The sequence below is a fragment of the Arachis ipaensis genome, chromosome B5 (assembly GCF_059453495.1).
Source record: "Arachis ipaensis isolate K30076 ecotype BB chromosome B5, ASM5945349v1, whole genome shotgun sequence".
Classification (NCBI taxonomy): domain Eukaryota; kingdom Viridiplantae; phylum Streptophyta; class Magnoliopsida; order Fabales; family Fabaceae; genus Arachis; species Arachis ipaensis.
This window is the reverse complement of record NC_142440.1, coordinates 38,398,921-38,471,009: the sequence shown is the minus strand read 5'-3', so window position 1 is coordinate 38,471,009 and position 72,089 is coordinate 38,398,921. Positions and strand designations below refer to the sequence as shown.

The 72,089-nt window shown below is 36.9% G+C and overlaps 1 protein-coding gene, 2 non-coding genes and 3 pseudogenes across 3 annotated transcripts; 1 reads left to right on the top strand and 5 right to left on the bottom strand.

Annotated features, from left to right (window-relative positions):
• Nucleotides 1-16,224: 16,224 nt before the first annotated feature.
• LOC148563899 (small nucleolar RNA R71) lies at nucleotides 16,225-16,332 on the top strand. The gene has a single exon (XR_015884690.1). It is a non-coding gene; the product is annotated as a small nucleolar RNA R71 (small nucleolar RNA).
• Nucleotides 16,333-30,831: 14,499 nt separating this feature from the next.
• Nucleotides 30,832-32,178, bottom strand: LOC107640532 (pentatricopeptide repeat-containing protein At3g42630 pseudogene; annotated as a pseudogene).
• A 5,440-nt stretch (nucleotides 32,179-37,618) lies between these two features.
• LOC148563898 (uncharacterized) lies at nucleotides 37,619-38,081 on the bottom strand. Its single transcript, XM_088487711.1, has 2 exons — nucleotides 38,016-38,081; nucleotides 37,619-37,915 (listed from the first exon to the last, which is right to left on the bottom strand). Exons 1-2 carry the CDS (start codon nucleotides 38,079-38,081, stop codon nucleotides 37,619-37,621), a joined length of 363 nt encoding a protein of 120 aa, XP_088343837.1.
• Nucleotides 38,082-39,072: 991 nt separating this feature from the next.
• LOC107640531 (uncharacterized) lies at nucleotides 39,073-41,240 on the bottom strand (annotated as a pseudogene).
• Nucleotides 41,241-45,248: 4,008 nt separating this feature from the next.
• Nucleotides 45,249-45,356, bottom strand: LOC148563897 (small nucleolar RNA R71). The gene has a single exon (XR_015884617.1). It is a non-coding gene; the product is annotated as a small nucleolar RNA R71 (small nucleolar RNA).
• Nucleotides 45,357-51,918: 6,562 nt separating this feature from the next.
• Nucleotides 51,919-53,408, bottom strand: LOC107640529 (uncharacterized; annotated as a pseudogene).
• Between the last annotated feature and the right edge of the window lie 18,681 nt (nucleotides 53,409-72,089).

Below are 72,089 nucleotides of genomic sequence, written 5' to 3'. Positions count from 1 at the left end.
AAAGACACCAAGGGAGATTGATATTACTAGCATACGATTTAATGGAGTTCCATAAAGCTCTTCTGGTCACCCTTTGGAGGCTACCGTAAACCACAGTAATGAGCCAAGGGGTTGAGCTATTACCTGAGACAAAGACTCTGAGGTGAATAAACTGTCTATCATGCTCCAGGACATCTACCCTCGAGACAGAGGAGTCCCATAAACACCAAATGCCTCCAGCATGACTCACAGCATCCACAACAAAAGACTTATCAAATCCCATCTTGCCCCTATTCTGTTTGCCTCGGGTACCACTAATGTGAGTTTCTAAAAGAAAAAATAGATTAGCCCCATACTCCTGGAGAAGATCCCGGATAATCAAAGGGAAGACTTTGCTTCCAGTGCCCCTACAGTTCCAACTAATGATGTTCATCATCAAAGGACAAGGGAGAAGGAGCAACCATCGGCCAGCATCACTTACGGGCAAGAGCCCATAGTTCTGGACCCACCTGGTCCCTGGAGGACAATTCCTCCTTGCTGCCCCTGCCACCAGCTTCCACTATAGTGACATCAGATTGTTTCAATTGGTTACCCCTGGGCTCAGCAACCCCCAATCGTGCACCTGGCGGCTGTGGGTTCTTCTCCGATTTGGACAAAATGTTATCACGGACCACATGCTGATCTAGATTCATATGGGCTTCTTTCAAGGTATCGAAGGCTTCCCATTAGTCTCTCTCAATCCTCTTCATATATTCCTTGACAACAAGCTCCATACCTTCAAGCTCGGGATCCTTGTCTTTACCTTTCATGGCTCTTGACGGTGCTTCCAACCTTTTAGGGTTAACTAGAGCATTCTCTGAGTTCTTCACCTTATTTTTATTGTGATTTAGTTTCCCACCCGGTTCAGGTAAGGCCTTTAGAGGAGGCACGATTTTCTTCAAGTTCTGCAGGTTCTTCCTAGCTCCCGGTTTAGGGACCCGTTTTAGAGCTTGGGTCTTACCCGTCGCCTATTGGGCTTGGGGTTGTTGCGGCCCAATAAGTCCTGTAGCCTCTTGGTCCTTTTCCAAATTTTCCATACTCCCTGTACGTTCTCTAAACTTTTCCCATGCAAAACAGCAAAGCGAGATCCTGATCTAGAATCTTTCCCTTTTGGAGGCTCTTCTTCTTCAGAATTATAATTAGTAAACCGCTCCTAATTAGCATGAGATTTTTTCTGTCCTAATTGAGCTTTCTTTCTATTAGCGTATCTTTTAACCAGCATTTAAGGCCCGAAATCAGGGTTGGTATGACCGTTACTATGATTGTGCTGATTTTGTGGAACCGCAATCTTTCCATTCTGGTCACCAGCATTCTCAACCAGTACCTCCACTGGAGGAGTATCTCCGGCGCAAGCATCTTCTATAGGATTGTCACTGGATGCAAAGTTCTCCGTGCATTGCTCTGATCTATGACCATATTTGCCACAAGCGAAACAAATTTGATACAGACCTTCATACTCAAGATGGAGTTTACTTCCAAAAACCGAGATTCGGGACACAAGTTGTTTAGCCAGGTCAATCTCAACACATATACGGGTGGAATTTCCCCTCGAGTGGATTGAGGTGGTTTGATCAACCATTAGCATATGACCAATGGCCGATTCTACCCTCCAAAGAAAGCGGTGGTTGTAAAGTTCAAGCGGAAGATTCGGGATGCGGATCCAGGCAGCGATTTTCCTAACTTCTGTGGAGCCTGATAAAAAGAAAGGTCTCCATCTCTGAATAATGAAATAGTGGCCGGCGATCATCCAGGGCCCTTCCATAAGTGCATGTGTGTAATCCTCCTCATCTGCAAAATGAACCAAAGAATAATCATGATTCATATCAATAACATGAATCTTACTTTTATTCTCCCAATTTCTGCAGAGACGTTGCTCTATGAACGCAAAAGTCACACGTTTTCCCAGAACTTTGACCATGAGAGCATTTTTCCATGGCTTACACCACTCTTCAAATTCCTCTTTCGACACTGGAATCGTGGGACAAGGGTCAAATGGTTTTTCGACATTCACCCCCTCCTCATCATCTTTGTACCATTTGTCCTCAGAGTTAGGATTGTCACCATCCATGTTGAAAGAGTTATCATGGTCGCCTTCAAGCCCAGGACCAATTAAGAGAGTATCCTTATATAATTTTTTTGAAGTTAGTATAGCCTTTGCCTCAACTGGAACAATCTCCATACAGTTGGACGGTTGATTGAGATCAACCTCTCTCGAGTTTTCACTTTCTTTGTACTTCTCTGTACTAGGTCGTCCTCTTGAGTAGAAACCCTAGCAGAGCGTTGTTCAGACATTAGAATATGCAATCACTTTTACATTTTTAAATTATTTTAATAGTTGTTTTATCGATAACAACCTTTTTTGTTAGCGGCTGAGGTACTAAATTGGTAGTTAACCGATTTATTTATTTATTTTCTTCCTTCTTAGCTTATGTACATACTTATTACTTGCAGATCTAGTAATAATATTGAATCCAGAGTAAACAAAAACTTGTAAAACTGTATTATCTCAAGATTTGAGAGTTCAGGTTTTATGAAGTTAATGCTATTAAAGCATATTTGCTATTGCTGGCTTCTAGCTTTAGATAATAAGACATCAAAACATACGTGAATGCATGATAGTTGTGGTTTTAGATGAGAAACCAAAGTGATATACTGGTATAATAGACGTGGTGTTCATGGATATATAGAAATATGTTTTAGTTCTTGCTTAAGGCTTCCTAAACAAAGATTTAGTGTAAAAATAGAGAAATTCTAGACATGAATGGTTTGAATAGGACATAAATCAATTTAATCTATTCACGAGTTAGTATTTATTTAACTCTTTTTCTGCTATAGACATTGTTGACCTTCTTACCTATGCTTATTCTTAAAACTAGTTTGTACATGGTAGGACATATTAAAGAGGCCAATAATAATAGAATTGTATTTTTTGTATATGTGAGTGCGTTGTTTTACTAGCTAAGTTAATAGCAGTGTTTGTATTGATTATTCATCCATCTATCATCAAATGTTGGCTTTTTTATCTGACTGAAAGTAAGATTTTAACTTTATACTATCCACTATATGGGTTCCAATCCTTATATACTAACGATTAGATCCACATCTTTTCCTGTTCCCCAGATGAATCAAAAGGTGAGGCTTCAACATCCCAAGTCAACCTTTCAAACTTCGAAAAAGGTTTGTTTCCCTGTTTAGCAAGGTTCTGAGAACCGAATTGATCATCGAACTACTCTAGTTACTGGTTTATTGGTTTATTAGTTCAACCGTTTCAACCATAGTTCAACCGAAAAAACTATTTTATAATAAAATATAAATAAACACACAAATATAATTATAGTCTGATATAAATTTTAAAATATCATCCAAATAAAAAGTACTACATAAACTACAATATTATAATCTCATTCAAATACAAACTCAAAAGTCAAATAATAAATAAAAAAAAAAACCAAATATATAATGCCAACATCTAAGTTTGTCAACAACCAAACATAAACTGCCATATTTTGTAAATATAGAGTAGAACCACCAAACCACCTCCACCATTCATCTACAAGTTACAATCTCATAATCATATTATTAGTTATCAAATTAAGAAAATAAAAGCATAAAATAAGTGTATAGATACATGGATGCAATCACACTCCTCTACCATTTATATATGTTTATGCATATTGATAGATTGAGATTTGTGCCGGTTTAGAATTTCACTCTAGAAAAAAGAACTTCTTCGTTGATAGCATAGTCCAAACTGGCAATAGAATCCCAATATCAAAGTTTAAATTCAAATAAAAATAACCGAGAGTAATTAAACCTCGGGTTGTTCTCCCTAAGAACTAGTGACAATAAGCACACAATTTTGGTTGTGAAAAGCAAGGGGGTTTTCGATGATTAAAGCAAGCAATTAAGAAATAAAAGAACAATCAAAATTGCAATTAATAAATTAATAAAGGAATAAAACAACTATCTATGTAATATGGACAAGTAATGCTTTAAAGTGATTGAAAAGTGATTCAAAACATAAATGAAACCTTGACTTGGAATGAGTTTAGGAATACCTTCCTTGCCATAACCACAACTATGATAATTATGATGGATTAATCTCACCTAGTCAACCCTTAAAATCGAAGAGTAAGTCAAGTGAGCATAATTGTTATTAATCCACAAATCCTAGCTAATTTACTAATTACCTTAGTAAAAAGCTAGCGTTAGTGAAACAATAACAACTAACAACCCAAGAATTATCACTAAATGTCGAACATTATGACTCTAATATTCCATAAATTCATTTTCCCAAGTCAAGGAGTGAAAATTCACTATATAATCAAAATTGGAAATTCATCAAACACATAGTAGGCATATTCACAAAACATGGAAAATTGTAAAAATACTTGAAACTATGAACAATAAATGATCAAGATCAACAATGGCAACTCAACAAACATAAAATAACCACCAAACATTAAATTCATTTACTATATATGTATTGATAATGGAAATTAAAATAGAAGAAAGTGTAGAACAAGTAGTGCAATAAAAGAGAAAATTAAGAAATACTTACAATAGAAACAAGCTAGGATACAAGATCAAAATTGGAAAATGAAAACTTGTAGTATAAACCCTAATTAAACCTAAGAAAAATTGAGAGAAAAACTAACCTGAAACTACCCTAAAAACTATCTAAAACTATCTAAGTGTATTCTATGGTGTATTGTATAATGTATGGTATTGTATTGTGTTTCTTGCTCCTTCATATATGCTTCAGCACCTTTATAAATGGGATAAGAAGCCTACCAAAATGCGAGCTACGTGACTTTTTAATGAAGTCACCCGTTGAGACTTGTGCGTACGCACACACGCACACTGTAAGAACTGTGACTAATTAACCGCCTAATTAGGAAATTAATACTGCCCAAATTAGGTTTCAAAAAGTTAGAGTGAGAATTTAAGGTAAAAGTGATTTTTGGACTCAGTAGGTCTTTCTGAGTCAGAAAATGTGCTTTCTGCAAAAAACCATGAACCGACAGTCGAACCGATTGAACCGGTTCAAGTCTACCAGGTACTGTGAGAGAAAAAGTGAAAATAGTCAAAAACCTTAGAAAAATAATTGAAGTCGAAAACCGGGCGGTAATTTTAAAGATTTGGCCCGAAGTTGGGCCAAACGGGCTAAAAACGCTAACGGGTTAGACCGGGCCCAAGTTGGGCCCAAGCCCAACATATATAAAGGTTCATTTAATGAACCCATGCAGCACAAAAACACAAATTAAACACACACACACTCAGCAACAAAGAAAAGAAGGAAAAGGAAGAAGAAGTACTATTCATCTTCAACTTCCTAAGCTCATATCTTGAGCTATAGAGCTCCGATTGCCGCACTGTTTACGTCCACGCGTTCCTTGTGAAGAGCTCTACAAAACTCACCCAAGAAACTGGTAAGAAAATCTCGAATTCCTCTCAGTTCTTCTCTTCAAAATTTCGAGTTTTTAGGGCTTTTGTTTAAGTGGGTGTGATTTTGGATGTTTAGGTTCATTCTAATCCTTGCTTGGCATTGGATTTTGGCTACCAAAACTGTTGGAAAAGGTAAGAGACATTAAACTCTTGTGAGATTATGTTTAAATAGAACCCTAGGTTGATTTGTGATGGTTTATGCATATATAGTTTGATTATTGTAAGTTTGGGAGCTATTGGAACTTGTTGGCGGCTTGGATTGTGTTGGAAAGCTTGTTGGTGGTCATTGTTGTGCTCATTTGGGGTTAAAGACATATTGGGAATCGGCCAAAGTATGGTTTCTGTTTTCTCTATGTAGTATATAATATTCATGGACACTTAGGCTAGTGGCCCATAGGATAGGCTTGAATTAAAATGGTTGTTGAATGATGAGGTATAATAAATTATGATGAATTGATGAGTCTTGGTTATGTTGGTGAAAGTGTTGCAATGATAATGCATGATAATTGATGATTTGGAATGATTGATAAATGGCTATATTGATGTTGATAGTATGATATTGGAGATTGATATTGATAAATGATGAAAATGATGGTTAGTAAGGGTATTATTATATACTTGATATTGTGAAGTGATGGTTATATATGTTGGAATGGTAAGTTGAAGTATGGCAAATGGTAAAATCTGATATGGGATAGAGTTAATGTAGTTTTGGTTGGTTTGGGTTATGAAGGTTGTTAAATTGAGATTTTTGTGAGTTTGGGTAAAAGTTAGTTTTTGGTGAACTTTGTCTGATCATAATTTATGCCTCGATTTTTAAAATTGGTTGAAAATTGTTTGAAATTAAAGCTCATTAAAAACCCTTCAAACCGATATAAAGTTTGTAAAATTTGGATTTTTGTAGAGGGAGTTATGATCATTCAAAGATTGGTGTAAAAATCTGAAATTCTGCAAAGTTGCAGAATTCTATGATTTCTGGTATGTGCGCACGCACAACCCTGCGAAAATTTTAACCTGTGCGCACACACAGACCTGTGCATCCGCACACGTTGGGAAGGTCTATCTTTTGGGGGCGCTAGCACAGCTTGTGCGAGTGAACAAACTTGTGAATTTTGGTACCTGTGCGTACGCACGCCCCTGTGCATACGCACACTTTTAAAAATCTTCCTGGGTGTGCACACGCACACCCCTGTGCGGATGCACATGCCCTGTTTTTCAAATTTAGCTTTGTTTTCAACTATTTCACCTTCCCAACAAGATTGTAAGCTTCTATAACACCATTTTAAGACTTTTGGGCTTAATTTTGGGTATGAGAACATGGGAAATAATCTAAGGATTTTAGTCGATGATTTTCATGAAAAAATAGAAAACGGAGGATTAGGACTCGGGTATACTGAGGATGGTTTGATGGTATGTGAAGGATGATTGATATATGAGATGAGAAATGAGGAACTATTGAGTTCGGAACTTAAATCTGAATTTACGATGGTTGAGATGAGTCGAGGACTCTGAATGAGATGATGGATCCATGTATACTGAAAATGTTTTCTAAAAAAACCATTGAAGTACTGATTTGTACTGAGATTATGAGACGCTATGTGCCTGGCAGGGATGACGGTTGGATCCCGCCTGTCGAGGTAGCGGCGGCGGCGTAAGGGCGGTGGTTCGTCCCGCTTGCGTTGAGATGTGAGGTCTGAGGCAAGAGTATCCCACTCGCATCCCTTCGGATCATCAGAGTGTGTAGGCACAAAACCCTAGACAGTAATCCGAGCACTATATCTCGGGGGTTCCCAATAATGATTCCGAAGGGTGACATCTCCATGGAGATGTGTTGGGTTGGAAGTTGAACCGACAATGTGATATCACAGCCAATAGGACAAGCATTCATCATGTGCATTTTCAATCTATTTGTTTGCTTTGCCAACTTGTAATTGTATGCCTAATTGAATAACATGCCTATTTGCTTACTTGAATTACTTGCCTTATATGCTTCTACTTGTGTTTTTCTTGCATTGTAATTAATTGTGTTTTCTACTGGGATTGAAGAGGTTCGGAAGGCGGTGGCGATGGGATCGCATGGAGGATAGGTTGGTGAAGGCTATGGAACAGCGGTGTTTGGTTAGAATAGAAATTCCCTAAGATAGAGTACCCTGTTTATTTATGTTAAGATTTATATAATTATGCTTCATTGTTTTAGTATGCCTAAGATGAATCTTGTGATAGATATGAAGTCTAGGATTACCTTTGGCGTCCCGGGGTCTTATTTCCTACATCACTGGGCACTGTTACCATACTGAGAACCTCTGGTTCTCATATCATATTTCTGTTGTGTTTTTCAGATGCAGGTCGCAACCCACCTCGGTGAGTTGCTTGGATGGTGACAGAAGCGAAGGATCCGGATATCTTTTGAGTCTTTTTTATTTATTTTACTATACATCTCTCACTTTTGTATTTTGTTTTGCCTAGAGGCTTGTATTGAGAGAACAAAACTTGTATAAGCTATTTTTACTGTCTGGTTTCATGTATGGTTTGTATATGGCTAGCCAGCTTAAACTCCGCGAGCCGTGGCTAGATTCCTATGATATTATACTAATATCATTGCTATATCTTGTCCATATCTTGTGCTTTAAGTTAGTAGCTTCGCTAGTACGTTTGCGCTTTTAAAATCCTGTTTTTGAGCTATATCCTTCATCGGGCTTCTAGATTATAATAATTCTTTCTATATATTATACGTGTGAGCTTAGGACTGTCGTAATCTCTGATTAACCTTTCCTTTACGACGCGAGGTAAAGCTTAGGCTAATTTGGGTGTTACTTTTAGTGGTATCAGAGTGGTTTGTCCTCGTGAGCCTGAGGGATGGACCGATTGTGCTTCATTGCATACTCTGTGTGTCTTTTTCTTTGATGCTATTAGGTTATCTACTTGATATTGCATAGCATACTTGTTTGTGAGTACCTGTTTGGGATAATTGAAGCGCTAGGCTTTTGATATTGAGACTAATCACCTTGATATCGATTGTTTGGTGTAGACAGGACCCTGAATGGCTACTCGCAGACGAGGTCGTACTCGTACTCGAAGAGAGAATGAAAGTAACCCGTCGATAGATAATCACACTGAATTAATGACGGCGATGATTAACTTAGCTAACACGATTCAAGCGGGCATTGCAATGGCTACTCATGCCTTGCGGCGAACAAGGCAATCAGCTGAAAGCGAAAATGGAGAAGGTGTGGAGGACGACTTAGATGGTGTTCCGAGGACTCTAGCTACTTTTCTGAGAGTTGACCCACCAAGTTTCAATGGATCAACAAACCCTATTGAAGCAGACGACTGGGTCAAAGCTGTGGAGTACAGACTCAACATGTCCCAAATAATCAGTTCGTGAAATATGCGGCTTATCAATTAGCGAGAGAAGCTCGGCATTGGTGGCAAGAGGAGTGTCGATTCCTATAACTACAGAATATGGATATTCCATGGGAGCTGTTTTGGACTGCTTTCTACAAGAAGTATTTTCCTGAGTCGGTAAGGGAGGCCAGAGAGTTAGAGTTTATGCAGCTGAAACAAGGTTCAATGCCTGTGGCCGAGTATACGAGTAAGTTTGAAGAGCTTTGTAGGTTCTCAAGGATATGTCAAGGAGCCCCTGAGTCCTATGAGGGTTGGAAGTGTGAAAATTACCAAGTAGGGCTGAGGGAAGATATCATGCGCGTTGTGGCTCCAATTGAGATTAAAAGATTCTCAGAATTGGTGAACGAGGTAAGATTCGTGGAGGACTACATTAAGAAGATGACTTTGACGAGAGATAATCACAGGGTTACCAGTAGCAGAGGTCGTGGAAAGCATTTTCCACCAAGAGGCCGGATCCTAAAAAGGGATGGACGTGCCACTCAGCATCGTCAAGGTCAACGAAACTTCAGAAGAAACAACAAGGCCCAGCTTCACCTGGAAAAAGGAGATGTTCGATGCTATACTTGTGGGAAGCCTGGACATATATCCAAGTATTGTCACCACGGAAGGAATCGAGATGAGGGTCAGAATCAACAGTCAGGCCGTGTATTTACCTTGTGTGCACGTAGTACGACAGGGTCAGATTCTCTGACGAGAGGTAAGCGTATGCTTTGAAGTATTCTGTATTGTCTGGATCTGGGGTTGCTTAGTTTAATCCTTTAGAAAAATCATCGTTAGGATTGTAAGAGCTTAGATTTTTTGTTAGAGGGACCGATGGAGAAGGAGGCTTAGATGCATGTAGCTGAGTAACTGGTGCACGAAATTGTGATCATCAACAATGGCGCCAAAGAACTTGGAGCTCTCAAACGTGAATCACACTTTGTCACAATTCCGCACAACTAACCAGCAAGTGTACTGGGTCGTCCAAGTAATAAACCTTACGTGAGTAAGGGTCGATCCCACGGAGATTGTCGGCTTGAAGCAAGCTATGGTCATCTTGTAAATCTCAGTCAGGCGGATTCAAATGGTTATGGAGGATTGATAATTAAAAGATGAATAAAACATAAAATAAGATAAAGATAGAGATACTTATGTAATTCATTGGTAGGAATTTCAGATAAGCGTATGAAGATGCTTTGTTCCTCTTGAACCTCTGCTTTCCTATTGCCTTCTTCCAATCATTCATACTCCTTTCCATGGCAAGCTTTATGTTGGGCATCACCGTTGTCAATGGCTACTTCCCGTCCTCTCAGTGAAAATGTTCTACGCACGCTGTCACCGCACGGCTAATCATCTGTCGATTCTCGATCATATTGGAATAGGATCCATTGATCCTTTTGCGTCTGTCACACGCCCAACACTCGCGAGTTTGAAGCTCGTCACAGTCATCCCTTTCCAGATCCTACTCAGAATACCACAGACAAGGTTTAGATGTTTCGGATCTCAGGAATGGCCGCCAATAATTCTAGCCTATGCCACGAAGGTTCTAATCTTAGATTAGAAACCCAAGAGATACACATTCAAGCTTGTTTACATGTAGAACGGAAGTGGTTGTCAGTCACGCGTTCATAGGTGAGAATGGTGATGAGTGTCACATAATCATCGCATTCATCATGTTCTTGGGTGCGAATGAATATTTTGGAGAAGAAATAGACTTGAGTTGAATAGAAAAATAATAGTACTTTGCATTAATTCATGAAGAACAGCAGAGCTCCACACCTTAATCTATGGTGTGTAGAAACTCCACCGTTGAAAATACATAAGAACAAAAGGTCTAGGCATGGCCGAATGGCCAGCCTCCCAAAGAGGGTTCAATCATCAAAACATGATTCAAAAGATTATCAAAAGATGAAAATACAATGGCAAAAGGTCCTATTTATAGAAAAATAGTAGCCTAGGATTACAGAAATAGGTAATTAATGCAGAAATCTTCTTCCGGGCCCACTTGGTGTGTGCTTGGGCTGAGCATTGAAGCTTTCACATGTAGAGACTTTTCTTGGAGTTAAACGCCAGCTTTTGTGCCAGTTTGGGCGTTTAACTCCAGCTTTTGTGCCAGTTCTAGCGTTAAACGCCAGAATTCTTGAGCTGACTTGGAACGCCTGTTTGGGCCATCAAATCTTGGGAAAAGTATGAACTATTATATTTCTGGAAAACCCAGGATGTCTACTTTCCAACGCAATTGAGAGCGCGCCAATTGGGCTTCTGTAGCTCCAAAAAATCCACTTCGAGTGCAAGGAGGTCAGAATCCAACAACTTCTGCAGTCCTTTTTCAGCCTCTGAATCATATTTTCGCTCAGGTCCCTCAATTTCAGCCAGAAAATACCTGAAATCACAGAAAAATACACAAACTCATGGTAAAGTCCAGAAAAGTGATTTTTAAATAAAAACTAAGAAAAACATAATAAAAACTAACTAAAACATACTAAAAACATACTAAAAACAATGCCAAAAAGCGTATAAATTATCCGCTCATCACAACACCAAACTTAAATTGTTGCTTGTCCCCAAGCAACTGAAAATCATATAGGATAAAAAGAATAGAATATACAATGAATTCCAAAAACATATATGAAGATCAGTATTAATTAGATGAGCGGGGCTTTTAGCTTTTTGCTTCTGAACAGTTTTGGCATCTCACTTTATCCTTTGAAGTTCAGAATGATTGGCATCTATAGGAACTCAGAATTCAGATAATGTTATTGATTCTCCTAGTTAAGTATGTTGATTCTTGAACACATCTACTTTATGAGTCTTGGCCGTGACCCTAAGCATTTTGTTTTCTAGTATTACCACCGGATACATAAATGCCACAGACACATGACTGGTGAACCTTTTCAGATTGTGACTCAACTTTGCTAAAGTCCCCAGTGAGAGGTGTCCAGAGCTCTTAAGCACACTCTTTTTGCTTTTGGACCACGATTTTAACCGCTCAGTCTCAAGTTTTCACTTGACACCTTCACACCACAAGCACATGGTTAGGGACAGCTTGGTTTAGCCGCTTAGGCCAGGATTTTATTCCTGTGGGCCCTCCTATCCACTGATGCTCAAAGCCTTGGATCCTTTTTATTTTACCCTTGCCTTTTGGTTTAAAGGGCTATTGGCTTTTTTCTGCTTGCTTTTTCTTTCTCTCTTTTTTTTTCGCATTTATTTTTTTTTGCAAGCCTTTTTTATTCACTGCTTTTTCTTGCTTCAAGAATCATTTTTATGATTTTTCAGATTATCAAATAACATTTCTCCTTTTCCATCATTCTTTCAAGAACCAACAATTTTAACATTCATAAACAACAAATTCAAAAATATGCACTGTTCAAGCATTCATTCAGAAAAATAATAGTATTGCCACCACATCAAAATAATTAAACTGTTTTAAAATTTGAAATTCATGTACTTCTTTTTCCTTTTCAATTAAAAACATTTTCCATTTAAGAAAGGTGATGGATTTATTTTCATAGCTTTAAGGCATAGACACTTAGACACTAGTGATCATGTAATAAAGACACAAACATAAATAAACATAAAGCATAAAAATTCAAAAAACAGAAAATAAAGAACAAGGAAATTAAAGAACGGGTCCACCTTAGTGATGGCGGCTTGTTCTTCCTCTTGAAGATCTTATAGAGTGCTTGAGCTCCTCAATGTCTCTTCCTTGCCTTTGTTGCTCCTCTCTCATGGTTCTTTGGTCTTCTCTAATTTCATGGAGGAGGATAGAATGCTCTTGGTGCTCCACCTTTAGTTGTCCCATATTGAAACTTAATTCTCCTAGGGAGGTGTTGATTTGCTCCCAATAGTTTTGTGGAGGAAAATGCATCCCTTGAGGCATCTCAGGGATTTCATGATGAGGAATTTTCTCATGCTCTTGTCCATGAGTGGGATCTCTTGTTTGCTCTATCCTTTTCTTAGTGATGGGCTTGTCCTCATCCATGAGGATGTCTCCCTCTATGTCAATTCCAACTGAATTACAGAGGTGACAAATGAGGTGAGGGAAGGCTAACCTTGCCAAAGTAGAAGACTTATCCGCCACCTTGTAGAGTTCTTGGGATATAACCTCATGAACTTCTACTTCCTCTCCAATCATGATGCTATGGATCATGATGGCTCGGTCTATAGTAACTTCAGACCGGTTGCTAGTGGGAATGATTGAGCGTTGGATGAACTCCAACCATCCCCTAGCCACGGGCTTGAGGTCATGCCTTCTTAGTTGAACCGGCTTCCCTCTTGCATCTCTTTTCATTGGGCGCCCTCTTCACAGATGTCCATGAGGACTTGGTCCAACCTTTGATCAAAGTTGACCCTTCTAGTGTATGGGTGTGCATCTCCTTGCATCATAGGCAAGTTGAATGCCAACCTTACATTTTCTGGACTAAAGTCTAAGTATTTCCCTTGGACCATTGTAAGCAAATTCTTAGGGTCCGGGTTCACACTTTGATCATGGTTCTTGGTGATCCATGCATTGGCATAGAACTCTTGAACCATTAAGATCCCGACTTGTTGAATAGGGTTGGTGAGAATTTCCCAACCTCTTCTTCGGATCTCATGTCGGATCTTCGGATACTCATTCTTTTTGAGCTTAAAAGGGACCTCGGGGATCACCTTCTTCTTGGCCACAACTTCATAGAAGTGGTCTTGATGCACCCTTGAGAGGAATCTCTCCATCTCCCATGACTCGGAGGTGGAAGCTTTTGCCTTCCCTTTCCTCTTTCTAGAGGTTTCTCTGGCCTTTGGTGCCATTAATGGTTATGGAAAAACAAAAAAGCTTTAGCTTTTACCACACTAAACTTAGAAGGTTTGCTCGTCCTCGAGCAAAAGAAGAAAGAAGAGAGTAGAAGAAGAAGAAATAGAGGAGATGGAGGGGGCTTAGTATTTCGGCCAAGGGGGAGAAGTAGTGTGTATGTTGTATGAAAATGAAGGAGTGAAGATGGGCTTATATAGGAGTGGAGAGGGGGGGTATGGTTCGGCCATTATGGGTGGGTTTGGGAGGGAAAGTGGTTTGAATTTGAATGGTGAGGTAGGTGGGGTTTTATGAAGGATGGATGTGAGTGGTGAAGAGAATGGTGGGATTTGATAGGTGAGGGGTTTTTGGGGAAGAGATATTGAGGTGATTGGTGAATGGGTGAAGAAGAGAGAGAGAGAGAGGTGGGTGGGTGGGGATCCTGTGGGATCCACAGATCCTGAGGTGTCAAGGATATCTCATCCCTGCACCAAGTGGCGTGCAAAAATGTCCCTTTCTGCCAATTCTGGCATTAAACGCCAGGCTGCTGCCCATTTCTGGCATTTAACGCCAGCTTCTTGCCCATTCCTGGCATTAAACGCCAGTCTGGTGCCTATTTCTGGCGTTAAACGCCCAGAATGGTGCCAGACTGGGCGTTTAACGCCCATTCTGCTACCCTTACTGGCGTTTAAACGCCAGTAAGTTTCTCCTCCAGGGTGTTCTGTTTTTAATTCTGTTTTTCATTCTATTTTTGCTTTTTCAATTGTTTTTGTGACTTCACATGATCATCAACCTACAAAAAACATAAATTAACAAAAGAAAATAGAAATTTAACATAGATAATTAAAGATTGGGTTGCCTCCCAACAAGCGCTTCTTTAATGTCAATAGCTTGACAGTGGGCTCTCATGGAACCTCACAGATGTTCAGAGCAATGTTGGAACCTCCCAACACCAAACTTAGAGTTTGAAGTTCAACACCAAACTTAAAGTTTGGTTGTGGCCTCCCAACACCAAACTTAGAGTTTGACTGTGGGGGCTCTGTTTGACTCTGTATTGAGAGAAGCTTTTCATGTTTCTTCTCCATGGCTTCAGAGGGATATCCTTGAGCTTTAAACACAAGGGAGTCTTCATTCTCTTGAATGATCAATTCTCCTCTGTCAACATCAATCACAGCTTTTGCTGTGGCTAGGAAGGGTCTGCCAAGGATGATGGATTCATCCACACACTTCTCAGTCTCTAGGATTATGAAATCAGCAGGGATGTAATGGTCTTCAACCTTTACCAAGACATCCTCTACAAGTCCATAAGCCTATTTCTTTGAATTGTCTGCCATCTCCAGTGAGATTCTTGCAGCTTGTACCTTAATGATCCCTAGCTTCTCCATTACAGAGAGAGGCATGAGGTTTATGCTTGACTCTAGGTCACACAGAGCATTCTCAAAGGTCATGGTGCCTATGGAACAAGGTATTGAGAACTTTCCAAGATCTTGTCTCTTCAGAGGTAATCTCTGCCTAGTCAAGTCATCCAGTTCTTTGATGAGCAAGGGGGGTTCATCCTCCCAAGTCTCATTACCAAATAACTTGGCATTTAGCTTCATGATTGCTCCAAGATACTTAGTAACTTGCTCTTTAGTAACATCTTCATCCTCTTCAGAGGAAGAATACTCATCAGAGCTCATGAATGATAGAAGTAAATTCAATAGAATCTCTATAGTCTCAGTGTGAGCCTCAGATTCCCATGGTTCCTCATGAGGGAACTCCTTGGAGGCCAGTGGACGTCCAGTGAGGTCTTCCTCAGTGGAGATCACTGCCTCTTCCTCCTCTCCAAGTTCGGCCGTGTGGGTCATGTTGATGGCCTTTCACTCTCCTTTTGGATTCTCTTCTGTATTGCTTGGAAGAGTACTAGGAGGGAGTTCAGTAACTTTCTTACTCAGCTGACCTACTTGTGCCTCCAAATTTCTAATGGAGGACCTTGTTTCAGCCATGAAACTTTGAGTGGTTTTAATTAGATCAGAGACTACAGTTGCTAAGTCAGAGTGGCTCTGCTTAGAATCCTCTGTCTGTTGCTGAAAAGATGATGAAAAAGGCTTGCTATTGCTAAACCTGTTTCTTCCACCATTACTGTTGTTGAAACCTTGTTGAGGTCTCTGTTGATCCTTCCATGAGATATTTGGATGATTTCTCCATGAAGGATTATAGGTGTTTCTATAGGATTTTCCCATGTAATTCACCTCTTCCATTGCAGGGTTCTCAGGGTCATAAGCTTCTTCTTCAGAGGAAGCTTCCTTAGAACTAACTGATGCAGCTTGTATTCCAGACAGACTCTGAGAAATCATATTGACTTGCTTAGTCAATATTTTGTTCTGAGCCAATATGGCATTCAGAGTATCAATCTCAAGAACTCCTTTCTTCTGATTTGTCCCATTATTCACAGGATTCCTTTCAGAAATGTACATGAATTGGTTATTTGCAACCATTTCAATGAGTTCCTGAGCTTCTGTAGGCGTCTTCTTCAAATGAAGAGATCCTCCAACAGAGCTATCCAATGACATCTTGGATAGTTCAGACAGACCATCATAGAATATACCTATGATACTCCATTTTGAAAGCATGTCAGAAGGGCACCTTCTGATCAATTGCTTGTATCTTTCCCAAGCTTCATAGAGGGATTCACCTTCCTTTTGTCTGAAGGTTTGGACTTCCACTCTAAGCTTACTCAATTTTTGAGGTGGAAAGAACTTTGCCAAGAAGGCATTGACTAGCTTTTCCCAAGAGTTTAGGCTTTTTTTGGGTTGTGAATCCAACCATGTTCTAGCTCTATCTCTTACAGCAAAGGGAAAAAGCATAAGTCTGTAGACCTAAGGATCAACCCCATTGGTCTTGACAGTGTCACAGATTTGTAAGAATTCAGCTAAGAACTGATGAGGATCTTCCAATGGAAGTCCATGAAACTTGCAATTCTGTTGCATTAGAGAAACTAATTGAGGCTTAAGCTCAAAGTTGTTTGCTCCAATAGCAGGGATTGAGATGCTTCTCCCAAAGAAGTCGGGAGTAGGTGCAGTAAAGTCACAAAGCACTTTCCTTGCATTGTTGGCATTGTTGTTTTCGGCTGCCATGGCTTCTTCCTCCTTGAAGAGCTCTGTTAGGCCCTCTAGAGAGAGTTGTGTTTTAGCTTCTCTTAGCTTTCGCTTCAAGGTCCTTTTAGGTTCAAGATCAGCCTCAACAATAATGCTTTTGTCCTTGCTCCTGCTCATATGAAAGAGAAGAGAACAAAAAAGTATGGAATCCTCTATGTCACAGTATAGAGATTCCTTGAGGTGTCAGAGAAAAATAAGAATAGAAGGAGGAGATAGATAGAAGAGAATTCGAACTTGTCAAGAGGGATAGAGTTCGAATTGCACCTTGAGGAGGAGTGTTAGACCCTTAAATAGAAGGATGTGAGAAGAGGGGAAGAGTTTTCGAAATTAAAGTAAAAGATTTTTAAAATAATAAAAAGAAATTTGAAAATTTGATTGAGATTTTCAAAAATTAAGATTGGGAAAGAAATTAAGTGATTTTGAAAAAGATTTTTGAAATTAGAAATAAAAAAGATATGCTTGAAAATTAATTTTGAAAAAGATGTGATTGAAAAGATATGATTGAGAAGATATGATCAAATTAAAAAGAGAAAGTTTTAAACTTAAAGTTGATTACTTGACTAGCAAGAAATTAGAAGATATGATTCTAGAATTAAAACTTTTGATCCTTTCTTAATAGGCAAGTAACAACTTAAAAATTTTGAATTAAATCACTAATTGTAGCAAGGATTTTCGAAAATAGTAATAAATAAAAAAATTGAAAAGAAATTGATTTTGAAAAGATATGATTGAAAAGATATGATTTGAAAAAGATTTGATTTTGAAAAATCATGAAAACTTGAAAAAGATTTGAATTAAAAACAAAATCTTCCCTCTAGTGTCCTCCTGGCGTTAAACACCCAGAATGGCATCCATTCTGGCATTTAACGCCCAAAATCCTACCTTTTTGGGCGTTTAACGCCCAGCCAGGTACCCTGGCTGGCGTTTAAACGCCAGTTTTCCTTCTTCACTGGGCATTTTGAACGCCCAGCTTTTTCTGTTTGATTCCTCTACTGAATATTCTGAGTCTTCAATTGTCTGTATTATTGACTTGAAAAGACATAATTTTAAAATTTTTTTGAATTTTTTTAATGATGAGAAACAATAAAAATGCAACTAAGATCAAATAAACAATGCATGTAAGACACCAAACTTAGAAGTTTGTGTACTAAGGACTATAACAATTTGAAAATTCATATAAGAAACAAAAAAATACACAAAATAAGAGAAATTAAAGATCAGAGCACTGAAATCATCAAGAACAACTTGAAGATTAATGAAGAACATAATGCATGTATTCGAAAAATGCAAGAAGAATAAAGACATGCAATTGACACCAAACTTAAAAATTGATACTAGACTCAAGCAAGAAACATAAAATATTTTTTATTTTTATGGTTTTATAAATTTTTTTTTGTGATTTTTCGAAAATTGAGTGGAAAAGAGAATAAAGGGATTCAAAATTTTTAGTAAGAATTCCAGGAATCATTGCAATGTTAGTCTAAGACTCCGGTCCAGGAATTAGACATGGCTTACTAGCCAGCCAAGCTTTCAATGAAAGCTCCGGTCCAAAACACTAGACATGGCCAATGGCCAGCCAAGCTTTAGCAGATCATTGCTTTCAACAGCAAGATTGATAGAAATCAACAAGCTCTTGTGATGATAAGTTGAAACCTCGGTCCAATAAGATTAGACATGGCTTCACAGCCAGCCAGACTTCAACAGATCATCATGAAACTCTAGAATTCATTCTTAAAAACTCTGAAGAACAAAATAGAAATTTTTTTTGTATTACTTTTTTAAATTTTTTTTCGAAAATAAAAAGTAAAATTACCTAATCTAAGCAACAAGATGAACCGTTAGTTGTCCAAACTCGAACAATCCCCGGCAACAGCACCAAAAACTTGGTGCACGAAATTGTGATTATTAACAATGGTGCCAAAGGACTTGGAGCTCTCAAACGTGAATCACACTTTGTCACAATTCCGCACAACTAACCAGCAAGTGCACTGGGTCGTCCAAGTAATAAACCTTACGTGAGTAAGGGTCGATCCCACGGAGATTGTCGGCTTGAAGCAAGCTATGGTCATCTTGTAAATCTCAGTCAGGCAGATTTAAATGGTTATGGAGGATTGATAATTAAAAGATGAATAAAACATAAAATAAGATAAAGATAGAGATACTTATGTAATTCATTGGTAGGAATTTCAGATAAGCGTATGAAGATGCTTTGTTCCTCTTGAACCTCTGCTTTCCTATTGCCTTCTTCCAATCATTCATACTCCTTTCCATGGCAAGATTTATGTTGGGCATCACCGCTATGCACGCTGTCACCGCACGGCTAATCATCTGTCGGTTCTCGATCATGTTGGAATAGGATCCATTGATCCTTTTGCGTCTGTCACACGCCCAACACTCGCGAGTTTGAAGCTCGTCACAGTCATCCCTTTCCAGATCCTACTCAGAATACCACAGACAAGGTTTAGACATTCCGGATCTCAGGAATGGCCGCCAATAATTCTAGCCTATACCACGAAGGTTCTAATCTTAGATTAAAAACCCAAGAGATACACATTCAAGCTTGTTTGCATGTAGAATGGAAGTGGTTGTCAGTCACGCGTTCATAGGTGAGAATGGTGATGAGTGTCACATAATCATCGCATTCATCATGTTCTTGGGTGCGAATGAATATCTTGGAGAAGAAATAGACTTGAGTTGAATAGGAAAACAATAGTACTTTGCATTAATTCATGAAGAACAGCAGAGCTCCACACCTTAATCTATGGTGTGTAGAAACTCCACCGTTGAAAATACATAAGAACAAAAGGTCTAGGCATGGCCGAATGGCTAGCCTCCCAAAGAGGGTTCAATCATCAAAACATGATTCAAAAGATGATCAAAAGATGAAAATACAATAGCAAAAGGTCCTATTTATAGAAAACTAGTAGCCTAGGGTTACAGAAATAGGTAATTAATGCAGAAATCTTCTTTTGGGCCCACTTGGTGTGTGCTTGGACTGAGCATTGAAGCTTTCACATGTAGAGACCTTTCTTGGAGTTAAACGCCAGCTTTTGTGCCAGTTTGGGCGTTTAACTCTAGCTTTTGTGCCAGTTCTGGCGTTAAACGCTAGAATTCTTGAGCTGACTTGGAACGCCTGTTTGGCCCATCAAATCTTGGGCAAAGTATAGACTATTATATATTTCTAGAAATCCCAGGATGTCTACATTTCAACGCAATTGAGAGCACGCCAATTAGGCTTCTGTAGCTCCATAAAATCCACTTCGAGTGCAGGGAGGTCAGAATCCAACAGCATTTGCAGTCCTTTTTCAGCCTCTGAATCAGATTTTCACTCAGGTCCCTCAATTTCAGCCGGAAAATACCTGAAATCATAGAAAAACACACAAACTCATAGTAAAGTCCAGAAAAGTGATTTTTAAATAAAAACTAATAAAAACATAATAAAAACTAACTAAAACATACTAAAAACATACTAAAAACAATGCCAAAAAGCGTATAAATTATCCGCTCATCAGTAACTCAGATTCTTAATGACGATAAATCGAGTGGACGTGCCGGAATGGGTATCAGGCATCACTAGAAATCTTATCGGCTCCCTGTAGGGATGAAGGGTGTGATTCAGCATTAGCGGCAATGAAAGTACCAACTGACACTTTTGCGGTTTTAACTGTGATTTTGCGGTTTTAAGGTTTAAAATGATTTCCAAGTCTGGTTTGGAACTTTTGTTTCAGTGAATTCGATTTTGAAAGTTGGTTGGAACTCTTGATTTAAGAAATATGGTTTAAAGAAAAGTGAGTTCTCTGATTTTGTTCAATTGTGAAAATGGTTTCCAATTTATCATAATCAATAGGGGTTTAATTTGAAAAGTTTTTATTTAAGAAAATCATGATTTGAAGTCATCAACTTCCGGGTAAATGATTTTGACTCCTTTGAGAAAGTTCAACAGTGAACTGGTTTGGAATAAACTGTTTTCAATGATTTGGAAAGATGTTACAAAAATCGATATTTGTTTTAAGGAAAAATTTCGGAATCCTTGGTGACGATAATCAGAGTGACGCAGCAGAATGTGAGGGGAATGTCGACACGGTAGAACGCTTCGTTGGGGATGTGTCGCGTGATTCGAATTTTCGAGGGCAAAAATCTTATTAGGAGGGGAGAATATAAGAACCGCGACTAATTAACTGCCTAATTAGGTGATTAATATTACCCAAATTAGGTTCCAAAAAGTTAGAGTGAGAATTTGAGGATTTAAATGTAATTTTTGGACTCAGTAGGTCTTTCTGAGTCAGAAAATGTGCTTTCTGCGAAAAACCGCAAACCAGCAGTTGAACCGGTTGAACCGATTCAAGTCTGCCTGGTACTGCGAGAGAAAAAGTGAAAACAGTCAAAAACCTTAGAAAAATAATAGAAGTCGAAAATCAGGCGTTAATTTTAAAGGTTTGGCCGAAGTTAGGCCAAACGGACTAAAAACGCTAACGAGTTGGACCGGGCCCAAGTTAGGCCCAAGCCCAACATATATAAAGGTTTATTTAATGAACCCATGCAGCACAACAACACAAATTAAACACACACACACTCAGCAACAAAGAAAAGAAGGAAGATGAAGAAGAAGTACTATTCATCTTCAACTTCCTAAACTCATATCTTGAGCTATAGAGCTCCGATCGCCACACCGTTTGCGGCTACACGTTTCTTGTGAAGAGCTCTACAAAACCCATCCTAGAAACTGGTAAGAAAAGCTCAAATCCTTCTCAGTTCTTCTCTTCAAAATTTCGAGTTTTTAGGGCTTTTGATTAAGTGAGTTTTTGTGATTTTGGATGTTTAGGTTCACTCTAATCATTGCTTAGCATTGGATTTTGGCTACCAAAACTGTTGGAAAAGTTAAGAGACATTAAACCCTTGTGAGATTATGTTTAAATGGAACCCTAGGTTGATTTGTGATGGTTTATGCATATATAGTTTGATTATTGTAAGTTTGGGAGCTATTGGAACTTGTTGGTGGCTTGGATTGTGTTAGAAAACTTGTTGGTGGTCACTGTTGTGCTCATTTGGGGTTAAAGACATATTGGGAATCGGCCAAGGTATGGTTTTGGTTTCCTCTATATAGTATATAATATTCATGGACACTTAGACTAGTAGCCCATAGGATAGGTTTGAATTAAAATGGTTGTTGAATGATGAGGTATAATAAATTATGATGAATTGATGAGTCTTGGTTATGTTGGTGAAAGTGTTGCAATGATAATGCATGATAATTGATATTTGGAATGATTGATAAATGGCTATATTGATGTTGATACTATGATATTGGAGATTAATATTGATAAATGATGAAAATGATGGTTAGTAAGGGTATTATTATGTACTTGATATTGTGAAGTGATGGTTATATATGTTGGAATGTTAAGTTGAAGTATGGCAAATGGTAAAATCTGATATGGGATAGAGTTAATGTAGTTTTGGTTGGTTTGGGTTATGAAGGTTGGTAAATTGAGATTTTTGTGAGTTTGGGTAAAAGTTATTTTTTGGTGAACTTTGTCTGATCATAACTTATGCCTCGGTTTTCAAAATTGATTGAAAATTATTTGAAATTAAAGCTATTTAAAAACCTTTCAAATCGATATAAAGTTTGTAAAATTTGGGTTTTTGTAGAGGGAGTTATGATCATTCAAAGATTGGTGTAAAAATCTGAAGTTCTGCAAAGTTGTAGAATTTTATGATTTCTGGTATGTGCGCACACACAGCCTTGTGCGCATGCACAACCCTGCGAAAATTTTAACTTGTGCGCACGCACAGGCCTGTGCGTCCGCACACGTTGGGAAGGTCTGTTTGTTGGGGGTGCTAGCACAGCTTGTGCGAGTGAACAGACTTATGAATTTTGGTACCTGTGTGTACACACACCCCTGTGCATACGCACACTTTTAAAAATCTTCCTGGGCGTGCGCACGCACACCCCTGTGCGGACGCACACGCCCTGTTTTTTCAATTTAACTTTGTTTTCAACTATTTCACCTTCCCAACAAGATTGTAAGCTTCTATAACACCATTTTAAGACTTTTGGGCTTAATTTTGGGTATGAGAACCTGGGAAATAATCTAAGGGTTTTAGTCAATGATTTTTATGAAAAATTAGAAAACAGAGGATTAGGTCTCGGGTGTATTGAGGATGGTTTGATGGTATGTGAATGATGATTGATATATGAGATGAGAAATGAGGAACTATTGAGTTCAGAACTTAAATGTTAATTTACAGTGGTTGAGATGAGTCGATTACTCTAAATGAGATGATGGATCCATGTATACTGAAAATGTTTTCTGAAGAAACCACTGAAGTACTGATTTGTACTGAGATTATGAGATACTATGCACCCGGCAGGGACGGCGCTTGGATCTCGCCTGTCGAGGTAGCGGCAGCGGCGTAAGGGCGGTGGTTCGTCCCGCTTGCATTGAGATGTGTTGTCTGAGGCAAGAGTATCACGCTCGCATCCCTTCGGATCATCAGAGTGTGCAGGCACAAAACCCATGACAGTGATCCGAGCGCTATATCTCTGGGGTTCCCAATAATGATTCTAAATGGCGACATCTCCATGGAGATGTGTCGGGTTGGCAGTTGAACCGACAATATGATATCACAGCCAATAGAACAGCCATTCATCATGTGCATTTTCTATCTATTTGTTTGTTTTGCCGACTTGTAATTGTATGCCTAATTGAAAAACATGCCTATTTGCTTACTTGAATTACTTGCCTTATATGCTTCTACTTGTGTTTTACTTGCATTGTAATTAATTGTGTTTTCTACTGGGATTGAGGAGGTTCGGAAGGGGATGGCAATGGGATTGCATGGAGGATAGGTTGGTGAAGGCTGTGGGACAGCAGTGTTTGGTTAGAATAGAAATTCCCTAAGATAGAGTACCCTGTTTATTTATGTTAAGATTTATATAATTATGCTTCATTGTTTTAGTATGCCTAAGATGAATCTTGTGATGGATATGAAGTCTAGGATTGTCTTTGGTGTCCCGGGGTCTTATTTCCTACATCACTGGGCACTGTTACCATACTGAGAACCTCTGGTTCTCATACCATATTTCTGTTGTGTTTTTCAGATGCAGGTCGCAACCCACCTCGATGAGTTGCTTGGATGGTGACAGAAGCGGAGGATCCGGATACCTTTTGAGTCTTTTTGATTTATTTTACTATACATCTCTCACTTTTGTATTTTGTTTTGCCTAGAGGCTTGTATTGAGAGAACAAAACTTGTATAAGCTATTTTTACTGTCTGGTTTCATGTATGGTTTGTATATGGCTAGCCAGCTTAAACTCCGCGAGCCGTGGCTAGATTCCTATGATATTATACTAATATCATTGCTATATCTTGTCCATATCTTGTGCTTTAAGTTAGTAGCTTCGCTAGTACGTTCGCGCTTTTAAAATCCTGTTTTTGAGCTATATCCTTTATCGGGCTTCTAGATTATAATAATTCTTTCTATATATTATACGTGTGAGCTTAGGATTGTCGTAATCTCTGATTAACTTTTCCTTTACGACGCGAGGTAAAGCTTAGGCTAATTAGGGTGTTACACACACATGCTGATTTCCTCTTGTGCGTACGCACAGAAGGTTGTGCGCACGCACACTTGACTGTGTGCTTCTCCTTTGTTTTCTTCATGTTTTCTCCCAATTGCATGCTTCTCTTCTACCCTTATCAAGTCATTCATACCTATTACACCTGAAATCACTCATCAAAAGCATCAAGGCATCGTATAGAATGAAAGTGGAATAAAATTGATCAAATTAACCACAAAATAGCATGTTTTCACAATTAGACATAATTTAGAGAGAAAACACAAAAGCATGCTATTTATATGAATAAATGTGGGTTTATATGATGAAATCCACTCAATTCAATCCAAAATTTATCATCAAATATGGATTCATCAATTCCCCCACACTTAAACAATAGCATGTCCTCATGCTAATCACAATCAAAGGAAAAGGCTAAAAAGGCAAGCAACTTATTCAATGCAACTACCTACATGCATGCAACTATGCTAAATGTTAACTACTTATATCTATACTATGGTTCCCTATTGAAATTTGGCAAAAACAAACAATAGAACTCCAATCAATCCAAAGTAGATCATTAGGAAAAATTTGGCAAGGGATCAATGCAATATGATCGATGTCCAAAGATTTGATTTGAAATTTTCAAAAATTAATTTCAATAACTTGCAAGGAAACACAGGACAATAGATGGAATCATAGAATTAAGTAATTGAACCCCTCACTGGTTGAGTATACACTCTAATCGCTCAGTATTTAGGGCTTAATCACTCAATTCTCCTTTAATCATGTTTTCTAAGATTTGCTAGTCATCTAACAATCAACAAATATTTGATGCATAAATGCAAATATCATGAGGTCTTTGGAGGATTGTAATGGGGCTAGAGTAAGGATAGGATTAATATGGTTAAGTGGACTTAGTAAATTAGATTTTTGATTAGCTCAAGTATCCCTCCTAATCCTGTATTAACCTATTTATATCAAAGAAAAATAACCTAACTTCCCATTCATTTCTTTTCTCACATTCACTCATGCATCTTCTTTCTAATTCACACACATATGCATTCTTTATTTACATTATTATTATTATCATTCATTCCTTTTCTTTTCTTTTCTTTTCTTTTCTCTCTCTTTTTTTTTCTTTTTTTTTTCAAAAGATATATACACCAAAATTTTTCTTTTCTTTTATCACTAAAAAGAAATGCACATGTTTTAAGTACTGAATGCATGAGTGTTTATCCATTTTTTTTTTCAAATTTTCTCAATGAATACTCAAAATACTTATTACCAATGTTTTTCCCACAAATCTTCCCCCACATTTGAATAACACATACTACTCAATCCAAGCTAATCAAAAATACAATTCATGGACATTAATGATTTTTCGCTTAGGACAAATAATGTGCTTAATATTAGAACAAAAAGGGGATAAAAAGGCTCAAAAGCGGGGTTACAAAGATAGATGTAAGGGTTGGCCATATGGTTTAGTGAGTTTAATTTCGAAAATGGCCACAATCATACTAAATGCATTCAAAATACCAAATATAGGACATAAAGACTCAAACAAATCTAAGATCACAATCATAAAGGAGTATAGCACACAAAAACAAAATTTGTGGTTGAAAATGTGCAACCACACAGTTAAAACTCAAATCTCACTTGGTGTTTTGTTCTACCTCTTTTCTATGTTCCATAAAAATACTTCAAACAAGTTGAAAAACAATTTTTCAAATCAAATCAATAAAGCGTCCTAAAAGAGATTTTTTGAAAATTCTTTGTTGTTTTCACCAAACTTATTTTCTATATTAGGCAACATACAAATGCAAATATTTACTACAATAAAACTATAAGAAAGCTAATATATATATATATATATATATATATATATATATATATATATATATATATATATATATATATACTAACAAATATTGACAAAAACCTAATTATTAAAAACTAAAAAATAGTGCAAAGTGTTTAGAAAGAGAAATTTACTCCCCAAGATTGCGGATCCTCCCCCACACTTAAATGTTACACGGTCCTCTATGCATGCACATAATCCGAGAGACAAAGATCTAAGAGGCTCCACCTTCAGCTGGTGGCTACTGGGGCTCGAGTTGCTGGATAAAACAAATAAACAAGAATTGGGAAAGAGGTCATAAAGATGTAAATTTATAGATCTTTATTTTTATGGGATGAAAGAAAAATTGAAAAAAATTAAGATCCACATTTTGAATATTAATAAAATAATAAAAAATAACTATAAAAAGAATTTATATTTTCTCTCAATATAACTTCAATCTATATAGTAAAGTGCCCCAAATCATTCAATTAGATTAAAATATTTTTTTAAAATTACAAGAATTTTCAATAAAATTTTATTTTGCAATTTCACTTTTTTTTTTTACAAACTACCCAACCTCTTAATCTTTTTCACCAAAAAAAAAACGAGAGGATTAACCATTGAATCAGTGTATATATATATATATATATATATATATATATATGTTGTGGGTGTCTTGCATGTGGATTTCTTCCATTCACATCATCGCATCATGCAGCCTACCACGCACCCATCGAATAGTATTAATTAGCCACATATCATTATTTTGTTCCTTACAGAAATTAACAGAATGTCATCTTTCTCCTTATCCTTCTGGTTTTCCTTCCTCCATTACTAACAGTTAAAGCGGCGGTTCCAATTCCACCAACTCCTCAGGTTTCAGCACTTAATAAGGGTTTAAAGGACCTTCAAGTAGCTTCATCACAACCTAACATCAAAGCAGTGTTCCTTACTCTCCACAGAAAATCGAAGGCCTCCATTTGGTGAAAGAGTATCTCTACACCTATGGCTACATCCAAAACAATAGTTCTTCTGGAAACTTCACTGATCTCATGGATGAAAACATGGTATCAACTATTAAGGATTACCAACGGTTCTTCAATTTGGACACTACCGGAGACATAGACAATGATACGTATCAGCAGATATTGCTGCCGCGCTGCGGTTTGCCGGGTATGAACGTTACTTATGACCTCCCTGTGAACTTCTCATGGCCTCAAGGGACTCTGTTGTTCGCTAACAGCACCAAGATCCTCACGTATGGGTTCGACCCAAGGTAAATAAATATTATTTGGATAACTATTGGAGTTACTCTTATCATTTATAAGAGAAGGTATAGAGAAAAAAACTTTTTTTTGAACAGTGAACAATGTAAATAAAAAATTAAAAAAAAGTTGTTAATTTTAAAATTTAAATTTTGAATTAATTATATTTATTCATATTTAGTGAACTTAAGATATAATTCATTATTTACATTGTTTATAATTTCTATTGTCTACTTAGTCAAAGTTGTATTTATAGTGTCATACTTTTAATATTTATAGAATTTTATCTCATGGATAATGTTTGAAAGTAAATGTAAAATTTATTATTCATAATTATTCTCAATTCAATTTAAATTTTATATTATTTATAATTATTTTATCAAAATAATTATATAAATAGTAAAATTTTATTTATCGAACAAACAGTAAACAGCTAACAAGTATTTGCGAATTTAATTTGAAGGTACAATGTACAACCCAAAATTGCCAATGTGTTCAAAGATTCATTCCAGCGATGGTGAGATGCTATAAGGATTCTGAACTTCACAGAGACAACATTCAAAGATGGCAACATCAAGATTGTGTTCATGGACCTTTCTAACAACGGGACGATCGGAGACGAGTTTGGGGCAGCACTTTATGAAGGCTCTAGTTTCGGGATCATGGTAATGGACAGCTCTAAAACATGGGTGCTTCCAAATGTTAAGACAATGCAGTGCAGATCCAACAGTTATATTTCCTTGGTAAGCCTAGTAATCAACATTCAAACTCACAACATGGTGTTGACACTGGTAGGGGATTCATTTTGGCATCTGTGTTTCTTGGATTTGCTTCCATGGTTCTGTTCTAAATTCCAGTTATCTTGTGCACTGGAAAATCCATTTCATTATAGGTATGGCAAAATCAATGTGAATCAATTGTATTTTGGAATTCTAAAGTATCATTAACAAGACATATATAAACAGATATTGTATTTTGGATCAGCTGCATATGAATTTTTATTAAAAAAAAATATTTATGAACATTAAACTATTGTACTGTCTTGACATATACTTATTATTTGATTTTTATTCAATTTGAAAATTACAATTTTTTTACCAAAAACAATGAGATAAAAGCTCAATTTGGTCTATTTAGCTGAAATTACACTAAGTGAGACTTGCTTTTGTCTCTTCCTATCTATAAATTTCGGTTCGTTAAACAATAAGCGATAAAATTAAGTATCAAATTGAATTTAACACCTTTAGTGTTATGAGAGCTATTAAACTCTCATAGTGACTTTGTTAATGAAAATATTTAGTAACAAAAAAATATTAATAAAAAATAGTTTATTAATTATTGTAAATGCTAAATAAGATACGTTTTAATAGTGTTTTTTTGTTTCTTTTGCATTTCCGTTTTGTTAACTAAACAAATAAGTAGTTAACTAAATTGATGATAGGAAAATCAACTTAATTAACAATTATAAAACTCAAGAACCAACCTAAGTATGTTCAAATTAAAGCATCCAAAATTATTATCAAGTGAAAATCATAAAACCAATTGATCCTTATCTCCAAAAACAATCAATGGGATGGAAAATTATTACTATTGCTTCTGATTATCATAAGTGACACATCGTGGATAGTTATAACCATTGGGTAACTTTGTCTTTCGTACATTTTTTCTACATCACAACAGCATGCGCCATGCAGCATAGCTCAATCCTATTAAACATGTCTCAGTAAAACACACTTTATATTCAAATAATGACATTGTACAGTTATATGTACGAGTAGTTAATAAGGAAGCAGAACTAAACATATAATAAAGTACTTCACATTCAACTCTAAATAATTATAATATATAATAATAAGTAAATTATTTTGACCAAGATTTGATATATATCCTATTCCCAGCATTAACCGCCTCTGACTAACGTATGCTTTGGAATAGAGGAGACTTCTCTTTGGCATATTTTAAACACTATATGATCAAATATTTTTATAATTAATTATGATTCAACAACTTGATCACCATTTAATTTTTCATGTCAATAATGCAGCGTTGACACAAGAGGAAGTATAGGGAGCCAATGGAGTATCTATACAATGTGTATAATGGAGATATAGAAATCTTCGATTTAGTAGGATATCAGATGTTTATTATCCCTGGTACCCGAATGGTTATTCTGGATAGTATGGGTGTATTGTGTTTGAAAAATTAGTAGTATTTTATTCTGGATGTTCATTTTTTAACCCATATTAGGCCAAATAAATAACTCATTGTACACATTGTACAAATACTCCAGCGGGATTCTTGACATAATTAATTTAATAAAATGGAAGAAGAAAAAGAATTATGTGATCAAGTACTGCCAACTATATACTCTAGGGATGCATGTATGTATAGAGGTATTATTTAGATTAACAAAATAAGCAAGTGCCCCAAGGATTCTAAAATGATCTTATGACTTATAAGCCCCTAAGAAAAAAAAATAACAAATGCATCCTTGAAAATTTTTTATAAGACTTATAGATCTCATAAGAAAAAAAAAGTTCTTGAGGAATTGCAATGATGAATTTATAGATTCCTGACAAAAAGATGAATTATATATGTCTAACATTGCAATTCTTCAAGGACTTAATACTTTTTCTTTAAGAAACTTGTAAATCAATACAAAATTTTCTCAAAGAATTACTTAATTATTTTATACTTTTTCTTTAAAAATCTATAAATCCATCACAAAATTCTTCACAGAAGGAAGTTCCAACAGGAGAAAACTAAACAGTAAACACAAATTGATCTTCCCTTTTTCCTTCTACTATGGGTATATTTGGCAAGAACATAATTGAAGTCTTCTACATCCTTTTGACCGTTCAAAATTTACTGATGTTGTTAATTTATTTTTTTCCTTTTATTTTTTATCTTCTTTCTACTACAGCCATTCAACAATGGTATATGAATCCAAAATAGGTCTTAGATATCAAATTTCGAGAAAAGATAATAAAGAGAAAAGTAAAAGATAAATAAAAAGAAAAATGTTATTTGTAAACCTACAAAATAGGATCAAGACTCTCTACAGTGAAGAAGTTAGTAATATGAGAAAGTAAGAGTTTAATCACTTTTAAATTAAAATAAAAGAGCTCACACATAATAGAAGTTATTAATCCCTTATTAAGGTTTGTAAAAGTGATTTAATGTTATCATGCCCTCAATTATACTATCATATTGTTTTAACTAAACATCGACTCAAGTGAATCCTTGATTAGTGAAAGCTTATTTCAAGTTAACTACATGTTATTTACAAGTAAGACTTAGCTCGTCATAAGAGAAACACAGGCCGAAACTGCAAGCCTGCAACTCAGCTTTGTTATTCTAACTAACATCCTAGCCAGACATTGTACAGTATAAAACATCTGCCAAGTAATTAATAGTTCCAAAATATCTGGTCTCTCCGGTAATATCTTTTAAGATATTTTTGTACTAGAACCCTGTAAGTCCACTGTCTGTGCGTCTTGAACTCAAAAAATGCTTCTGCACTCGTATGAAAGTCCCCTTTACCAAAAGCCTCAAACACAAGTGGATCAGTTAATAATTGCGGAGAATGATCCAAGTTCAACTTGTTTAAAGCAAAGTACAGGTTTTTTCCAAGCTTTTTATCCAAGTATGCATCAACTACACAGCCATATATCACCAGATCAGGGATCACTTTCGCATCTACCATATGTTCGATGCTGAGGTGAAGGTCCCAGAACAAAGACATCCTTGAAAAGGCCAGAGCACGAATATTAAAGGTTGTAACGTCAGGCCGGAACCCAGCTTCCACCATTCTGAGAAATTCTCGCTGCAAGCTTTTCATTTTAAAATTGGCAGCATAAGAAAGTAGCATAAGATTCCATAAAAGGTTCCCCACATTTTTCCTGCCTAGACCCACATCTCTTAGGAACTCACCCAAATGATAGAATTTTCTCTCCCTTGTATATACAGAGGCCATGGCCCTGATTGCTTCCTCGTTTATCATAAATCCAGATCTCTTAACGCGTGCATATGCATTCTCCATCTCTTTCAAAGAACCAAAAATACAGTAATACAAAAGGAAAGCATTACCAGTCTTGGAACTGATACAGAAACCCCTTGAAACCATTTCCTTTACGGTTTCTTCCATCAACTCGAGCTGTCCTCCTCTTCCAAAGCATGAGATAGCCAAAGAGTAAACATGAGGTAATATGCCAAAATTTCTCCAACTGACATAATGTAGAATCTCAAGCATGCCGTTGAAATTCCTGTGCTTTTCATAACCATCAAACAATTTTGAGATGAATTTAATTGATGGTACAAAAGAACTGTTAACAAGTTGCTCCGATATAGTGTGCGCTTGAGGAATGAAGCCACTCTCTGCATAGTATAACATCTCTGCAGACAAAGTAGACATTTTGGGCAGGCAATCATCAACATTCATATCATGAAAAATAATGTCAGATTTTTTTGCAAAAGAAGGACGGTCTCTATAGCCATCCAGGCCTTTACACCGCAAGATTATCTGTTCAAGTAACATGAGAGGAAAAATGTCAATTGGCATAAAGGGTAGTTCTTTAGTCTTTACATAGTTATGGCCCATCTCTTTGCGTGGCACATACCAATTTGTGGTTCCCAATTTGCTGTTTTTTTGCGACCACAGTGACAGATGATTGGTGGCAACAGAAGAACAAGGCTGATACATTCCAAGAAAATGAACCAGCAGCCATGGACCAATGAGAGATAGACAACATGACATGAAGGATCATGAGGAAGAAGCATAGGGCTGATCTGATAGTGAAATTGTGAGAACAGAGAAACATCAAGATATCAATGCACGTACAAAAACAAGGAAAGAGTTAACCCTGTATAAAATTATCCTATTTAACACTGGATAACTCCAAAAAATTCATATATTGTGTAACAGAAACATGTTGAAATGCAAATAGTTATAACATTAGCACAAAATGAAGTATTGACAAATTTGGTTTACACATAGTTCATTGAGGATTTTATGCTTTATATTATTTTATTCAGTTATTTTTATTACATATTCTTCGTCATATATATTCATTGAAGAACTGAAACAGAAGGCACGTTTACAAAATGAGGTATTTATGATGAAAACTATTGAGTATTGATAACCCATGGGATTTTGGAAAAGGAAAATGGGGTTAATTATTGTTGTATAAAACTGTACTGATTTAGTTGACTTACTTCACCGGTTAACCTTTACAAAAATTTGAAATTATGCTGAAATTTTTGTTAAAACTGTGTTTATCTATATTTTAGTTATTATTTTATTATAAAACGATTTTTTCGATTGAACCACGTTTGAACCGGTTGGACCAGTAAATCAGTAACTAAAATGGTTTGATGATCAGTCCGGTTTTCAGAATTTTGGAAAAAACCATCTTTTTTAAAAAAAAATCTTTTTAAAAAATATAAATTGTAACTTCTCAAAAAAAATATTTTTTTATTACTTTTACTTTTACTATTAGAAATTTGTCAAATAGGCTAAAAAATAAAAAAAATCTTTTTTTTTTCATTGAAAAAAAGATCTTTTTCTATCAATATAATGGTATCTAGGGGTGGCAAGCGGGCTAGCCCGCCCCGCCCCGCCCTGCCTAACAAGGCAGTTCCAAATCTCTACCCCAATCTGCCTAACAACGGATTGGCGGGCCGACGGGCTAAACTTGTTTATTTTCTCACTTCGCTTTTTTTTTTTTGAAAAAAATTACTAAGCCATTAAACATTGGAATAAAAATTCAATTCACAAACATTTTAATAAACCTATGATTTCTAAATTCATATAATTCTCAATTTCTTATAAATGTAATTGTCAACCAAGCATTTTGAACAAAATAATCAAACAAGTATTGTACAAATCAAAATAAGCATTGTCCAAAGCATCGAATTAAACATTATCCAAATTTCTAATCAATCAAACATTATCCAAGTCAAAACTTAAGTAAAATGCAAACATTCCAAATCAAACTTGTGAATTGTGAGCTTGTGAGTAGGGTTAGGGGTGAGAGGGGAGACTGAAGGGAGTGAATTGTATTTATGGATAGGATTATTTGTTCCGAGATGGGTAGTTGGTATGGATTTGGATATTTTTGTTTTAGGCCTTAAAGAAAAACAAAATGGTGGGCTCACTGGACTAGCCCGTCCCACCCCACCGAAGCATACCAAAGCCCGTGGGTTAGCCAGTGCGAGTTAGGTGGATTTTTCAAAACTCTAGCCCGGCTTGACAGACTTCGGCCCGTTTGCCACCTCTAATTGTGAGACCTTTTAAATTTTAGCCCATGTCAAATTCAACAACAAACTAGATGTAGTACTTGAAAATAAGTTTATAACAAGCTATGGGTCAAACTCAAACTAATTAACTGCCTTACAAGTCTAACCTATATTCTAATCCTTTTTCTTCTCCATTCTCTACAAACCCTAATCAAATAAATCAAATTAGTAAGGTGAACAAATAAAATGACGCATCATAGAAGTTAAAAATTTGATAATTAATTTTTTATTTTGTCATTTTATAATTCCATCATCCTTTTCCAATCGAGTAACACTGAGTCACGCTATCTTAGAGTTCCACAAAACACAATCAGAAAATCTTCTCTAAAACACTAGTATAGCTATCGAAATCATGAGTATCAGCATATAGGTTCCAAATCCTTGGATCCCTTAGTTATTGTTCTCTAGAGAAATGACCAGGTTTTGCTCATTCCTCAAAAGAAGTTTTTAGATCGATCTCTTGGTTGGAGATGGATTTATTATTATACGCAGTTACAGAAAATATTAAGGTAAAAAAGCTAGTATTTAGTTACTTTAAGTTAACAATTTTTAAGATGCAAAATATGAAAGTAAAAAAGTTGTAAAATAATGACTGTTTATTATTTGTCACTATTTCTAAAACTAATTACCAAATTATACTATTTTAAAACATATTACCTTTTTACCAAATAGCATCATAGATAAACACTCAAGTTCTAACCCAATACAAAATTTTACCATGTCAATAGTAGTGGCAACACTACCCGAATTCGCAGGTACCCACTCCGTCCTTACTCACCTAGGCAGGTAAGTACTCACCCGATGTAGGGCAGGTTTTTGGTCGGTCAGGGTCTTGGGCGGAGTGGGGTGGGGCGGTCAGGTTTAGGTGATTCACACCTCTATTCGTTCTGGTATATATATAATTTTAATATATAATATATGTAATTTATGTAAAATAATTAATAATATTATATTATTTTTAAATTTGTACTTTAATTCATGTTATGCATGTGATGATGGTCATATAAATTTTAAAATTTAATTTTATTTGTTGAATTTTAATAATTATAGGAGTAGAGTAGGTACCCACGGAAGCAGGTACCTACGGAAACAAGTTAAGGGTTCAATTTTTTACAACCCAGGAGTATAGTAGAACAGATTTTATACGGGTTATTATAGGGTAGGACGAGGTCGAACAGGACAAAAACCCACCACATACCCATCCCATTACTACCCCTAGATGTAAATTAGATCAAATTATAGATTTGTACTTTTTCAACGTACCAAATTTCTCTTATCTGCATCGCTACAGAATAAATACATGTAATCCATTCAAATGCATTCTAAATTTACCCATACTTATTTCAATATAATTTAAGAATAAACTTTTTATTTTTTTTATAAAAATTCAAAATGTTAATAAATTTACTTATGAATAAATAAAATTATCTTTGTACCAGTCAACAAAAACAATTATCTTTGTACCAATAAAAAATGAATAAACTTACATTCCTACTCATGAAAACTTCAAAAAATTGACAAATTACCAATAAAGAAAATTAATATCTTAATTCTATCACGCATAGACCAATTAACTTTTGTAGATACAAAACTAATTGTGTTCATTTATAAATAAATTCATCTTACATTTTCTTGAATATTGTGATAGAAATGATAATTTACTCAATTTTAAATAATATTGTTTTGAAGAAATACTAAAGAACCAGTAAAATTTATTATTTTTAGCCAACATTTAGCCATAAATATTTCAAAATATGGACTAAAAGTATATTATTGAATTACTAGACTAAAAAATTAAATTGATAATTAAAAATAACAACCAAAAACAATAAATTTTGCTAACCCTATAACATTTCTCATTGTTTTTTATGTCAACGGTTTCTCTTTGCAGATTTTATGAGTCCTAAACACCCCACAGAACAAGAACATTTGGCTATTATATGAATGCTATAAACTGACACTACAAAAAAATGTTAAAACGGCGGTTATTTTGGGTAATTACGGCGGTTATAACCGCCATTATGACCAAAACTGGCGCCTCCAAGAAACGCCGTTATTCTGGGCGCCATTCTGGTTATTATGGCGGTTTTTGAGGGTTAAAATGGCGGTTTGTATCCGCCATTATTTTCGCTTAAAATGGCGGTTTTTGAACAGCCGCCGTTTTTACCAGGATGTTGTGGCATCTCTTCCGTTTAAAATGGTGGTTAGAAACCGCCGTTTTTGCCATGATAACCGCCATTTTTACCATGTTATAATGGCATCTTTTGTGTTTAAAATAGCAGTTTCTAACCGCCGTTTTTACCAAAATATAATGGCATCATTTTCGTTTAAAATGGCAGTTTTTAACCGCCGTTTCTACCAGCGTATAATGGCATCGTTTTCATTTAAAACGGGGGTTTCTAACCGCCGTTTGTACCTAATTATGATGACAATTTTATACTTTTTAAAATAAGATTGAAACCACTAATTTAAAGTGATATTTTCGAAACTCACTTAAAAGTCCCATAATAATCAAAAGGTATAACCATAAATCAAACATCATAAGATGATTTTTAATTCATACATGATCCAAAAGTCATAATTGAAATGTCATAATCCAAAAAACAAAGTATCAAAATAATCCTTAACAAGCATTGACTAATTATGACTTATAATTGTCTTAACATATAATCCTTAATATATGTCTTAACATATCAAGCAAGGTCATGCTTCCTTGTTACTTGCTCCAGAAGACCTACTTCCTAACTCTTTTGGTGATGAAATCTCACTCTCCTGATCCAATCCCTACAACAAAAATATAATTATTATGAGCACAAGAAATACAAGAAAAAGGCATATATTAATAATAAGTGGATAATTATGAATTTGAATTCATCTAAAAAATACATATAAAATGTTACTAATAATACTACTAGTGCTAGTTGTTAATTAGCTTTCCCATGTGCTTGTTAACCATAGCAGCGACAAAGAATGAAGTCTTAAGATCTTTCTATTCACTGATGTATAGAATCATTTCCAAACAAAGCAATAACAGCAATAACAACCCTTAGTCAACAACCAGCAATAACACATGCTCATGCTCACCTATTACCATTAGTTGCTTCCTACTTATGCCTATATACCATAAACATTGATAAATCTTTTTTTTTTCACTTTTTGTTAAACAATTATAATTTAGAAGAAAATCAGAACGGGAAGTCAAAATCTGTATTCATGAACAGTTTACAATTATTTCACTCAAAAGTACATTCAAATAGCCAACAGTGACCATGACCGAATCTTAACTTGTTTTGGAGATCAAAAGTATTCATGAACAGTTTACAATTATTTCACATCAAAAGGAAAAAAAAAAGAGGGAATTCTATGATGAATATGAACACTACTACTTGGGGGAGAAACCCTAATATTGCTCTACAAGGAGATGCTACTTCTCAATTAGTCCAACTACAACTGTTGCAAAATCTGTTGCAAATCATGAACGGCAACACATTTTTTAACATGGGGAATAACCCTAATTTCCCCTTAGGAAACCCCAGCTTCAATAATTCTTATCTTAACGGGTCAAACATCCTTCAAACTGTAGAACCTTTTGGCTTGAAAAGTGAAGAATATGGATCACAATCAAACCCTACTGGTCTATTATTATCTCAATCAGACTACAATAATGACTTCTTTCAACATGGATTGTCAACAAATACACAAGAGCTTGAATGCTATAACAAACTCAGCAACACTACTAATCAAGCAGAGATTAATCCACTGTTTCCTGCATTAGTAGCATCCTCTCCACTGTTTACAATTATTTCACATCAAAAGGAAAAAAAAGAGGATAATTGTATTTGTACATGTAAAACTTGTTGAGTAGGGAACATTCCAGCCAATTGTATTGGAATTTTACCTCATTCCTTAGAAGCAATATAGGAGACTAGCGCTTGCAATTGCACTTTAATGGTATCCAACTCTTCTTGCACATTTGGACCACAAGTAGATGATGTTCCAACATCATTTGAAGAACCTAAATTCATTTGACTAATCCTTGTAGTGTTGTTCTTGAAAGCAATTGTTGGAACAACTCCCATACCTAAACCTCGAACACGACCAGGGTGCTCTTTCCCAAAAACTACTCCAAGAGCATCAAGAGGAGAATTAAGAGTTAATTCCATCGGTTGTTGACTGCTATGTGCTTCAATCTTCTCCTACATGTATAAAAAAAAGAAAGAATAAAAAATAGTATTATCTTATAAAAAAGAAAGAAAAAGAAATACAAACAAGTTACTTATTACACTTTAGTCTTACCGCTATTTCTTTAGCTTTTTCATTAACATAACTTCCATCTATTTTCTTGTGAGTGATGTCCCACATTTGAACCCTACTAACTTCTTTTCCCGTCTCTTCCGTCTAAAATTTAAGAAAAGTAGAAAGACTTGATCAAAAAATAGAAGCCTACTAACTTCAATCATGTATATAACATTCATCTAATTATTATTTGAGATAGATTAGATATGCAGAAAATTAAAGCCCTAAAATACAGTTTAGTTAATGTTAATCTGCTTTAATTTTTTGGGTATTGCTGGTAGATAACTTAGTCGGACAAAATTCTGAAGGAATCATGGCTGCTTAATTAATATATAATAATTTCACACACTAGTATTCTCTAAACCAATAATGTGTTTGTTCTTTATTTTAGGTTCTGAATGCTTCTTGCTTTTTGAGCTTCAAGACAATATATTTGATAATAATAACATAATAGATCATCTATACATACCTATGGCATCAACAGTCTAATAATGTTTAGATTCATGTCCACGTTTACATTTAGGTTCGGATGGATGCTCAGAAGAATTTGAAGCTGCCGACTTGTCTCGGGATGAACTTGCAGCTGCTGCCAACTTGTCTCGTGAGGAACTTGCAGCTGCTGTCGACTTGTCTCAGGAGGAACTTGAAGCTGCTGACTTATCCCAGGAGGAATTTGAAGCTGCTGACTTGTCTCAGGAGGAATTTACAGCTGCTGCCGACTTGTCTCGGGAGGAATTTGCAGCTGCCGATGTCTCTCGGGAGGAATTTGCAGCTGCTGCAGACTTGACATGTGATGCATTTAAAGCTGCCGACTTGTCTCAGGAGGAATTTGCAGCTGCAATTGACTTGTCTTGTGAAGAATTTGCAGCTGCTGCTGCTTTAAGTAGATTCTTGTACCTCTTTTGCTTTGGCATATCTGCATAATAGATCAAGAAATTCAGGAAGTTACATATCTGCAAGTTAAATTTGAAGACCTAGTAACTAGTATATATCAGTAGGCACTACTATAATGTATAGATAAAATAATTTCATACCATAAATTAATTTAACCTACAAGCTATTCTGACATGTGTTTGTCTTCTCCAATGTCATCATCTAGTAGTTCATCATCTACCTCATCTCTTAACAATGATAGATTATCACCATTTTCAAATAAAGAATCCAAGTTTTGCTCTAACCATGGCTCATTCTCGCATGCTTCATCATCTTCATTTTCCCCCATATCATATGAGTCTCTTGGCTTCAAATGCACGACAACACTCCAATCTTTATTCACTTCATCATTGACAAAATACACCATTCGAGCTTGTGAGGCTTCAATATATGGATCATCCTCCTCTCGGTCATCACTGTGTATTACTCGTGAAAAATTAACAGAAGTAAAACCCCAACTATCCTTTCTACAGCCCCATTCTCTAGTGGTGTCAGCCCATTTACATTTGAATAAAGTAACCCAAAATCGGCCATTGTAGTTTAGTTCTATAATATCTTCTAATTTGCCATAATATGACAAATCAGCATTCCTAACATTAGCATCACTAGCGCTAGCAACACAAGGAGTTGAAGACATTAAGAAAACTCCACTATTCTGGGTTTTTAACCCATTGTCTCGATTGGTAGTTTGAAAGGAGAACCCATTGATACTAAATGTAGAAAACCTCTTGACATATCGTGATGGACCCCTTGCTAAGTATCTCAAATCCTCATGCACAGTATTCATAACGTCTGGGTTCATAAGCTATTATGATAGAACAACATATTAGTTATTATATCCACAACTACTGCTCAATATTAGCAAAAGAGATCACTTTTCTATTTACCTGCGTAGGAAACCAAGTAACAAAATCTTTGTTGACTCTTTTTTCTATCTCTACATTTGAAGGCCTTCTACCCTTAGATCGTCTTTGTACAAAATCTTTGAAGTCACTGTCAGATATGAAAGTTTAACTCTAACTAAACAACTATTTTCAAGTAAATAAAAAACATGTATGCAAATCCTTAAGTACTTACTCAATGAACGGTTTGACATATGGACAATTTAGAACCACATAGCGATGTGCTTGTTTTTTTTCCATAGGTGGCAACTCAAATACTGTGAAAGCTCCCTTAGAGTTACCCATTTGTGGAAAAAGTGAATCAACATGTGTATTGTAATTACCATCCGGACGATCATCAACACGTGGTGGCCTATTAAATCTTGTCTCAATCCCTTCTAAGTATCGAGAGCAAAATGTAAGAGCTTCTTCAGCCACATATCCCTCAGCTATAAAACCCTCTGATTTAGCTTTGTTTCGTACATAGGACTTCAAATGTCCTAAATACCTAGTTTGTATAATTGGCTTTAGTAAGTAAGATATAACTAAGTGATAGGTTAAATGAACAATGATTGAAAAGAGATATTTACCTCTCGATAGGATACATCCACCTATAGTGTACTGGTCCTCCAAGTTTTTCTTCATCAACTAGATGACAGGTTAAATGAACCATGATTGTAAAGAAAGAAGGAGGGAACAACATTTCTAAATGACAAAGGGTAAGGATTATTCAAGGTTGGAGCTTCTCAAGTTCTGTAAGACTTAAGCTTTTAGAGCACAACTGTTGAAAGAATGAAGACAACTCTATTAGCACTGCAGTAACTTTATCTGGTAGCACATTACGTATGGCAATGGGTAATAGTTGCTGCATAAGGATGTGGCAATCATGGCTCTTCAATCCAGAGAGCTTTCTTTGCTTCAGATTAACACACCGTGAAATATTACTCGAGAGACCATCTGGTACTCTAATATTCTTTATAGTATGCAAGAATACATCTTTCATGGAATTTGACATTGTGAACAAAGATTGATGATATCTCCCATTTTCATCTGGCCATAAATCTTTCCTTATACCCATTTCTTTGAGATCCTTACGAGCTTTGAGATTATCCTTTGACCTTCCAGTCTTATTGAGCAAAGTGTATAACACATTGTCGCAAACATTCTTTTCAATGTGCATGACATCTAGATTGTGGCGCAATAAGTTAGACTCCCAATAAGGAAGATCAAAAAATATGCTTTTCTTCCTCCACATCCCCGATTCATCATCTTCTTCAACAACTTTTCGTCGAGTCCTCTTACCTTTACTTGCCTGTAGTTCCTTCCCAAATGAAACATTGATGCCTTCAAGTTGTTCCAATATTTCTGACCCTGTTAGTACTGCTGGGGGATCCCTCAACTCAATTTTTCCATTAAATTTTGCACGACTGATGAGCGGATAATTTATACGCTTTTTGGCATTGTTTTTAGTATGTTTTTAGTAGAATCTAGTTACTTTTAGGGATGTTTTCATTAGTTTTTATGTTAAATTCACATTTCTGGACTTTACTATGAGTTTGTGTGTTTTTCTGTGATTTCAGGTATTTTCTGGCTGAAATTGAGGTAGTTGAGCAAAAATCAGATTCAGAGGTTGAAGAAGGACTGCTGATGCTGTTGGATTCTGACCTCCCTGCACTCAAAGTAGATTTTCAGGAGCTACAGAACTCAAAATGGTGCACTTCCAATTGCGATGGAAAGTAGACATCCAGGGCTTTCTAGCAATGTATAATAGTCCATACTTTGGCCGAGTTTAGACGATGTAAAAGGGCGTTGAACGCCAGTTCTACGCTGCTGTCTGGAGTTAAACGCCAGAAACAAGTCACAAACCAGAGTTGAACGCCAGAAATACGTTACAACCTGGCGTTCAACTCCAGAAAGAGCCTCTGCATGTGTAACATTCAAGCTCAGCCCAAGCACACACCAAGTGGGCCCCGGGAGTGGATTTATGCATCAATTACTTACTTCTGTAAACCCTAGTAGCTAGTTTATTATAAATAGGACTTTTTACTATTGTATTAGACATCTTTGGACGCTTAGTTCTTAGATCATGGGAGCTGGCCATTCGGCCATGCCTGGACCTTTCACTTATGTATTTTTAACGGTAGAGTTTCTACACTCCATAGATTAAGGTGTGAAGCTCTGCTGTTCCTCAAAGATTAATGCAAAGTACTACTGTTTTCTATTCAATTCATCTTAGTTCGCTTCTAAGATATTCATTCGCACTTCAACCTGAATGTGATGAACGTGACAATCATCATCATTCCCTATGAACGCGTGCCTGACAACCACCTCCGTTCTACCTTAGATTGAATGAGTGTCTCTTAGATCTCTTAATCAGAATCTTCGTGGTGTAAGCTAGAATGATGGCGGCATTCAAGAGAATCCGAAAAGTCTAAACCTTGTCTGTGGTATTCCGAGTAGGATTCAATGATTGAATAACTGTGACGAGCTTCAAACTCACGATTGCTGGGCGTAGTGACAGACGTAAAAGGAGGGTGAATCCTATTCCAGCATGATCGGGAACCTCAGATGATTAGTCGTGCCGTGACAGGGCATCTTGGACCATTTTCACAAGAGGATGGGATGTAGCCACTGACAACGGTGATGCCCTTGCATAAAGCCAGCCATGGAAAGGAGTAAGACTGATTGGATGAAGACAGCAGGAAAGCAGAGGTTCAGAGGAACGAATGCATCTCCATACGCTTATCTGAAATTCTCACCAATGATTTACATAAGTATTTCTATCCTTCTTTTATTATTAAATTTCGAAAACCCCATTACTATTTTATATCCGCCTGACTGAGATTTACAAGGTGACCATAGCTTGCTTCATACCAACAATCTCCGTGGGATTCGACCCTTACTCACGTAAGGTATTACTTGGACGACCCAGTGCACTTGCTGGTTAGTTATGCGAAGTTGTGAAGATATGTTTAGACCATGGTTCTGTGCATCCGTTTTTGGTGCCATTGCCAGGGAATCAATTTCGAACAACAATTCACAACCTGAGTAACAATTTCACATACCAAGTTTTTGGCGCCGTTGCCGGGGATTGTTCGAGTTTGGACAACTGACGGTTCATCTTGATGCTCAGATTGGGTAATTTTCTTTTTGTTTTATTTTCAAAAATTTTTTAAAAAATCTTTCAAAAATTTCTCCTTTGTTTTCGAAAAAAAATTTAAAAAAAAAATGTTTTCAAAAATATATTTTTCTTCAGAATTTTTAAGAATGAATTCTAGTGTTTCATGAAGCATGTGAAGCCTGGCTGGTTGTAAAGCCATGTCTAAATTCATTTAGACTGAGGCTTCCAATTTATTATCAAGAGCAAGCTAGTTGTTGCTAATCCACCTGCTGCTGTTCCTGATTTACATACTAAAGCTTGGCTGGCTATTAAGCCATGCCTGACCCTTTGATTGGAGCTTTAGAGCATAAGATTCCTGGAATTCATATAAAAAAATTTTGGAATCCTTATTTTTGTTTTTCAAATAATTTTCGAAAAAATACAAACACATTTGGAAATCATAAAAATAAAAATAAAATCTTTTTTGTGTGTTTCTTGTTTGAGTCTTGAGTCATGTTATAAGTTTGGTGTCAATTGCATGTTCATCTTGCATTTTTCGAAAAAAATTCATGCATTCATAGTGTTCTTCATGATCTTCAAGTTGTTCTTGGTAAGTCTTCTTGTTTGATCTTGATGATTTTTTGTTTTGTGTTGTATGGTGTTTCTCATATGCATTCTTGAATTCTTAGTGCCTAAGCATTAAAGATTTCCAAGTTTGGTGTCTTGCATGTTTTCTTTGCATATAAAAATTTTCAAAAATATGTTCTTGATGTTCATCATGATCTTCATAGTGTTCTTGGTGTTCATCTTGATATTCATAGTGTTCTTGCATGCATTCCTTGTTTTGATTCAAAAAAATAAAATAAAAGAGAAAAACATGAAAATGATGTTTTAATTTTTCTCTCTCATCATTAAAAATTCAAAAATAAAAAAAAATATCTTCCCCTTTTTCTCTCATCAAATTCGAAAATTGAGTTGACTTTTTCAAAAATTTTTAAAAATCAAGTTGTTTCTTATGAGTCAAATCAAATTTTCAATTTAAAAACCTTATCTTTTTCACAATCTTTTTCAAAAATCAAATCTTTTTTTTCAAATTCCTTAGTTATTTTCGAAAATTCCAAAAATATTTTTCAAAAATCTTTTTCTTATTTTTATATCAAATTTTTGAAAATAACAATAACAATTAATGTTTTGATTCAAAAAATTCAAGTTTGTTACTTGCTTGTTAAGAAAGATTCAAACTTTAAGTTCTAGAATCATATCTTGTGATTTCTTGTGAATCAAGTCATTAATTGTGATTTTAAAAATCAAATCTTTTCCAAAACTAATTCCAATCATATCTTTTCAAAATATATTTTTCAAAATCATATCTTTTTCAAAATTTGATTTTAAAATATATTTTCTAACTTCTTAACTTCTTATCTTTTCAAAATTTGTTTCAACTAACTAACTAACTTTATGTTTGTTTCTTATCTTTTTCAAAACTACCTAACTAACTAACTCTCTCTCTAATTTTCGAAAATATCTTCTCTCTTTTTCAAAAATTTCTTTTTTTTATTTAACCAATTATTTTAATTTTTAATTTTTAATTTTCAAAAAATTACTAACCTTTTTCAAAAACCATTTTCGAAAATCACTAACCCTTTTTCAAAAATTGTTTTCGAAAATTCCCCTTCTCTCTCATCTCCTTCTATTTATTTATTCTTCTACTCACACAGGGACCTCTATACTGTGGTAAAAAGGATCCCTATTATTATTATTTTTCTGTGCCCTCTTCTTTGTCATATGAGCAGGAGCAAGGACAAGAACATTCTTATTGAAGCAGATCCAGAACCTGAAAGGACTCTGAAGAGAAAATTAAGAGAAGCTAAATTACAACTATCCAGCAAGCACCTGTCAGGAAATTTCGAACAAGAAGAGGAGATGGCAGCCGAAAATAATAATAATGCAAGGAGGATGCTTGGTGACTTTACTGCACCTAATTCCAATTTACATGGAAGAAGCATCTCCATTCCTGCCATTGGAGCAAACAACTTTGAGCTGAAACCTCAGCTAGTTTCTCTGATGCAGCAGAACTGCAAATTTCATGGACTTCCATCTGAAGATCCTTTTCAGTTCTTAACTGAATTCTTGCAGATATGTGATACTGTTAAGACCAATGGAGTAGATCCTGAAGTCTACAGGCTCATGCTTTTCCCTTTTGCTGTAAGAGACAGAGCTAGAGTGTGGTTGGACTCTCAACCCAGAGATAGCCTGAATTCTTGGGATAAGCTGGTCACGGCTTTCTTAGCCAAGTTCTTTCCTCCTCAAAAGCTGAGCAAGCTTAGAGTGGATGTTCAAACCTTCAGACAGAAAGAAGGTGAATCCCTCTATGAAGCTTGGGAAAGATACAAACAGTTGACCAAAAAGTGTCCTTCTGACATGCTTTCAGAATGGACCATCCTGGATATATTCTATGATGGTTTATCTGAGCTATCAAAGATGTCATTGGATACTTCTGCAGGTGGATCCATTCACCTAAAGAAAACACCTGCAGAAGCTCAAGAACTCATTGACATGGTTGCTAATAACCAGTTCATGTACACTTCTGAGAGGAATCCTGTGAGTAATGGGAGGCCTATGAAGAAGGGAGTTCTTGAAATTGATACTCTGAATGCCATATTAGCTCAGAACAAAATATTGACTCAGCAAGTCAATATGATTTCTCAGAGTCTGAATGGAATGCAAGCTGCATCCAACAGTACTCAAGAGGCTTCTTATGAAGAAGAAGCTTATGATCCTGAGAACCCTGCAATAGCAGAGGTAAATTACATGGGTGAACCATATGGAAACACCTATAATCCATCATGGAGAAATCATCCAAATCTCTCATGGAAGGATCAAAGGCCTCAACAAGGCTTTAATAATGGTGGAAGAAACAGGTTTAACAATAATAAACCTTTTCCATCATCCACTCAGCAACAGACAGAGAACTCTGAACAAAATACCTCTAATTTAGCAAACTTAGTCTCTGATCTATCCAAGGCCACTCTAAGTTTCATGAATGAAACAAGGTCTTCCATTAGAAATTTGGAAGCACAAGTGGGCCAGCTGAGTAAAAGGATCACTAAAATCCCTCCTAGTACTCTCCCAAGCAATACAGAAGAGAATCCAAAAGGAGAGTGCAAGGCCATTGACATAAGCACCATGGCCGAACCTGTAAGGGAAGGAGAGGACATGAATCCCAAGGAGGAAGACCTCCTGGGACGCCCAGTGATCAATAAGGAGCTTCCCTCTGAGGAACCAAAGGACTCTGAGGCTCATCTAGAGACCATAGAGATTCCATTGAACCTCCTTATGCCATTCATGAGCTCTGATGAGTATTCCTCTTCTGAAGAGAATAAGGATGTTACTGAAGAGCAAGCTGCCAAGTTCCTTGGTGCAATCATGAAGCTAAATGCCAAATTATTTGGTATTGAGACTTGGGAAGATGAACCTCCCTTGTTCACCAATGAACTAAGTGATCTGGATCAACTGACATTGCCTCAGAAGAGACAGGATCCTGGAAAGTTCATAATACCTTGTACTATAGGCACCATGATCTTTAAGGCTCTGTGTGACCTTGGTTCAGGGATAAACCTCATGCCCCTCTCTGTAATAGAGAAACTGGGAATCTATGGGGTACAAGCTGCTAAAATCTCATTAGAGATGGCAGACAATTCAAGAAAACAGGCTTATGGACAAGTAGAGGACGTGTTAGTAAAGGTTGAATGCCTTTACATCCCTGCTGATTTCATAGTCCTGGATACTGGAAAGGAAGAGGATGAATCCATCATCCTAGGAAGACCTTTCCTAGCCACAGCAAGAGCTGTGATTGATGTGGACAGAGGAGAATTAATCCTTCAATTAAATGAGGACAACCTTGTGTTTACAACTCAAGGATCTCTCTCTGCATCCATGGAGAGGAAGCATAAAAAGCTTCTCTCAAAGCAGAGTCAAACAAAGCCCCCACAGTCAAACTCTAAGTTTGGTGTTGGGAGGCCACAACCAAACTCTAAGTTTGGTGTTGGGAGGTCTCAACAAAGCTCTGCACATCTGTGAGGCTCCATGAGAGCCCATTGTCAAGCTATTGACATTAAAGAAGCGCTTGTTGGGAGGCAACCCAATGTTTATTTATCTAACTATATTTTTCTTAGTTATATGTCTTTATAGGTTCATGATCATGTGGAGTCACAAAATAAATATAAAAATTGAAAATGGAATCAAAAACAGCAGAAGAAAAATCACACCCTGGAGGAAGACATTACTGGCGTTTAAACGCCAGTAAGAAGCATGTTTTGGGCATTCAACGCCAGAACAGAGCATGGTTCTGGTGCTGAATGCCAGAAATGGGCAGCATCTGGGCGTTTGAACGCCAGAAATGCACCCTGGAGGAGAGCTGGCGCTGAACGCCCAGAACAAGCATGGTTCTGGCGTTCAACGCCAGAAATAGGCTACAAATGGGCGTTCAACGCCCAGAACAAGCACCAACCTGGCGCTGAACACCCAGAGTTGTGTGCAAGGGCATTTTACATGCCTAATTTGGTGCAAGGTTGTAAATCCTTGAACACCTCAGGATCTGTGGACCCCACAGGATCACCTCAGGATCTGTGGACCCCACAGGATCCCCACCTACCTCCACTCACTTCTTCTCACCCCTCTTTCACACAATCCCATAAACACTCTTCCCCAAAATCCTTCACCAATCACCTCAATCTCTCTTCCCCATCACCTCACCACCACTCACATCCATCCACTCTTCCCCATAAACCTACCTCATAAACTCCACCTACCTTCAAAATTCAAAATCAATTTCCCACCCAAACCCACCCTAAATGGCCGAACCTTCACCTCCCCTCCCTTCCCTATATAAAGCCTTCCATTCTTCCTCATTTTCACACAACACAACCCTCTCTTCTCTTCTTGGCCGAAACACACATCCCCCCTCTTCTCCATCTTTTCTTCTTCTTCTTCTTCATCTTTTCTTTCTTCTCTTGCTCGAGGGCGAGCAAAATTCTAAGTTTGGTGTGGTAAAAGCATAAGCTTTTTGTTTTTCCATTACCATTGATGGCACCTAAGACCGAAGAATCCTCTAGAAAAGGGAAAGGGAAGACAAAAGCTTCCACCTCCGAGTCATGGAAGATGGAAAGGTTCATCTCCAAAGCCCATCAAGACCACTTCTATGATGTTGTGGCCAAGAAGAAGGTGATTTCTGAGGTCCCTTTCAAACTCAAAAGAAATGAGTATCCAGAGATCCGACATGAAATTCAAAGAAGAGGTTGGGAAGTTCTAACAAACCCCATCCAACAAGTCGGCATCCTAATGGTTCAAGAGTTCTATGCTAATGCATGGATCACTAGGAACCATGATCAAAGTAAGAACCCGAACCCAAAGAATTATCTCACCATGGTTCGGGGAAAATACTTAGATTTTAGTCCGGAAAATGTGAGGTTGGCGTTCAACTTGCCAAACATGGAAGAGAACGCACGCCCCTACACAAGGAGAGTCAACTTTGATCAAAGGCTGGACCAAGTCCTCATGGACATATGTGTAGAAGGAGCTCAATGGAAGATTGACTCAAAAGGCAAACCGGTTCAACTAAGAAGACTGGACCTTAAGCCTGTAGCTAGAGGATGGTTGGAGTTCATTCAATGCTCAATCATTCCCACTAGCAACCGGTCTGAAGTTACTATAGATCGGGCCATCATGATCCATAGCATCATGATTGGAGAAGAGGTGGAAGCTCATGAGATTATACCTCAAGAACTCTACAAGGTGGCTGACAAGTCCTCCACTATGGCAAGGTTAGCCTTTCCTCACCTCATTTGCCACCTATGCAATTCGGCTGGGATTGACATAGAGGGAGATATCCTCATTAAAGAGGACAAGCCCATCACTAAGAAAAAGATGGAGCAAGCAAGAGAGCCCATTCATGGAGCTCAAGAGGTGCATGAAGCTCATCTCCATGAGATCCCGGAGATGCCTCAAATGCACTTGCCTCCACAGAATTTTTGGGAGCAAATCAACACCTCCCTAGGAGAATTAAGTTCCAACATGGGACAATTAAGGGTGGAACATCAAGAGCACTCCATCATCCTTCATGAAATAAGAGAAGATCAAAAAGCAATGAGGGAGGAGCAACAAAGACAAGGAAGAGACATAGAAGAGCTCAAGGACATCATTGGTTCCTCAAGAAGGAAACGCCACCATCACTAAGGTGGATTCATTCCTTGTTCTTATTTCTTCTGTTTTTTGTTTTCTATGTTATGTGCTTATCTATGTTTGTGTCTTCATTACATGATCATTAGTAGTTAGTAACTATGTCTTAAAGTTATGAATGTCCTATGAATCCATCACCTCTCTTAAATGAAAAATGTTTTAATTCAAAAGAACAAGAAGTACATGAGTTTCGAATTTATCCTTGAACTTAGTTTAATTATATTGATGTGGTGACAATGCTTCTTGTTTTCTGAATGTATGCTTGAACAGTGCATATGTCTTTTGAAGTTGTTGTTTAAGAATGTTAAATATGTTGGCTCTTGAAAGAATGATGACTAGGAAACATTTTATTTGATAATCTGAAAAATCATAAAAATGATTCCTGAAGCAAGAAAAAGCAGCAGAGAACAAAGCTTGCAGAAAAAAAAAAGAAAAAAAATAGGCGAAAAAAAATAGAAAGAAAAAGCAAGCACAAAAGCCAAAAGCTCTTAAAACCAAAAGGCAAGAGCAAAAAGCCAATAACCCTTAAAACCAAAAGGCAAGGGTAAATAAAAAGGATCCCAAGGCTTTGAGCATCAGTGAATAGGAGGGCCTAAAGGAATAAAATCCTGGCCTAAGCGGCTAAACCAAGCTGTCCCTAACCATGTGCTTGTGGCGTGAAGGTGTCAAGTGAAAACTTGAGACTGAGCGGTTAAAGTCAAGGTCCAAAGCAAAAAAAGAGTGTGCTTAAGAACCCTGGACACCTCTAATTGGGGACTTTAGCAAAGCTGAGTCACAATCTGAAAAGGTTCACCCAATTATGTGTCTGTGGCATTTATGTATCCGGTGGTAATACTAGAAAACAAAGTGCTTAGGGCCACGGCCAAGACTCATAAAATAGCTGTGTTCAAGAATCATCATACTGAACTAGGAGAATCAATAACACTATCTGAACTCTGAGTTCCTATAGATGCCAATCATTCTGAACCTCAATGGATAAAGTGAGATGCCAAAACTATTCAAGAGGTAAAAAGCTATAAGTCCCGCTCATTTAATTGGAGCTATGTTTCATTGATAGTTTGGAATTTATAGTATATTCTCTTCTTTTTATCCTATTTGATTTTCAGTTACTTGGGGATAAGCAACAATTTAAGTTTGGTGTTGTGATGAGCGGATAATTTATACACTTTTTGGCATTATTTTTAGTATGTTTTTAGTAGAATCTAGTTACTTTTAGGGATGTTTTCATTAGTTTTTATGTTAAATTCACATTTCTGGACTTTACTATGAGTTTGTGTGTTTTTCTGTGATTTCAGGTATTTTCTGGCTGAAATTGAGGGACTTGAGCAAAAATCAGATTCAGAGGTTGAAGAAGGACTGCTAATGCTGTTGGATTCTGACCTCCCTGTACTCAAAGTGGATTTTCTGGAGCTACAAAACTTAAAATGGCGCGCTTCGAATTGCGTTGGAAAGAAGACATCCAGGGCTTTCCAGAAATGTATAATAGTCTATACTTTGGCCGAGTTTATATGACGTAAAAGGGTGTTGAACGCCAGTTCTATGCTGTTGTCTGGAGTTAAACACCAGAAACAAGTCACAAACCAGAGTTGAACGCCAGAAATACGTTACAACCTAGCGTTCAACTCCAGAAAGAGCCTCTGCACGTGTAACATTCAAGCTCAGCCCAAGCACATACCAAGTGGGCCCCGGGAGTGGATTTATGCATCAATTACTTACTTCTATAAACCCTAGTAGCTAGTTTCTTATAAATAGGACTTTTTACTATTGTATTAGACATCTTTGGACGCTTAGTTCTTAGATCATGGGAGCTGGCCATTCAGCCATGCCTGGACCTTTCACTTATGTATTTTTAACGGTAGAGTTTCTACACTCCATAGATTAAGGTGTGAAGCTCTGCTGTTCCTCAAAGATTAATGCAAAGTACTATTGTTTTCTATTCAATTCATCTTAGTTCGCTTCTAAGATATTCATTCGCACTTCAACCTGAATGTGATGAACGTGACAATCATCATCATTCCCTATGAACGCATGCCTGACAACCACCTCCGTTCTACCTTAGATTGAATGAGTGTCTCTTAGATCTCTTAATCGGAATCTTCGTGGTGTAAGCTAGAATGATGGCGGCATTCAAGAGAATCCGGAAAGTCTAAACCTTGTCTGTGGTATTCCGAGTAGGATTCAATGATTGAATGACTGTGATGAGCTTCAAACTCGCGATTGCTGGGCGTAGTGACAGACGCAAAAGGAGGGTGAATCCTATTCCAGCATGATCGGGAACCTCAGATGATTAGCCGTGCCGTGACAGGGCATCTTGGACCATTTTCACAAGAGGAGGGGATGTAGCCACTGACAACGGTGATGCCCTTGCATAAAGCCAGCCATGGAAAGGAGTAAGACTGATTGGATGAAGACAGCAGGAAAGCAGAGGTTCAGAGGAACGAATGCATCTCCATACGCTTATCTGAAATTCTCACCAATGATTTACATAAGTATTTCTATCCTTCTTTTATTATTAAATTTCGAAAACCCCATTACTATTTTATATCCGCCTGACTGAGATTTACAAGGTGACCATAGCTTGCTTCATACCAACAATCTCCGTGGGATTCGACCCTTACTCACGTAAGGTATTACTTGGACGACCCAGTGCACTTGCTGGTTAGTTATGCGAAGTTGTGAAGATATGTTTAGACTATGGTTCTGTGCATCCATTTTTGGTGCCATTGCCAGGGAATCAATTTCGAACAACAATTCACAACCTGAGTAACAATTTCACATACCAACGACTTAGCTTAAACTTATGACCCCTTTCTAAGAAACGGCGATGCCCCAAAAAACACCATTTTCCACCATGCTTTAATCTATATGAATCAGTGTTGAAGTTACATGTGGGACAAGCATATTTACTGTGTACGTTCCACCCAGATAAGTTACCAAGGCCTAGAAAATCACTAATTGTCCACATTAATGCTGCTCGCAATGTAAACATTTCATTCTTGAACCTATCTAATGTTTGAACACCATCATGCCACAACTCTTTTAACTCTTTGATAAGAGGTTGTAAGTATATGTCTATGTTGTTCCCCGGCATTTTCTCTCCGGGAATAATCATTGACAAGATTAGTGATGCTGGCTTCATGCACTCCCATGGAGGTCGATTGTATGGAATAAGCACCACTGGCCAAACGCTATAGTTTGTGCGCATAGCTCCAAAGGGGTTGAATCCATCCGCTGCAAGACCAAGACGTACATTTCGAGGATCTTCGTCAAACCTATCATGAAGTAAATCAAATGTCTTCCAAGCTTCAGAATCCCACGGATGCCTCATCTTCGAATCTTTCTTTTCTGCCGAAGCATGCCATCGCATTGATTGAGCAGTCTTAGAACACATGAATAATCGTTGAAGTCTCGGTTTTAGTGGAAAGTATCGCAAGATCTTTGCCGGTTTCTTCTTTTTAGCATCGCTCCATTTAGATGTCTTGCATCTTTTGCATTCTTGCAAATCTTCATCCTCCCCCCAATATAACATGCAGTCATTAGGGCAAGCAGGTATCTTGGTATAATTAAGCCCTAGTTTGTTTATGGTTTTCTTCGCCTCATAGAATGTATTTGAAATCTTCGCATTTCCAAAAGCATCTTTTATTAACTTGAGAATTTCGGTCATGCTTTGTCGCTTATTCTGTATAAGCACTTTATGTGATATAGACTAATCAAGAAAGACAGTTTTGAATACTTTGTGCACCCTTCATACAATTGTTCACTACCATCTTCCAACAACTTGTAAAATTTTACATTTTCTGCATTGTCTCCATCTCCATCTTCTATATTGTCTTCATCTTCATCTCCATCTTCTATGTTGTCTTCATCTCCATATCCATCTTCATTCAAGTCAGGTCCAGTAACTCCAAACGCGTCATTGAGCATTGTTACCATTGGATATTGAGATGTCAAATCATCTTGTACAATATGACTAGTTTGATGAGCTTGTGACCCAACTCCAACTGCTTCTTCACCATGCCAATACCAAACTTTGTAGTTTTCTGGAAATGGCTTGACTATTAAATGTTCAAAAACTTTCTCTCTTGTTTGTCACTTGCCAAAACCACACACCGGACAAGGGCATTTAATCTGATGACCCCCGAGAGATCGATGCTCAAAAGCGAAATCCAAAAACTTGTTTAGACCATCTTTATACTCATGCGTGTTTCGTGGTTTTTCAATCCATGACTTATCGATTGACATTACTAAGAGGGACTACAAATAGAAATTTTAAAAAATCTATTCATTAAAAATTTCTCTCTCTCTCTCATATTAACTAGGCAACTAACTAGTATATATCAGCAGGCACTCTATAAAAAGAAATTCTTGTATGTACAAATTAGATATCAAACAAATACTTAAATAGTATTTTAAAAGAAATTATAAAAAAATTGTAATTACCTCTTCCAAATGATAATTTTGTGGCTGTAACAATGGCTTTGTGAACTTTTCCTTCTCAAGTAGTGGTATATATGCAAATTAATTTTTTTCTACAAGATAGCAAGAGACAAAAAAATTATAATTTATAAAAAAAATTTGTATAAAACTCGTATTATATTAACTAACTAACTAAAATTTTCTTTTTCTAAGTTTTAAAAATAACAGAAAAAAATATTTAGAATAATTTATATAAAGACTAATAACCTTTTTATGACTAAGGGTGTTTAATCAGTATTAGATATAACATTGCTTGAATTTTATTCTGAACACACATATAATTAGAAGAATGAATGGATAGAAAGTGAAAGGGAAAAGGAAGGGAGTAAGTAATTACCAAAACTGGGAAGTGAGAGCAGGAGGGGTAGGGAAGTGACCTTAGATAGGCCAGGGGGGATTGTAACAAGATCTTCAAGAGTCTCCACCTTATCTAAAGGCAATGAGCTGTATAGTTCATCAACATCGCTGAATTCATCAAAGTCCTCCTGCAAAAAAATGAAAAATAGAACAAACAGAAAAGTTGAGTGCAGAGGAAAAAGTCGAGTGATGACAAAGTTACCTAATAATGAAGAAGATATGAACTATTTATCACAACTCACAGGTACTATTTATCCTTTTTTTTCATTTGTTTTGCGGCTTGTGCCGCGACACAGTTTCTTCAAACTGAAGTTGCAATTGCACATGCCATTTCATAGATTATGGTTAGATATATGGACCACATACAACAGCTTTTGACTTCTTAACATTACTAGATGTTCATAAAGTCAAATTAGCATATGCATTTAATCATTGTTTAATTATGAATTAGATTCCCTTGGTTAGAGGTTATTATTCTAACAAAATGGTTGCCTTTAATTATTTAATTAGCTATAAGTTTTATTTGTGAATAAATTAAATCTATCACATATTAAGTAATATTTAATTAATATAGCAGCATTAATATTGAATCACTTTATGTACAAACATTCAGTATTAGACACATTGTGTCAAATAATTAATCAGTTATATAACTCATATGCCAAGGAAAAACTTCATAAAATATGGTCTACAATTTAAATCATAATTTTCATGTTTAGTTCAGTCTATTTTCTTTTTTGCCATTTACAAAAATAACACTAACAGTCTAACACTATAGAAACATAACACTTTTGTTAAGCTCTTCCTCTTATATATGCAGAATAATAAACAATAATGCTTTTTCAAAGAACATAAATATTTTACAAACTTCAGAACGAGACTCCATGGACACATTAATTACATCAATCATGAATTCATAATAGGAAAGAAAATAATTTTTTTTCTTAAATTTGTGAAGTCATCACTCATCTGTAACATGTCATGTTGTGTTCCAAATGGTGCAACTTTTCGTGCAAATTTTGAATAATATATGAAGAAGAAAGTTATCTAATAATGAAGAAGATATGAATCTTGAGTGCAGAATTCTACAAAATTGAGTTAAATATAGTTGGATAACATAAACTGCAACATACTACACAAACTGCAACATAATCACTCATATTTCAATAACTCATGACAAAATTGAGTAGCAAAACATATCAACTTCAGAAGAAAAAACACACACAACTTGAATAACACCTCTACACTATTTGAGTTGCTTCCTTTTGCTTGAGAAATAAAGAGAACTAAATAGAAGTAAGCAAAACAAAGCAAACATAGTTTAGTTATTGCCTCATAAACTAGTTCCCAAACTGCAAAACAAAATGGTTCTAAGTGCCTAAGAAGCAAGTCCAAAATCAAAGAAACAGCTCAACCAGTGTCCAATACACACATCAAAATAACAAAAAAGTGGTGAATTTTTTCTCAAAGAAAAAATCTTCTTTTACATATAAACCACGACCATCCATAATCAATTTTGCTCTAACTCTTACCAAGTTTTCATTTTCCAGAACCACAGTCCACGTATTAATAGAAGTAATAGCAAAAGGACAAAAGAGTAAGTCACATAAAAAAATTTTGGATGACTAGACTAATACTTTTTCTTTGTTTTTACTTTACATTTGAATTAATATTAGCTAATTATCTTCTATTTTACACTAAAACTATTATCTCCTAACATTTTTTGAAATGATTAATCAATTTGAGCCATTGAACATGCAAGCAACTTGGTTGTAATTGTAGTTCTACTACTATAGATAATTATTATATGCTAAATAAAGTAACTATTTAACTAGGCAAAAGAGGCGGATAAACTAATAGTTTGAATAATGAGATGTCAGCCTTACAAGGCACACAAACATCAATCAATAATAATGAATAAAAGTTCAGTGAGCTCTCTGTATAATTAACTATATCAACGAGAGAATAAATCATTTTAATAAGTCAATCGAAAAAATCAATGATAAGTCTATTGGAGTTTTTCATCAACTGGATTAAAAAGGTCTTACCCCACCGTCTATTAGTATTATAGAAAGTTGGATAGAGTTATGTTAATCTAGCAAATTCAATTAAACTCAATCTTATCAATAAACGTACAATTGAGATGAAGTTGTCCTAATAAGTCACTGAAAATAATCAACAGTAAGTTTATTAAAGTTTTTCAACACAATTAACAAGGTTCTAACCCATCGTCCACTGGTATTATAAAAAATCAGATAGAGCTATATCAATTCAATTGATTCAACCACCTCAATTACAATTAGTTAAGATCAATTATGTGATTCAAGACTTCCCTAGATATATCCTATCCTCAAATCAAGACAAAAAAAATTACTCTATATAAACTAAACGCATTTCATCAAATATTTGGTATATAAACAAAACTCAATGCAAGTAAATAAAACCAAAATTCAAAATTATCAAATTAACAAAGAAGATAAGAATAACTCAAATAAACATAAATTCAAATTTAAAAAAATTAAAAATTCTAGATAAAAGAAAGAATTTTATTCTTTAGAAATCTAACCTAAAACATAAGAACTAATTTTAAAAAAACCTTATGAGGAAATAAAGTTTTGTATGAGTAGAAGGCAGCAAATGCAGAGACAAAACCATGGCTTATCAAAATACGTATACTTGCAAAATAAAAAGCTGTCCTATTTTTTGGAATCTGGTAGAAACAACTCTCACAGTCCAACTTGTAAAAGTCACGGTTAATTCCACACTAGCGACTAGCCAAACATTTTTAAAATTCAAACTCAATAAACTAGCTAAATTTCATGTGTTGCATGAGCGTGATCCACACAAGTTGCTTGCTTGCCCTGTAACTGAAGGCAAGGCCGCAACCGGCAAGCAAGAGTCTAATCCCAGTTAACAACACATCGATGGCAAGGTTTTTCTTCTATTCCAAGGTTTTTCTGAGATCTGAGATCTGAGATCGGAGATCAAAGAAACACCTTAATAGAAGTAAGCAATAGAAGATCTGAGTTCAGAGAGAGAGAGAGAGAAACACCTTAATAGAAGTAAGCGAAAGAGGACCTGAGATCGTCGTCAATCACCCCCGCACCAACGTCAATCCAATGCTTCAACGGAAGACCCAAAAATCCCTAACAGAGCTGCAGAGAAACAGAAACCCCAAAAATCAGCACCAAAAGCAATTTTGAAATCCTAACCCAAACAAAAACAAAGGAATCGGTGCCTTCTGGAATCGAAATGCTGAGGTCAGTAGCCACCAGAGCCTTGCCTCTCGCCGGAATCTTCGTCTCCACAGCACAAAAGAAAAAACAAAATAAAATAGCATCAGTTTCGATTTCGGCTTCTCTATGTACGAAAACAGCATTTCGGTTTCGGTTTCAGTTTAACTTGAGAAGGAGAGGTACCTGGAGAGATCGTAACCGGCGGAGAGAGGAGAAGCCCTAGAAGGAAGAAGGCGTTGTCGGAGAGCTTCTTTACACTGAGGAAATGAGAGTGTTGTATGTTCAGAGAGGATAGAAGCCCTAGCTAGAAGGAAGAACGGCGTTGAATAAGCCAGGGATTGCAATTTTTCTCTTTTTATATGCGTGTGAAAACAGCGGTTCAAAACCGCCATAATCACCAGAACCGCCAAAATATCTAAAGCCAATTATGGCAGCAGAAAAAATTGCCATAATGGCTCGATAATATGGCGGTTCTTTAAAACCGCCTTAATTTCCATGCCATTTTAACCCTTTTTCTGTAGTGTGATTACATTTGATGGATGCATTAAGGTGAATAATCTCAATATTTTTTTTGTCGGTAAACTCGATCTATGTGTACAACACAATTTCCTAATATGTATGAAAATGGACAGATCCACCAAGATCCAATGAAAAACAGTTTGTATTGAGATTGCACTTAAGATCTTGAAATATAAAATCACCTACGAAAGCATATTTGCAATAAATTCTGATATATTCAGGTTAGGTTAAAGCCACTAAAGGCCAACTCTAAATCAACTTCAACTTCCTTTCATAACTAATCAAAACCCAAAATAATTAAATTCTCAATTATTAAATTTCACTAAATGCTTATAAAAATTTTGGCAGCAACTCTAAACTCGGACTTTACCATTCTCGGGTCCCATCCAAACTGTAACACCCTAATATGCAAATCCTTATGCTCGAGTCATAAGTCAATGATATTACGGTGGTACGACTCTCAGGAGGATTTTTAATAAATAAATATAGGTACTTTCGAAAGGAGTATTAATCGAGAAGCCTGAAAAGAGTAGAAATAAAATTGCGAAGACGTATCACTCACGTTTCGACAACAAAAGATAAACCGCGGAGCCGAAAATGTTATACGGACAAGGCGTAGAGGAGATTAAGAGATAGATAATAGATAGATATATATAACATAAGTAAATAGCCACTAGTCGCGACCCGCGAAGTTTAGGCCGGCTAGGATACATTATGAAAGTAGTTGATAACAGTATATCCTAATCTCTCCCGAAGGAAACATGAGAGCCTCTATAGGCAATTCAAAAGAGTTCAATACATAATATAATCTTTTCGAAACAAAGGTGGAGAGATTCTAAGCAAAACCCAAAGTAGAAAAAATAAAGATCTTCGCCGTCTCTCAGACGACCCACAACTCACTTCTGAGCACCTGGACCTGTATCTGAAAAATAAGAGATATATACGGAATGAGAACCCTGGGCCCATGGGTTCCCAGTACGGTAAAAGTGCCAAATAAATTCAATGTACTGCAATGAAAACTCACTAAGCATCCTAAACTTCTTCGCCAATTATTCATCCTAGGTTCTCGCTAATCCATGAATAGGCAACTGTCACAAGGGAGTGCTAAATCTAATTCATGTTTCACATGTTTCCCAACTCGCTGACTCTTCCACGAATCAGACTCAGAATTATAAACAAAACCATCACCAGTTGTTCTGCCTCAGCAATTCTATATCAATACATCATACACTCGCCTGGAGCTAGTGAAACCACATCACTGCGTCTACCCAGGGAGCTCCAGTTATCTCATTCAATAATCATCATCATTATGCAATCACATCATCAATTCATCTCATCAAGAACAGCCCTCAACACCCACCGACACCAGCATGAGGGGCCTCTCAGTTGTACAAACACAAGCAATACAGGCAAGTACTACACAAATATGGTACAAGTAGAACAAGTAGCATATAGTCAGGTAACATGGCATATATGATGTAGAAATCCAAAACAAATGGAAAACCCAAAAAATTCAAACATATGCAAATGATGAATGCATGTCCTATGGCTGATGATATCATCTGTCGGTTATATAGCCAACCCGACATGTCCTGGTAGCTAACCATTGGACAGAAACACCCTTGCAGAGCAAGTAGGTTTGAGCTATAACCCCCTTGCTACTGCCCGCTCAACCCAGAGCCAGTGAAATAATCACTACTGCGGCTACTACCCAGGCGGGTGTCTAAAAGCTCAACCTGGAGCGAGTAGAATCACCACTACTACCGCTACTACCCAGGCGTCACAATCTCTGACCTGGAGCAAGGGGGACAAACCACAACCCTTGCTACTACCCAGGGTCTCAATCTCTCTCCTGGAGCAAGTGGGACGAACCACAACCCTTGCTACTACCCAAGATCTCAAAACATACATTCGTTCAGTTTAGAAGCAATCATCACTGTTATCAAATCTCAAACATTAACCTGGAGCAAGCGGGACGAACCACAACCCTTGCTACTACCCAGGATCTCAAAACATACATGTATTCAAAACTCCATAATTAAACTCATTTATCATAAACATCCTTTCCCGTCTCATACCCGGAGCAAGTGGACAACGCCACTGCCTACTACCCGGGGTCACACATCACATTTCAACCCTTTTCATTGTTATCCGTGTAACACATTCATTCATTAATCATATATGCATTTATACTCAGCCATAAACAATAATGGCTTTGCTGTAACCCGGCAATAACTCAGCCATCCGGCCCATGGTTCAATCAAGAACCGGCCATTTATCAACAAATATAGCCCTTCGGCTCATGGCATACACGGTACTCCCACCGTCACCCTCCATATCTCATATAATCATCTTTGATCATCATTGATCATAACTTTTCCCCTTGCTTCACTCGCAAGTTACCACATCCCCTAGCTCCTTTCTCATTTCTAGGCATATCATAATGATTTAATACATAAGGGGTGAAATCGGAGGCTTAGAAGTATGAGATTTGCCTTTAAAAACTCAAAAATGAACTTTGGCATGAAAACAGGGCCACGCGTACGCGCACTCCACGCGCACGCGCAGATGGCCAAAAACTCATCGACGCGCAAGCGTCATACGCGCGAACGCGCGGGTTGAAAAATATCCAAACAGCGCGCAAGCGTCAACCACACGTACGCGTGGGTGCTCTTGCGCCCAGGCACAAAACTGGCACAACTCTGGCACAACTCTCTGGAAAATAGCTGGGCATATGGTGCAGCGCATCGACGCGCCCGCGCATACCACGCGCACGCGTGGATGGTGCTTTCTGGAAGAATGGCGCGCACGCGTCAAGTGCGCCTACGCGCGTAGGGTCGTTCTGCTAAAAATTTTCTAAGTTAAAAGCTGCAGAATTTACAGATTCAACCCCCAATCTTCCGACGGTCATAACTTCCTCATTTTAAATCATTTTTCACCCGTTCTTCGAACGGCATGGACATCCCAGATCCAATTTCATTTCTAAACAGATTTGGTAGAAAACGGAGGTCTGTAGTCCAGGTTATGTCCCATCAAAATATGCCCAAAAACCATGTTTTCATACAAAACCACAAGGTGCCATTTTCAAAACAAGCCATTTTCAACTCTTTTCAAAATCAACCAAAACATGCCAATTTCATCCCTTTCTTTGAAATCAATCAAAATATACTAAAATCAACATCAACCCTCCTCAACTCACACATTGACACTTTCTCAAACTCAAACACATTTACATATCATACACTCTTCCTTATGCCAAATTTCAACAACACTATTTCCAATCAACCATCATTATACATAATCAATATCATACTCACTATCACGTGGTTTCACCCACAAATCAACCTTAATCATTCCTCAAGCATATATCACAACATACATATCTCTAATGCATCATCATACCATCAAGGCATCAATAGTCATAATCACATATATGACCACATAATATGTCTCAACCAAAACCAAACATACCTCATCTATATAATTTCACCTAAATTTACCAAATTCCACACTTCAACTCCTCAAACCTTATTATTCAATAACCAACCCAATCATTCATATATTCATTACCGGAAATTCATCCAATCACTTATGTCATCATACAATGCACACATCACTTACCTTTCTTACCTCTTTCCGGCCTCCGGCCCAAAATTCACGACCTCCGGCCCAATTTTTACAATTTAAATGCATAAACCACAAATCAATACTCATTACCCAATACATCAAATTCTCAATACACCAAGCATACAAGGCCACACAATTCTCAACCCAATCATTAATTCACATTACATACCAACTATGCATATTAGCACCAACCATTTACACAATCCAAACTTAATCCTAGGGGCATCTAGCCTAGGAATTCTCATCACAACACATGGTACTTAAATGAAACTTAAACCGTACCTCTTGTAGCCAAATCAATTGAGCCTCTTCTTTGAAAGTCTTCACCAACCTTAGCTCCAAGCCTTACCAAAGCTCCTCAAGCAATACCAATCTCTCAATTGTGCACCAACATCACCAAATACACTAACATAACCAATATCACATACATACATCAACCTAGGGCTCATAAAAATGACAAATCATAAGGGTTTGAGCACTTCTTACCTCAGCCCATATGAAGTAGGGATAGAACCCACTTAGAATCCATGTTGGAGTATCCCTAAACACCCAAAATCACAAGATTTCAACACTAACTACCCAAAAACGTGTAACAGTGGGGAATTTCGAAAACTGGGCAGAGATGAATGGAATACTCACCACAAAACTTAGATAGAATTGTAGAGGATGAGAAGAGCGACGCGTGGCCGCAAACGGCTCGTCAATCGGAGCTCCGTAGCTCAAGTTATGGTGGTTTGAAGATCAAAGAGAGTTAGGTTTTCTCTCTTCTCTTCTCTCTTCTCAATTTCAGCGCCCCAACCCTTCTTTGTAGGGTAAAATGAGCTGAAATGCTCATAACTAATGTTTATATATGTTGGGTCTTGGGCCCACTTAGGCTCGGTTCACTTATTTTTGTCCGTTGTCCCAATTTTGGGCCAAAACCTTTAAGATTAGCGCTCTAAATCGTACTTTAAATATTTCTACCTTCCCTAATTATAATTCCTCATTTCTTAATCTCATTTACTCATAATCAATTTTTTCAGCTGTAGTACCAGACAGATCTGAGCCGGTACTGCCGGTCAAAATTCCACTGCGCGCTTTTACGCAGAAAACTATGTTTTCCGACTCGGAAAAATTCACTGAATCCAAATATCATATTTAAATTATCAAATTCCAATTGCCAAATCTTCCAACCATATTCGCTCCTATTTAACTTATTATTTAATTAATTTCGGTTAGACCGGGTATTACACAAACCATTTTTCAACCATTTTCAATGGATTCAAAACCAAATCATTTCCCAATAAAACACAATCCAAATTTCCAAATATCAAACATTTTTGATGTCAAACCATTTCAAAATCAAACCAATTTCAATCCAACACTAAATCAAGGAATCAACATAACAAATTTCAACAGCCAATCAATTCCAGTAAATCAAGAGACCAACTCAAGAATCACCTGCTCAACAAAATCAATCAATTAACCAGATTATACAACCTTCTCAAACAATTAATATATCCATCAAGCAAACAACTCCATTCATCCAAAATAGCTCATTTTAATCCATAAGACTTACGAAATCATAAAAATACATTTTTTGCATTAATATTGACTTGTAACAATTAAAAATAAAATGAGTTTTAAGAAAAAAATCCCTACCTCAAGTCGTCGAAACTCACAAAAACAACCCGTCAAAACCCCCTTTTTCTCCAGGCCTGCAACAGCTACAGCTGCAACCACAACTCCATTCTGCTTTCGCAGCAATAATAGCAACTCTAATCGTGACATGCAAGAACAGAAACTCAACTCAATAGCAATTACGCCGAAAAACCTCAACAACATATAACAGAACAGTGACTAAAAGAATTTTTGGAACAAAACAACTTACTGTACTTAGAGAAGAACCAAGGAATGGTGCAACTGCAGCTCCAATGATGACTTCTAAAGAGCATAACGAAGGCAGAGAGCTTCAGCGGCGACGCTTGTTGCCGCAAGCAGCAGCGCCAACATCTACCACAGTCACCACCTCTCCTTCGGTCAGACCCAAACAACGACGGCAGCAGCTTCCGACGGGTTCCACGGCGATGAGGCTGACTTCAACGGCGGTGTGGAACGTCGACGGCAGCTCGGCAATGACGGCGACGGACTCCTGCTCCCCTTCCTCGCCGCAGTTCTTCCTCCCCCACTGAAAAGCGCCGTCATCCTCTCTTCCTTCTCTGATCTCTCGCGCGCTCTCTTCCTTCCAGAGCAGCGACAAGGACGGCGACGAACTCAACCAATGGCGACGACAGACGCGACAGAGCTGGCAGCAGCAAGGCGTGATGGCAGCGACAGCTCTTCCCTCTTCCTCGCGTGTCACTGGGTCGCGTCTTCTTCCTCAGTTTCCCTCAACGACGACGACGGCGACGACGATGCCCCTCTGCCGGCGTTGTCCTCTTCTTCCTTTCCTTCTCTTCTTTCTGCGCGTATGTATGGCGTCGTGTGTGTGTGTTTGTGCATCAGGGTGTTGTGAGGGGAGGGGGATTTCGGTGGCTGCTGAGGGAAAAGGAAGGGTGTGGGTGACTGGGTGTGGCTGTGGGTGTGGCTGTGGGTGTGGGATGAAAATATGAGAGGGTAAAATTAGGATTTTTTGTTGTAAAATAAATAAACGAGGAAGATAAAATAACAAAGTATAAATAGAAGACACCAATATTAATATTTACCAATAATATTATGATATAGGAAACGTTTCACGTGTGCCATGGTACGGTATTGGAGTTTTAGAACTCCATATACGATCAAGTTACTTGTAAATTTTTGTCTTTTAGCAGTTTGTTAAATTACCAACTCACTCCACATTTAAAATGAAAAAGACTATGTTAGACAGCTTGTAACTTTGAGAGAAAAGACGGGGAGCTGATCGACACACCGTGAGTCTCAAAAGTTTGCATGCAATATGAACTGATCGGGCAAATAAAAAATAAATGGGTGGGAGTTACTAGTTTTTTGAGGAAGCTCTGTAGTAACCACCTGTGGTTGGCGGCGATTCTAGATCTGTGTGATTTCCTACAGCCGGCAAGTGAGTGGGTTTGGTCTGCGTAATGTTGAGACCCGACGGTGTTTGCGGACAAACGACTGGTACTATGTTCACTAAGGGAAGGTACTCCGTGGTTGAATCAGACGCCAGAAAAGATGTCGCTTTCAATGCTAATTAACAAAAATTACATTTTGTTACATTTAGAATACTGTTATCCATGCTTATTGTAATCGAATTCTCTAGTGTTTATCCTTGTTTCAATCTCATCATTTTCTTCTTAGCATGAAGAACAACGAACTAATTTAGGCTTAGTTTGGTAAAGTTTTTACTTTTCAAAAATATCTTATAAAAGCTAACTTTTAAAAGATGGCTTTATAAAAATTGTAGCATTTATGTTTGGTAAATTAAATTAAAAAATAGCTTTCAATAAACACAAGCAACAACAATTGCATTTGGTAAAATAGCTTTTAAAATTTAAAAATACTATAATAGACATAAATGCAAGCATTAAAATTGAAAATTAGTTAACATATGAGGTTATATTAGACTTTTAAATTTTAAAAAGCACAAGTCAACTTTGAAAAGCTCCTTGTTAGGTGCTTTCAAAAGCACCTCTAACTTTTAAAAGCTGCAAACACAAGCACTTGAGCTTTTTAATTTACCAAACGCAAAATGAGGTGCTTGTGCTTGTGTTTTTAGTCTATTTCTGTTTTAACATATATGCTTTTCTATATGAGATGTAGTTTAATTTTGCTAGCATTCCGGAGATTAAAAATAACAACCTATCCACTTTAATTTAACTTCTACTTCCATTAAATTTATAAAATGAAAAATAAGTTAAACTGAAAAAAGTTTGCGATATAATTTATAAACATCACAATAAAATATGTTAATAAAATAATTACATTAAAAACAATCCTTTTTATTTACTTCTTGTTATATATGAAAACTGAATTAACAATTAAGTACATTAATTCTATTCTTGTTATGTATCAAAACTGAATTATATAGCAAAAATAATTTAATACATTCAAACAAATTCATAATATCCCTAAACCTTTAAAAAACAAAACTAATTTTTTGGAATTATTAGTTTTGATATATTACAAAAATCAAGTAAGATTGTGTTTAATCTTTTTTTGTTAACATATGTCATTGTGTTATTCTTGTTATTATTTTTCACAATGTTTTTTCAGTCTCAATTCTGATTTTTTAAATTTAATTTCTTTTTTTGGTTTGATCATCTTAGCCATATGAAAAGAACACTTTCCTTTAACACGAGTTACAAATTATTAAAATATTCCATTTCTAAAAAATAAACCATGTCCCACAAGCCCACCTCAATTTCTCTTTTTTTTTTTTATTTTTTTGGGTTTTACCTCAATATGTCATTAAAGGGCCCATGATTAATCGGACCTCAATGTCCATGTCCGGAAGCCTAAGGCCATGCAGCTGTTAGGGTAGCCGGCTACAAATCCCGTCAGTTCACTCAATTAAAATTTGGCCAAATCTGGCCTTTAACATTGGGTTAACAACTCACTTTCACGACCAGTCAAATCTCCACGCTACATCCCACCTAACCTGAGTCCACAATATCAAAGTTTTGCTTCATCTTAGTCAATGAAATTTTTTATATTAAATCTGAACGCTTTTAGACATTGGAGTTTTGAAACTCTAATCCCGTACCGTGGCGCACGTGAAGTATTTCCTATAATATATTGATATTGTATTAGTAGAATATGAAAAGAAAAGCGAGAAGTGCTTTTATTTATGTTGTTGTTGGGTATGTACAATTACATTTTCTTATTTATAGAGGTGAAATGTTTACACTTTCAAACACCTCTTTAATGTAATCAGTTTTGAGAATGTGTGAGCCGTCCATAATAAATGGCATCCACATACTCATTCTTATCACAACACTCCCTCTTGGATGCCCATTTAAGATTATGCCTCGTTAAAACCTTACTAAAGAAAAATCCAATAGGAAAAAACTTTAGTGAAGGAAAAAGAGTACAATATCCTTTGTGATGGAGACTGCCTCATTAAAAACCTTGTCAAGAAAAACCCAATAGAAAAAAAACCTGACCAAAGAAAAAAAGAGTACAGTCTCCCCCTCTTGTCGACATCATTTAATGTCTCGAAATCGGCGCATCCCAATCTCATGTACCAATCTTTCAAAGGAGGATTTTGGGAGTGACTTTGTGAATAAATATGCCAGATTATTACTTGATCGGATCTGTTGGATATCAATTGTTCCTTGATTTTGAAGATCATGAGTGAAGAAGAATTTGGGAGAAATATGCTTTGTTCTATCACCTTTAATGTATCCGCCTTTAAGTTGAGTAATGCATGCTGTATTATCTTCAAACAGGATAGTTGGAGCTATCTTATGATCAATCAGTCTACATGATGACAGAATATATTGGATCAAACTCCTGAGCCAAAAACACTCGCGACTTGCTTCATGAATCGCTAGTATTTCGGCATGATTAGAGGATGTTGCTGTAATCGTCTGTTTTGTAGACCTCCATGATATAGCTGTTCCACCGTATGTAAACAGATATCCTATTTGAGATCTCCCTTTATGTGGATCAGACAAGTATCCAGCATCTATATAGCCAACTAGTTGTGACTTGGATCCATAAGGATAAAACAATCCCATATCAACCAGTTCTATGAAGAAATCAAAAGATTTGTTTGATTCTATTCCAATGTCTTCTGGTTGGAGAGGAACTATATATTGCTAGTAAATTCACAGTAAATGATATATCGGGTCTTGTATTATTAGCAAGATACATTAGTGCTCCAATGGCACTAAGATATGGTACTTCAGGACCAAGGATATCTTCATTTTCTTCTTTAGGGCAGAATTGATCCTTTTCCACATCCAAAGACCTTACAATCATTGGGGTACTTAATGGATGTGACTTATACATATAAAATCTCTTCAAGATTTTTTCTGTGTATGTTGTTTGATGAAAAAAGATCCCATTTTTTATATTCTCGATCTGCAGGCCGAGACAAAATTTAGTCTTTCCAAGATCTTTCATCTCAAACTCTTCTTTTAGAGTTTTTATAATTGTTGGAATCTCTTCAGGAGTTCCAATGATATTTAAATCATCAATGTACACAGCAATTATAATGAATCCAGATGCAGATTTTTTTATGAAAACACATGGACAGATATCATCATTCTTGAATCCATTTTTGGCCAGATACTCAATAAGACGACTATACCACATTCGTCCAGATTGCTTTAGACCATATAAAGATCTTTGCAATTTGACTGAGTATAACACTTGCGAATATTCATTGGATGGTTTAGATATCTTTAGTCCTTCGGTATGCGAAATTGTTACTCTGAGGTTGTAAAATTTTTTGTTCGTTCTCTCCCTGGAAATGGCGCCAATAACTGGTGCACAATACCATGGTCCAAACATAACTTCACAACTTCGGACAACTAACCAGCAAGTGCACTGGGTCGTCCAAGTAATAAAACCTTATGTGAGTAAGGGTCGATCCCACGGAGATTGTTGGTATGAAGCAAGCTATGGTCATCTTATTAATCTCAGTCAGGCGGATATCAAATGGTTATGGAGTTTTTGAATAATAATAATAAATAAACAGAAAATAAAGATAGAAATACTTATGTAATTCATTGGTGAGAATTTCAGACAAGCGTATAGAGATGCTTTCGTTCCTCTGAATCTCTGCTTTCCTGCTGTCTTCATCCAATCAGTCTTACTCCTTTCCATGGCAAGCTTTCTGTAAGGGCATCACCGTTGTCAATGGATACATCCGATCCTCTCTGTGAAAATGGTCTAAATGCTCTGTCACGGCATGGCTAATCATCTGGAGGTTCTTGATCATACTGGAATAGGATTTACTATCCTTTTGCGTCTGTCACTACGCCCAGCACTCGCGAGTTTGAAGTTCGTCACAGCCATCCCTTCCCAGATCCTACTCGGAATACCACAGACAAGGTTTAGACTTTCTGGATCTCAGGAATGGCAATCCATGGGTTCTAACTTATACCACGAAGATACTAATAACTCGGACTCGGTCCCCTGTATTAGATATCTAAGAGATACTCATTCTAGCTTGGTTGCATGTAGAACGGAAGTGTTTGTCAGGCACGCGTTCATAAGTGAGAATGATGATGAGTGTCACATAATCATCACATTCATCATGTTCTTGGGTGCAAATGGATATCTTAGAAGCGGAATAAGTTGAATTGAATAGAAAATAGTAGTACTTTGCATTAAATCATGAGGAACAGCAGAGCTCCACACCTTAATCTATGGAGTGCAGAAACTCTACCGTTTGAAAATACATAAGTGATAATGGTCCAGGCATGGCCAAATGGCCAGCCCCCATGAAAGTCTAAGATAGCATAAAACTGATCAAAGATCCCTAATACAATAGTAAAAAGTCCTATTTATACTAAACTAGTTACTAGGGTTTACAGAAGTAAGTAATTGATGCAAAAATCTACTTCCGGGGCCTATTTGGTGTGTGCTTGGGCTGAGCTTGAAGTTTACACGTGGAGAGGTCATTCTTGGAGTTGAACGCCAGTTTGTAACGTGTTTCTGGCGTTCAACTCTGGTTTGTGACGTGTTTCTGGCGTTTAACTCCAGACTGCAACGTAGAACTGGCGTTCAACGCCCTTTTGCGTCGTCTAAACTCGGCCAAAGTATGGACTATTATATTGCTGGAAAGCCCTGGATGTATACTTTCCAACGCAATTGGAAGCGCGCAATTTTGAGTTCTGTAGCTCCAGAAAATCCACTTTGAGTGCAGGGAGGTCAGAATCCAACAGCATCAGCAGTCCTTCTTCTACCTCTGAATCTGACTTTTGCTCAAGTCCCTCATTTTCAGCCAGAAAATACCTGAAATCACAAAAAAACACACAAACTCATAGTAAAGTCCAGAAATGTGAATTTAACATAAAGACTAATGAAAACATCCCTAAAAGTAACTAGATCCTACTAAAAACATACTAAAAACAATGCCAAAAAGTGTATAAATTATCCGCTCATCACAACACCAAACTTAAATTGTTGCTTGTCCCCCAAGCAACTGAAAATCAAATAGGATAAAAAGAAGAGAATATACTATAAATTCCAAACTATCAATGAAACATAGCTCCAATCAGATGAGCGGGACTTGTAGCTTTTTGCCTCTTGAATAGTTTTGGCATCTCACTTTATCCATTGAGGTTCAGAATGATTGGCATCTATAGGAACTCAGAGTTCAGATAGTGTTATTGATTCTCCTAGTTCAGTATGTTGATTCTTGAACACAACTACTGTATGAGTCTTGGCCGTGGCCCTAAGCACTTTGTTTTCCAGTATTACCACCGGATACATAAATGCCACAGACACATAATTGGGTGAACCTTTTCAGATTGTGACTCAGCTTTGATAAAGTCCCCAATTAGAGGTGTCCAGGGTTCTTAAGCACACTCTTCTTTTGCTTTGGACCTTGACTTTAACCGCTCAGTCTCAAGTTTTCACTTGACACCTTCACGCCACAAGCACATGGTTAGAGACAGCTTGGTTTAGCCGCTTAGGCCAGGATTTTATTCCTTTAGACCCTCCTATTCACTGATGTTCAAAGCCTTGGGATCCTTTTTATTTACCCTTGCCTTTTGGTTTTAAGGGTTATTGGCTTTTTGCTCTTGCCTTTTGGTTTTAAGAGCTTTTGGCTTTTCTGCTTGCTTTTTCTCTTTTTTATTTTTTTTCGCCATTTTTTTCTGCAAGCTTTTGTATTCACTGCTTTTTCTTGCTTCAAGAATCATTTTTATGATTTTTCAGATTATCAAATAACATGTCTCCTGTTCATCATTCTTTCAAGAGCCAACATATTTAACATTCTAAAACATCAACTTCAAAAGACATATGCACTGTTCAAGCATTCATTCAGAAAACAAAAAGTATTGTCTCCACATCAAAATAATTAAACTAAGTTCAAGGATAAATTTGAAACTCATGTACTTCTTGTTCTTTTGTAATTAAAACATTTTTCCATTTAAGAGAGGTGATGGATTCATATTCACTACTTTAAGGCATAGACACTTAGACACTAATGATCATGTAATAAAGACACAAACATAGATAAACATTTAACATAAGAAAATGAAAAACAGAAAGTTTAAGAACAAGGAATGAGTCCACCTTAGTGATGGTGGCGTTTTCTCCTTGAGGAACCAATGATGTCCTTGAGCTCTTCTATGTCTCTTCCTTGTCTTTGTTGCTCTTCTCTCATAGCTCTTTGATCTTCTCTAATTTCATGGAGGATGATGGAGTGATCTTGATGTTCCACCCTTAGTTGTCCCATGTTGGAACTTAGTTCTCCTAGGGAGGTGTTGATTTGCTCCCAAAAATTCTGTGGAGGAAAGTGCATCCCTTGAGGTATCTCAGGGATTTCTTGATGATGAGCTTCCTCACGTGTTTCTTGAGCTCCATGAGTGGGCTCTCTTGTTTGCTCCATCCTTTTCTTAGTGATGGGCTTCTCTTCCTCAATGGGAATGTCTCCTTCTATGAAAGCTCCAGCTGAGTAACATAGATGGCAAATAAGATGAGGGAAAGCTAGCCTTGCCAAGGGGGAGGGCTTTTCGGCTATTTTGTAGAGTTCAAGGGAGATGACATCATGAACTTCTACTTCCTCTCCAATCATGATGCTATGAATCATGATGGCTCGATCCACAGTAACTTCGGATCGGTTACTAGTGGGAATGATGGAGCGTTGGATGAACTCCAACCATCCTCTAGCCACAGGCTTGAGGTCCAGTCTTCTAAGTTGAACTGGTTTGCCTTTTGAGTCAATCTTCCATTGAGCTCCTTCCACACATATGTCCATGAGGACTTGGTCCAACCTTTGATCAAAGTTGACCCTTCTAGTGTAGGGGTGTGCATCTCCTTGTATCATAGGCAAGTTAAACGCCAACCTCACATTTTTTAGACTAAAATCTAAGTATTTCCCCCGAACCATGGTGAGATAATTCTTTGGGTTCGGGTTCTTACTTTGATCATGGTTCCTAGTGATCCATGCATTTGCATAGAACTCTTAAACTATTAGAATTCCAACTTGTTGGATGGGTTTTGTTAGAACTTCCCAACCTCTTCTTTGGATTTCATGTCGGATTTTCGGATACTCATTTCTCTTGAGTTTGAAAGGGACCTCGGAGATCACCTTCTTCTTGGCCACAACATCATAGAAGTGGTCTTGATGGGCTTTGGAGATGAATCTTTCCATCTTCCATGACTCGGAGGTGGAAGCTTTTGTCTTCCCTTTCCCTTTTCTAGAGGATTCTCCGGTCTTAGGTGCCATCAATGGTAATGGAAAAACAAAAAGCTTTATGCTTTTACCACACCAAACTTAGAATATTGCTCGCCCTTGAGCAAGAAAAGAAAGAATAGATGAAGAAGAAGAAGAAATGGAGGAGAGGGAGAGAGAGATGTTTTTCGGCCAAGAAGAGGAGGAGGGGGTTGTGTTGTGTGAAAATGAAGAAGAATGGAGGGGTTTATATAGTGGAGGGAGAGGGGTTAGGTTCGACCATTTAGGGTGGGTTTGGGTGGGAAAGTGATTTTAAATTTTGAAGGTAGGTGGGGTGTATGAAGTAGGTTTATGGGGAAGAGTAGGTGGATGTGAGTGGTGAATAGGTAATAGGGAAGAGAGCTTGAGGTGATTGGTGAAGGGTTTTGGGGA

Excerpts from the sequence above, each read along its gene's own strand:
- LOC148563898 (XM_088487711.1), bottom strand. The coding sequence starts at position 38,081 with ATGTGGGACATCACTCACAAGAAAATAGATGGAAGTTATGTTAATGAA. Across the intron at positions 37,916-38,015 it reads AAAAAGCTAAAGAAATAGCG|GAGAAGATTGAAGCACATAG; the intron begins GTAAGACTAAAG and ends TTATACATGTAG.